Below are 72,089 nucleotides of genomic sequence, written 5' to 3'. Positions count from 1 at the left end.
ATGTGACGTCGGGAAACGGTTAAAATTACCGCGTCAACTATTTATATTTGAATATCTACCTGAATCCGCAGTAATGCAATCCCCTGCATGGGGTTTGTAGTTGCGTAAGAGTCTGGATTCTGCACATGGAGTAGCACTTATGCGGGTTTTTCCTTTAACCTGATGGCAACAGTCTCTATTAAAACATGATTTTTAAGAAATCCCTCCACTTTTCTGTGTTTTAAAATTTGTTCTGCCTCTGTCTAAAATTATATGATATGGCAAATTCTGTTTTAAAGTATTTTTGTTTACCTTTCTGGCTTTTTTTCTTTCCAGGGCTGCTAATTTGTATGCGAATAACTTTCCGCCATTTTGTTCACTTTACTATCATAATACTGCAGTACAATTAATTATGATTTACGGCACTTCACTCGATGCAGGTTCAAATTAAGGGTCTTAATTTTGAGTGGAATTACACACTTCAAATTCAAGCCAGGGACAGTTGATGGAAAAATGAGTCAACTATAGGTCCTCCGATAGGAATCGAACCTACGCTTATACAATTAGAGAACTCAATTGGAGTCAATAAGTCTTCTCCTCACAACCAATCAACGTGTAGTAATTTTATCATGCTAATGATAAGCTTATTATATTATATCGAAATAGCAAAATAGGTATATCGGATTAAGCGTTAAAAGTCACGGAAACAAAACCGGCGATGCATTTACTAGTATCTTCGTCCCGTCTTCCGCACTTACTCGCATTCACAAATTCTTAACATTTATCTCAGGAATTAAAACGTATTTTCTTTCCTAATTCAGATTGAAGATGTTGCTAAGATGTGTTCACTTTGGTATGTTGCTTGCTACTTTTCTTTCTCTGCGAGGTAAGTTGCCTAACTTACAACTTGTTGGCCACAAATGCAGGCTGGCAAGCGGTGAGGTGTGTGGGTTCATGCGGTTCAGTTTTCAGTTCATTACTTAGATCAGTGTCGCTCAATTCCAGAAAGACAATATATCATATGGCGATTGTTTTTATTTTGTCAACCAGCTACACCATTTAATTCAGATACAACCCGATTGTAAACAAACACAATATAATAATTTTTCTTCTTTATCTTCAGTCACAGAAGGTTCGACGTTAGTCACTCTAATAGGTTTACTCATACGTTTGTCGTAAAAATTTAAGTATCGACTGTAGGGACTGGTCGTACAATTTCGCCCTCTCATTAACGGGTATGTCTTGGCGTTGAAGTAGCTCTTGCATCTCGGAGTCAATTTCACCTACTTGTGCAGTCAAAGGTGGTGCGAAAGGTTTCTTTCGTTGTTCAGCCATATGTTCGGGTAAAAGGACCAACCTTTTGACGTGTTCCATTTATAGAAAGTTAGCCAATTGTCCCAAAACTGAAGTGAGTAGAAGCGGTAGGAAGCCTTCCCCTCTCTGGACAAGACGTGTTCTTCTTTTTGCAATAGGATTTCGTTTGTCAGCCGCAAACTTTATATGTTTGGAGTGTGGTGCAATCTTTTTCGCTGTTTTTGGTTTCAGTTTAATTGTATCAAACCAGACGTTCAAAAGACACTGTCTTATAGCTTCCAGTAGATCGTCTTCGGTTGCTTTTAAAATAGCTTTTCTCAGTTCGGGTTTACACTTAGCTAATACTTTCAGAAGTTCGGAGTTCCTTTTCATGCAAGCAGACATGGTCAAATGATTGTTTTGGAGAAGTCATGAGTTACTTATACTCTTGGTTGGTAAACGTGTAATGTTTATCTGTTGGAAAGATACCGGATCTAACTCGAATTTCATCGGGACACGCTGGCGTAAGGTCCACAAAAAAATAGGAATAAGGCTGTTTCGTTGCCAACTGGTAGGCTTGTTGGAAAAATTTCGTGTGACTAGGATATAACTGTTTAGCTAGATGAATAATTTGACTTGCGTCGCGAACGTTTTTCGTTAGACACAAATAACTTGCATTTAAGGATATAGTACGGTGATCTTTGCTGTGATGAAATAGGTTTTGTATAATGTATATGACACTAAGGTTACCATGATGTGATTTTTTTGCAAATAATTTTGAAATAACTCCGTCCTTTTCACCCATCATGTCGTTAATGACATATAAATTACGTGTTTCAGGATTAATACTGTCTAGTATATCATCTGGCAGGCCTTGTATGAATTCTATTCCAGGCATTAAATTTTGTATTTCTCCAAACGTATTTTGGTACTCAGCGTAATAGTACACAATATTTTCTGGAGGTTTATCTATCATGACGTTGACATAGCTCAAAAGTTTTTTCACAAATGTAGTTTTTCCCGACTTGGTATACTTCCAGAAACTAAGAGGCCAAACAGATGTGGTAACTGTATGGAGTACATGTTGACAATGAGGTTTGAAATAATTTGCAAGATGATTTATATCATATTACCAATTAGTTTATACAATTCAGTTAAAATTATTTCCAAGTCCAAAGGTTTACTTTTTGCACGTATAAGATAAGGTTGCCTTTGCGTAGAGGAATGTTTATGCACGCCTGCCAAATGGTTAGATAATTTCAACAAAATTTTTCCTACCGCATATCGGGCAATCTTTACGCGTTCGAGGCATGATGTCAACTGAAAGCCTTTGGAACTACATCGCTTATATAAGTGTCCCATGCAGGGCTTTTTTCTTCCCGGGTGTCCCTGGAGCACTCTAAGTCTCCCTGCGGGACTGGCTGTCCCGTGCGGGACTTTTTTAGTCCCTAAAGCTCTGTATGTGTAAAGGGGTTTTCAAAGAGAAACATAGGTCACTAAGTGTCCCTACGGGACTGATTGTCCCGTGCTGGACTTTTTTAGTCCCTAAAGCTCTGTATGTGTGAAGGGGTTTTCAAAGAGAAACATAGGTCACTAAGTGTCCCTGCGGGACTGATTGTCCCGTGCCGGACTTTTTTAGTCTCTAAAGCTCTGTATGTGTGAAGGAGTTTTCAAAGAGAAACATATGTCACTAAGTCTCCCTGCAGGACTGATTATCCCGTGCGGGGCTTTTTAGTCCCTAAAGCTCTGTATGTGTGAAGGGGTTTTCAAAGAGAAACATACAACATATTATGAAAACATATATTTACAAGAAACGTATAAACATATAATACATAAAGAAAATATAGAGTATATGCATTTAGAATCCGTATGCATGGAAGTGTTTTGTATTCATCAACAATAACACGTTTGTCATAAACAATCCGATAGTCCTTTTTCATAAGTTTGGTTTCTATGTCCTTTGTTTTGGTGTTGCGAGTAATTTTGAATGGGATATCTACGGATACCCGCCCTGCGACATTACATTTTGCATGAAGGTATACCAAAGCACGAATCACCTCAAAGTTAACGTTTTGCCTATAGCGGTGCAATTCAACGTGATACCTCGTATCTTTGTCTAAACATTGTTCGAATTTGTGCGGTAACAGTAATTCTTTGGTCCACCCGAGATAAATGTGGTAATGTAGTCTCCCTCGCCGAGGTACGGACCTGTAGGGGGCTCTGGAATATCACGAGTAATTATTGTCCTTAGCAAACTTCCAAATATCTCGTGCAGTTGATTGTGAAATTGATAAAGTTCCAAATTAGCTAACGTGTCCATAAATTGAAAAGTGTAATTCACACCGGTAGTTTTAAACTTTTTAACTTTAACTTACTTTACATCTCTCATGGTAAAATAATTACTATCTCTAACCTCGTTGGATGTGCTTGCACCCTCGTTCACTTCGTCGACGGATCTTTTCTGTCCATGACCAAGCTGTGACATAAATCCATCATTTTGCCAATCGGTTAAGAAATGTTGCTCAGGCGTCCAAGTATCAGCAAGCCCCGAAGCAAGCTCCCCTTTATCGTTGAATAACTCATCATTTCGCCAGTCCTTCATGAAAATTTGGCGTTGTTCAGGGGTTCAAGAATCTGTCAAGTTCGCAGCAATACCATATCGTTCATTCCCCATTTCCCATCGAAGTAAACGACTCATAATTTCTATCTTCTTCTCAAACAGAAGATCCCTTCCCATATCAGTCAAATTATAGCGACAAGCTCAGCCACAGTTCGGGCTTCCTCAATTTTTTCAATTATATTCATATTAACAAATAACATGTGTCGCAGTAGCAAGAGCGAAACCTTGATCTCTCAGGTAATACCAAAAAATTACTCGTGGCTCTGCCTTATATCGTTACTCTTGCATCATAATACGGTAGCCATATGAAAACAAATACTCTGTGTAATGTGATTATTTCCGTAGCGCACGCATAACTACGCGTGGGTGTAACGCACATTGTATGTACTTTTGAAAGTATTTTTGTTTATCTTTCTGGCTTTTTCCCCCTACAGGGTTGTTAATTTGTATGCGAATAAATTCCCGGCATTTTGTTTACTTTACTATCCTAATACTGCAGTACAATTAATTATGATTTACAGCACTTCATATATTGTGTTTGTTTATAATGGGGTTGTATCTGAATTAAATGGTGTAGCTGGTTGATAAAAGAAAAACAATCGCCATATGGCATATTGTCTCTGGAATTGAGCGACACTGATCTAAATAATCAACTGAAAACTGAGCCGCATGAGCCCACACACCTCACCGCTTACCGGCCTGCATTTGTGGCCATGTATATATTTTCGACCGATCAATAAAGTTTCAAAACATGGAAAAGATGAATTTGGGAACGTGGAAAAGGTGACCGGCTGACCGTGCGACCGCTTATAATAGAGGCGACCGTTCAATAAAGAATAGTCACAGCAGAATAGTATTTACCATTCCGAAAATTTGGGGACTTTGTCACATGACCAACCAAAAAAGGGTGAGTTCTGTATCAACTTTTGCCGCGTGCATGGTAAAGCACAGGTAATATAGTGGAAATCACGGTGCAGCTTTAGCAACTCTATTTTTTCGTTAAGGGTACTTTTAGGGGCACACTGTATTGGGTGTAGTGTGAACGCGATTTTATTTAGGTTTAATCACTTTGAGAAAGCACATTGTAGTTTTGCATCGTTTTCCTCTTTTCGCAGGTGTTGCTTGTTTCTTCGTAAGATTTTGGGATGGTTACAGTGGAGTTCCGAGGTGTATCAATGACACAGGTGTAATACAGTCAAACGGCAGTTGGGGAAACTTATCCTTTCTGGAACTTTCTGACGACAGCTGTCTTCACATGACAGCTCAGTTTCGGTTTCGAGAAAATGGCGCCATGTTGAATTTGAATAGACAAGGTTGTCTTGCCGGTGGTTCTTTGTCTGGTTCTGGTTTTAATGTTGATTTGCTTTATCTTTACGTTGACTCAGTAAGCCTGGACACAGCTGCTTGTGCTCAAAATCCCAACAAGGGAATCTATCGTGCTATAAACCAGACAACATGGGGAGCATTATCTGTTTATTATAAAGGGCATGGGAAGAGTTCCTTTGAAATTTGGTTTGCAACCGATGAATATAACGATCAACTTAGCAAAAAATACGGAATCAGTCAACACATTAGGTTGAGTACAAGATTTGACACCAGGAACCAAAGATTTATTCTTGGTAGGTATCTTGAATTTGCTTGCTTAAAAATGCTTGCTTGATATGAAGAAACTTAAAAGAAACTATCAAAGCACTTCAAAAAAAATCTTCAACCAATGTTAAAGAGTAAGGCGTGGATACATATAAGCATTATTTGAATTTTTGGCGAAATTCTTCATCAGGTGATACCTCAGATGGCACTGCTTCTTAGTATCCCGAGATTTACGCATGTGGATGTGGTATATTTCCGCCCTGCCGTTTTGAGTTCAGAAATCATTGGTTTCAAAAAAGACTTATCGACTTTTACAGAACCTAGTGTAATATTTCCTCAACTGATCAATGTTTTGAAAGGGAAATGTCAGTTTTTCTGTAACATGTATATGATATCTATATAGATAGATAGATAGATAGATGGTTTATTGACTTAAAACTTGCAGCCTCGGCAATAGGCTCCGGCTGAAAAACCTTAAGTGTTACAAAAAGTATGATCTATGTTATTAAAATCCATAAAAGTGGAGGTTCAATTGGTAAAACTATCTATTTACATTATTTAGTGTCTCAGATATATTATACGTATTTACTAGAGTTGAAATTGATAAAATCGTTTTTAAATCTAAATGTTCTACAGTTTGGAACTTCAAATATTCTTCTTTCTCTCAGAGATGCCTCAGATAAATTTAATGCTGGTAATAAATGGTGTAATTTGTCTTGCGGATCATTAACAATTTGCCGAAAAAGTTTATCGGTCAAATTTTGTCTTCGATCGAACAGTGACAAGAGACCTAGTTGATTAAGTGCATCCTCGTACGAATGTTCGGGGAGGATTATTCTGCAAGCTCGGCGTTGTAATCTTTCGAGATCGTCTGACAGGTATTTTGTAAGGGAATCGTGGAATACTTCGCACGCGTATTCAGCAACCGGCCGAATACAAGTAACATAGAACAAGAGAAGATCCTTGGATGGTAACTTTGCCCGTTTCAATTGTCGCAAGAAGTATAGACGAGTTGAAATCTTCTTGCATACAGTCTCAATATGTTTATTCCATTTGAGGTTGTCGGAGATGGTTAAACCGAGTAGTTTTTCACACTGGACTACTTCGATGTTTTTGTCGTTGATAATAATAGGATCAAACTCTCTCTTTACAGTTGAGAAACTTATTCGAAGTTCCTTGCATTTGGACTCATTTAACTGCATACCATCACTTCTGGATTTTGAAGAGAATTCGTTGACATACGCTTGCATTATACTAGGTTGATCTTTATTTATGACTTCAGACATAGTTGAATCGTCTACGTATTTCCAAAGGTTCTTGTTATCAGCAACATCAAGGTCGTCCATCATGATTAAGAAAAGCCAAGGGCCTAATTTTGTCCCCTGGGGGACACCCGCTGGCACAGCCTTCCACTCGGAAAAACAGTCATCGCTAAGTTTAACTCTCTGACTGCGATCAGTGAGGAAGTCTAAGATCCAATGCAATATAGGTTTTGGGATGTTGTATTTTAACAGTTTTCGTGCGAGGATATGATGATCTATCATGTCGAAAGCTTTACGAAAGTCAAAAAGCATAATTCTGATTGTAGAGCCATTTCCGTCAGTGTTTTTATTCCAAAAATGCAACATGCTGATAAGGGCATACGTAGTGCTTGAATTCGGGATGGATCCGAATTGCCTTTTATCAATTGTGGCTAATACCGCAGGTTTTAGGTGTTGTTCAACCACGAATTCTTCGGCCAGTTTTGATAAAATAGGTGTTAATGATATTGGACGTAGGTTGTTATTAATGTCAGTTATGGGTTTCTTTTTAGGGATAGCAATAATGTCGGCCTCTTTCCAAGATTGTGGAATACGGCATTCGCGGTAAGAACTATCTAGGATCTCTTTGACTGGAAGTTCCAATAAATCAGCATTCTCTTTTAACACCCATGTTGGTATTCCATCAGGGCCGTGGGCTTTCCTTGGATTAAGCGTTGACAGTTTTTTAAATACGTCTCCTGCAGCAATTGTGACAGTAGAATCATTAGCTGCGCCAAATAACAGATCTTGGTAATTCTCTGGAGTGAGAGGAGTAAATTCAGCCATTGGGGAAAGAAAAGAATCATTTATCTCGTTTGCAATATCTACTTTATCTGTTTCCGTAAGGTGTTCATCAGGTCTTAAGGCTTTAAGGATTTCTTCGTTATTTCCGCTAGTAGATTTTGCTCCACTGAGCTTCTTAACCTCATTCCACCAAGAGGATGGTTTACATTCTTTAAGATGTTGAATGCTATTTTCATAATGCTTCGCACGACAACTTTTCCTTTTGCGGTTTACTTTATTTCTCAAGTACTTGAATTGGGTAATATTTCCTTGGTTAAGAGCTTTCTGGCGTTTCTTAATTAATAATGATAATTTTGAGTTCATCCAGGGAGGTTCATTACACCGAGATGTAGTTGAGCGCAGTGGGAGAATATAATCCAGACCAGTAGTTACAATGGTTTCCAAGAGGGAGATTTTTTCTGTGCAAGAAGGGGCTTTGTCAAACATGCTGGGAATGTCCAACAGTTCCAAATATTTACGGAATGCAAGACGGGAGCTCGGACGTAGATCTCTTTTCTTCACCACTCTTTTCTGCGCTCTTTGGGGTTGACATCGTTCTTTTGGTTTAAATTCTACAGACATATGATCAGAGAGACCGAATGGTGCATACTTTACCGGTTGATCGTAGTATTCGTAAAGATTTGTCAAGACGAGATCAAGAGTATTTCTGCCACGTGTTGGAAAGTTAACAAGTTGACGTAGGTTATAGCTTAGTTTTAATCGGTTGATATTTAACTGATTAAAGTCGCCCAGAATAATAAAACCACAATTAGGATAGCATGATTCCAATGTAGAGAGACAGTTGGATAAATAATCCAGCATTGCTGAGTCGTCAGCACTTGGGGGTGGTATAAGGTCCCGACGACCAAGCTATTAAATCTTCTCGGCAGTCTGGGCATCAGCATTTTGATCCATAACACCTCAAACAAGTCATTAGTCAAGTTTTCTATTAACTCAAAACCGATCGTATTTTCAATATAAGTACAAACGTCTCCGTGTTGGCCGTTAATTCTGTCTCTGCGGATGAGGTTATATCCTTCGATATTGACTACATTGTCGTGTATATGACTCTGTAGCCAAGTCTCCACTATGCTAATGAATTGGTAGTTTCCGCGTCGGACAACATCTTGTACTTCGTCAATTTTTGGGGCTAATGACATTACATTAGATAAGAGAAAAGCAGGAACATAGTGGGTGTTGTTTTGGTTTGTCGAATCGATGGAATTACCGACTTGTCTGGGAGTGGGATTCATTGGTAGGCAAGGAATTCTGATCAAGTTGGTTTTTTTGGGACGTTTAGTGGCTTCCATATGTTTAGGGGTGGATTTTGTGCGTTGGGTAACCCAAACGGGTATATTTTGGCTTGGTAGGGTGGATAGGTTCGTCGATAGAAAAAAGGATCATCCAATGTAGTGAGGGACTTGTTGTTAGGGACAGGGTGGAAAAAATCACATCTGACATCCTTCAGACAATAACCTTTCCTCTGCAAAAAGGGGCAAAATACTCGGGATTTGTCACAGTACTGCGAATTGGAATGGTAGAAGTCGCATCGATTTCCTTTAGCACACCGACCACGCCGGGCCAAAAAAGGGCAGGGGGTGGATTTCTTGCGATCTTTATTTCTAATAGTATGGTGATTTTTCTGAGTATTACTATTAATCTGTTGTATGCCTGAATCTTTATTTCTAGGAGTATGGTGATTTTTCTGAGTATCACTATTAACCTGCTGTGTGACTGCAGAATTCTTAACAAGGGAAACACTTTGGTTTCTATCATGGGATACTGGCTTTACTATGGGTGCTTTTTGCTGTGAATGCATTTTTCTTAGCTTTTTGGGATCCACTTGGCCATCATATCGAGTAGCTGATAACTCGGATGAAAAATGACCGCCAAGACTTCTTTTATGTTTTTGTTTTCGTCTATATTCCTCTATTTGGTCTTTAAAGCCAGTTGGTTGGTTTTGTTTGGTGGTTGTAGTAGGTTCCATCATTGGCGACGGCGTGATGCTGTCCTCTTGAGGATCCGCATAGACTGCTGCAACTTCGACCACACTTGCATCTGAGCTGCGTTGACTCAGCTCATCATCTTTTTGATATGATTTCATTGTATTAAGCTCATCTTGGAGTCTTTGAACTTGTGTTTCAAGGACAGACCGTTTAAACTTTTCTTCTTCCAGGTCGATCTGAAGCCGAGTAATTTCACTTGTTAAATTTGCCACTATTGGCGTATGCTGGTCCTCACTAGTAATTGTCGATTGCACTGAATCCATCCTAGTTTTCAATATTTCTATCTCGAACAACAAATTTTCAATAGATTCTTCCAAAACAGATTGACTGGGATTTTCTTTCAAGGTATTCTGACAGGGGTTTCCAGGGGGGGGTGTAAACAGGGTGATCAGGCATTCTTTAGCTTCCTTTCCAATCATACCAAACATCGACAAACATCGTTAAGTGAAAGGGGGGCCAACACAACGGCCGTATATTTTTAAAGAATCAAAGTTTACCTTCATATTTTTGTGAAAAAAATGGCAAAAATACTTACCTTTTCTAGAAGTTTAGGTACTCATTAATAGTCAGTGTTATGGTGCATTATTTTAATTATTAAATACCATGAAATATAACATCAGACGTCTCGTACAACTCCCGAAGTTTTATGTTACGCCTCGACTGGTTTTTGCACGCGAATATTTTGATTTTCTTTTCTTTTTGTCATTATGAAAACAGAGTTTATAAATGAAATTATAATGTCGTATATCATACAACACATTCAGATTTATAAGGAAATATATTTTAGGATATTAAAGTTGTGTTTACCACAAATTAATTTATAACTTTTCAAAGCTGTGCCGGATGAAATATTATCAAGTGTATAAATATCTTCCGACTTCATTATACAAGGTGAATTACGTCGAAAATTTGATCTTGTCATTTGCTAAATCGTGAAAAGTCCTAACAACATTCAAGTTTCCCTCTAATTTAGTAAAAATACATATATTCCATATTAATGAAAATATGAATTTATAAATTTCATCAAAATTTTGCGAAATGACAGTTATTCATTGACGTTTGGAAATACAATTTTTTTTTGTCTCGACCACTCAAGATCTTAGTAAGTTCACACTGGCGCATGCGCATAATGTAGAAGACCGTCCATTGCGTGAGGTCCATTGCATAATAGCGGACGACTATGATTTCACATTTCCACATCGCGGGTGTAAGTATCCGAGTAGAATTAGTACCCTCGCACGGTGCTCCGCACCGGCTCGGGGATAAAACCTGCGTAGTATCGCTTTTTTCAGTTTATTGAGCATTTAAAGGATTTGTGAAAACAAGTAGTTCCTTTGCACATATTGTTTTTTAATAAAGATAAATTTTCCGGCCGAATTTTAAGAAAAAACAATCAGAACCGCAGCTAGAAGATTAATTGGGGGGGGGGCGGTAGCGACTGCATATTCATATATCGGTCTTATGCCGGGTGAAGCGGTTTATCTACAGCCCTTGAGACAATTCTATACCTTAATGAAGGTTCCGTGACGTGTTATGGTGATGTGGTGAAGAATGCAAACTGTCCTAGGAATCAGTACATGGTGGTCAAGATTGCCTCTTTTCGTGGATTACTCGCAACAAAGACTTGTGGTTTGAGTTTAACTGATTACAGTTGTGAACTAGATGTGACATGTCTTGTAAAGAAACAATGTGATGGTCTACATGAGTGCAGTATACGTGTGGATGAAACTTTGTTCTCGAGTAGCGGATGTCCTGGTTTGAAAACGTATCTTTATTTTGAATATCATTGTATAGATACTGTGAAAACCTTCAAAAGGCCTTGTAGTAAGTTTTTCCTTTGTCAATGACACGCTTTTAGCAAATTATGTAAAAATTCTTCAGTTCCTCTCCTCGTTCTCCCAAAAAATGGCGGAACCAAAAATGAAAGGCTATAATATATATGTGTCATAAAACATCTTATTTTTATATAATTAACAATTACTGGATGAAGTTGAGTGTGATATCGAGAATTATCAAGCGGAAGTTTGCGATAACGTAAACTGAGGTTTGATGACTTACACAGGTGCGGATCTAGGATTTTTCAAACCTTAGTCAAATTGTATGACGTCATTTATGACGTCACGTATTGCATCACGCATGACTCATTTACAGGCATATTAAAGGATGTTCGATTTTTTGTGAGTAGCCGCGCATGCGCGGCTAACCACTATGTAGCTGAAAAGTGTCCGCGTCCCTCTAAATGTCCAAATCTTCGGAAATCGTCGGATAAGTGAACAGATCACGAGTGATCACGATCCACTGTCACAATTATGAACTATTAGTGTTTGTTGACATCTTCGGTGATTGTCGGATGACCGAAACGAACTAACATGGATGCACACCACTAACAGTTGCAATTGCACGATTTCTGGAATTGGGGAACATATTTATTGATTTCGAAGTACTTTTGGCATGGGGGAACATATTTATTGATTCGTAAGTACTTTTGGCATGCTATTTATTATCCATATATAATTGTATATGATTTCCAAAGGTAACACAGCATAAGTATTAAAACTTGCTTATATCGCCCATTTCATTTGTTGATTAATTTCAAATAGTTAAATTTAAAAACGTTTGGGCTATAAAACCATAATAGATTTTAGGCCTGTGGAAATTTAAAATGGCTTTTGTATTGTAAAACAGAGTGGATATTGGTACACCCTGCATAATTAATACTTTGTATATATTTAATGACTTTAATTGTACATACATGGAAATGTTAATTTGCACACATTTGTATTTTTTGAATATGAAATATTTATAGTCCATTTGCTTCAAAAGGATCAAAATATTAAATGCTAAATTATGCTTACTGTAAACACTAAAATTGAGCAAAGGAATTATGCTTAAATTCACAAACAGCGCTAGCAGTGGAGGGATACAAACAGAACATATTGATTTATAACAAGATCTCAAGGTTTAGTTTCTTTATACTATTTGGATGAAACTGGCAAAGGTTATGCTTCAGTTTTTAATGAAACTGGCAAAAGTTATGCTTCAGTTTCACCGTGGTTTCACGAAAAATGTAACACATGCAGCGAAAATGTGTCAGCACCCCTTAAGTAACTACTGGTGAAAGATGGAAGGGAATGGCTGAGATATCTAAAATGCAGGGGACTTGATAGATCAGGTTGTATAGAAAAATAGCAATCAAAGACCAATATAGTCATTGCAACAAGTCCCATTCCCAAAATTCCATGTTTAGACATAAAATTAATAAAAAAAATTTTACTCAATTTAGTTTAAACTCACAGACAATGTGTATATCGTAGAAACATATGTGTATGTAAACTACTGATAATATATTCAAATCAAGACCTAACATATATATATATATATATATAAGTTCAAAGTCATATAAGATTTTTTAATTAAATGATATGAAATATATACATTTTGTCAAATAACAAGCGTCAATTGTCACTAGGAAGCTTTAACATAATTTAACAGAACTTTATACTTTTTTTTGTTTCAGTTTATTTTATGTAACTGTGCAGTTCCTATAAACATAACTTTTAGGATAGTTAAATGATTTTCTTCTGGATAGTGTCATAAACAATGTCCAGTTCATCAATGTCTGCTATCAATTGATTGATAAGATTTTCTGGTGTCATTTGATCTAGCGAGTCATCTGTGGAACATCTAGCTATGAGCTGATGCACAATGATGTTGAAGGCTGTCAAATTGAATTCGTACAGGAACAATAACATCCGATATGCTAGCTAATAAATAATTAAGGGGCATAAAAAAGAAGTACTTTGAAAATGTTAAAAAAATCTTTCTGTCCTTCCAAACTAAGCTTTATGTTATCAGACGATTTGTACCACCACTCTGAAACCTTACTCTCTTTTTTGTTCTGTCCACCTATTCTGTTTTTTAAAAATCATTCATTTCCTATCTTTTGTAAATATGTTTTTATATATGTTATTATTCTGTCGTTAAAAATGTATTTAAATTAATACAATAAAAAAAATTAAATATATTGTGCAAAAAAATCGATTTCGTGAATTTGACTGGCTAACATATGGCATTAGAAAGTAAAATTATAAGCATTAGTTTATATTGACTCGCCACTATAGCAGCCTGTAGTTTGACATTGAATCAGACTTGAATTTTTTTGCCAAACCATAGCTTCATCGCAGCCAATGATTTGCAAATGTTTTAGAGGCTACCCACATGTACGCATTGCGTACCTATTTTTAAATGATAGTCTTGAGACTACCAGCTGAACTGCTTCGCCCCATATTAGGGCTCTCAGCATGCCTAGGATACACTTTTAAAAATATACGCTAATAATTGTTTTTGAGATGACATTGAGGGGAGAATCTACTTATTCCCAAAGTGTTCCTTAGTCCCTACTTTGAGTAGCCCCAACTTTGAGTATTATTGTTACCTACTAGTACTAGGGCCGAAGCTGAAGCATCAGAACTTAGGAGAAGTAGGAAAACAATCAAAACAGAAAATTAAAATCACGCTAGATCAAGTATCTCACAATTATACGCGGACTGACGGCAGAGTAACAATGTCAACATCATGATGTATATTCACTGATAAGTTTCATATTATGAACGTATCTATACATGTGATATACATCAGGAATACGAATAATAATAAGTAACTAAAAGTGAACATGCTAAGTTTGTGTCTTTCATATCATATTTAAGTTATGTATTCATATATAGCAACCTTTGACCCGGCCAGCGCAGACATATGTAAATTTATATTTGAATACATAAAGAACTAGCCATGCTTGTTGTTTTTCGACAATCATTTTGCCGATTTGAGATCTAAAAACACAGTTATATAGAAGCGTAGCATAGAATAAACAAAATATAGTTAGATTATTGCAGTACAAGCCTTTTTCTTGCCATTACGAGCGTGATTCGGCACATATAACTCCACACAAAAATTTGAGGTTAGCCTTGAGCGTGTCGCCTTCATAAATACAAAGATCGAAACGTCGCATAAATATCGCGTCATTTAGACACTCTAAATCGTTCGAATGGCTCGTACAAATCACTACAAGACGATGAAGACATTGTAAAATAACGCAATAACAAAGCGAACGCGAAAAAGCAGAAGATAACTTCGAAATTTAATCCTTCCATGCTCAGAGCGATTGAAAAGGCATGCTTCCACTCTTTGCCTAGTCTTTGCCTAACATGACTAACACAGGCATGCTTACGAAGCACAGTGATTGGTTTAACTCGCCAAAGATAGGCAAAATCTGCAAGCCAATGAAAGAAAAGAATTTAAAAAAATTACCCAATCATAAGGCTTCCTGATTACGTCAAGTTAGGCAAATTCATCTTGGTTAGGCAAAAAAGCTTTTAGCCAATCAAAAGGCTGTATCGGCCGCCAGGCATAGGCAAAATAGCTGCCTCTCATTGGCTTGCTTCATGGCTTGCCTAAATACCAATGAGCTGTATATCAATAAATAACTGGGCTGTGATATGAAAATATGAATAATTATGTAATGAACTGCATGTTTCCACTTATGAATGAATACTTTGGGAATTGGGAACTGGGAATTTTGTAATTATTATCTGGATAATTTACCATAGTCACTTGACTATGTTGCCTACCCCTAGATCCGCGCCTGGATTCTTGATATCATGCGAAAACTGAATTCAATGATTTTTTTATGATGTATCTCCTTTTTAGAGAAGAATTCTTCGCCATTATTGACAAAAAACTATAGCGGCAAAAAAATAAGTCAGCTGTGGATAATTTTCAATATCGTGTAGGTGGCAAGACATTGAGAATTATCTGTAGGTTTTCAAACACAATCAAGATTGCATTTGTAATGCATAATAATGTATAATTATTGTGTCAGACCAGTATTTTCCTTCATATTTTAAAAAGAACAAGACAAAAAAGAGTAAAAATCCTTTTCTTTGAATCTACAAGATCTGGGTACTCAATTTTCCAACTGTTGTATCTCTCAATTCGATCACGCCTTTTAAACTTTAATCTGTTTCGGCTTTGGAGTCTATGTGAGCCTATATTTTTGTTCGTTGCTGCTTTGGCAGTGCTTGAGCGCTGCATGTTAGTCCTTTATTTCGTAACCGGTTTTTCTTGCATCGGAGTATTTTTAAAGATTTATTTCTCTTCGGTTTGCTTACAGATCGTTTAAAACTTTTGTATTTTATGTTTCCCAACATTAGCTGTTCTGTGCTTTCAAAGTAAATATCTTTATTTTTTTTGGTGTGATTGTCCGTATAATACTCACCAATTTTCTATTTTGTTTTTCCTTATAGTTCATGATGTGACCTTATCACATTCATCTCTACCTTTCAAAGGTGTTGTCCAAATTAGCACTGACAGTGGAACAATGGATGTTTGCTGGAAGAGTTTAAAGAAGTACCCAGATGCGCGTATCCTATGTCGTAGTCTTGGTTACGACGAGCTAAATTCATTTGTTAATTTGTCTGTCCCAGCAGATTCCAAAGATGCTGTTTTTTCAGGAACATTTACCTGTAGTGATCAAGAAAAATCTTTATCCCAGTGTTTGATTGTTGCTTCCAACCAGACCTGTTCCGAACTAACATACATCGAATGTAGTTTTCATGATTGTAAGAGGAATGCTTTTGAATTAACACAGAGTTAGAAAAAGAATAAAAAAATATGTACAGACATTGACAGATGCATGTCACGAACATTTAATTACACAAAGTTCTGTTTCAGACGTCGAAGTTTTCATGTGCCGAACCTAATGTTAATTAAAAACCTGAAGTCTTTTTTTAAATTCATTTGCACCAGTTTTTCGGCACATGTTCGGCGTCTGAAACGGGCGAAAGGCTCAAAAAAGTGCCTTAACTGATACAATTGTTAATTAAGATATGCAACACTAAGATTCTATGTTCCCATTTCAGATCATATCTTCTGGGAGAACTTCAGTCCATTGTTAGCTACAGATAAAAAAAGATTTCCTGATTCATCATTTTCTGCCACTGCTTCGGTAAAAGGTCACAATCCTTTCGATGCAAGGATATCTAGCGGAAGTTCCTGGTGTGCTCCTGTTTCGGATGCAAAGCATTATCTTCAGGTGGACCTGGGAACGGTGTATTGGTTATTTCATGTGATAACGTATGGTGATAGCACTAGTCCAAAATGGGTCGCCACATGCAACTTAAATTATAGCTCTGATTTGGTCAGCTGGAAAGCGTATAGGTCCAGGGTAAGTAGTAATACTGTTATTATTATTATTATTATTATTATTATTATTATTATTATTATTATTATTATTAACTAGAATACATGAAGAAGACAGAAATAGCTGTCTTAATTGCCATGCATTTACCTAAATTATATTATATAAATAGAAAATTTAGAAAGGTTAATAATATAAAAGTTACAATGATTCACTATTACAATTTATAAGTATTAAAAAGGCATGCAAGTTAAGTTAAAATTTTTGAAAACAGTTAAGATCTTGTTAAACTATGATTATAAGAATTTATGGCATACACTAAGGGACTATTCTTAAATCTATCAGTCTTAAATTTAACATTGTAATACGTTTCAGCATTAGATCTGGTTACCCTTTGTCTTTTGTCTGTGACACGATCTGGAAGCAGGTCATGTAGACGGTGCCCAGTGGCAAATATATTTGTAATCAAGTCCACGCAGTGGATTTCACGTCTTTCGCTCAGCATTTGCATCTTGAGATAATTTAAAGCTGTGGAGTAATCAACACCTGGTAGTAATATTCTGAAGGCTCTTTTCTGGATTCTTTCAATATTAATTCTTTGAGAATTGGTCATTCCTCCATGCCACAGCACATCTCCGTATTCAAGAGTTGATCTAATTACGCTACAATAAAATTGCAAGAGATCTTGCATTGGCGCTCCATACCTTTTAAGGACCTTAAGGAAGTACAACCTCTTTCTTGTTTTCTTCACGATGTAATCAGTATTACTATTCCATTTTAAATTGTCGTCGAGCCATATTCCTAACAGTTTAAAGGACGAGACCCTTTCAACTTCTAGGTCATATAAATCGATGCTCCTAATTGTAGTTTTCTTAACACGAAAGTCAAAGATCATTTCTTTTGTTTTCTTAACATTCAACACCATTCTTTGCTCGCGACAGAACGTTGAAATCCTTTGGATATTAAATTTCATATTTCCAATTGGTTGATTCGATTTATGGTCGGTTACATTCAGTATTTCGGATAGAGTAGTGTCATCTATAAACATTGAAAATTGTTCCGTATTAGTTGAGTTATCCGTCACTGCAACATCCGGTAAACAATTGTTTTTATTATTATTATTTTAAAAGATAAGTATTCCCCGTAGGGTTTTTCAATACCTATTTACAATAAAATGACTATTTTAATACCATTTACAAGATACGAAAGCTAAAATATATAATAAGTTTATAAAATGAGGTCTTAAGATTTTGTTCACCTTTCAAAGTAATCATTTGACATGTTAAGGCCGATCTACACGATGTGATTAGTCGTATATGATTCTTATCCTGACGTATGAAAAAGATTGGTAACGTCACTCTGTGTGTTCATCAGTTTATAACGAAATTTAAAATGGGAAACCTTTACACGCATTTATTCGAATACATACGCCAGCATACGAATCGTATGCGACTAATCGCATTGTGTAGATCGGCCTTTACCCTTTAATTTTCTTTTAAATGCTGTTAGCGGGAGGTTTTTAATTCTATATCTAAATTATTCCATAACTTTACAGCTCTATATCTAAAACTTCTCTGTCCTGTTGTGGTTGAATATAGAGGGATATGTAGAGAATTATTGTTTCGTGTAACACGATCGTTTAGTTCCCTGCGTTTACGAAGTCGGTCAGCCAGATATGGAGGAGCTAAGCCGTTTATGCATTTATACATCATTACCATATCTCTGCATGTACAGTAGGTGCTCTTTGACAGGAAGCCAACCAATATCCCGTAGAATTTGTGTGATATGATCAAATTTATTTTCGTTAGTTGATTCTACACGCAAAATTCAAGGTTTGCATTGATTCAAGGTTTGCATTGATTCCACTCTGCTTTGCAGTACTTCGATATCAATACTAATATTTTCTATGCACAGGCGAAGTTCAGCTTGGTGAAGAATATTTTCCCTAGATTCGGTTGATATAGATGTACACAGGTTTACTAGGGAATCTCTAACATGTTCACGAATATTCCCGTTAATTAGCTTACCACGATACCATGTTACGGTAAATTCAGTGTCACTACAATCAAATCTTCTTGCGCTGCCACCAGGGAACCATTATTTGCCACATTGTGCTAAGGCCGATTCGACAAATTTCTTCAACGAATCATGATCATTCCACCAGGATAATCTTTTCTTGTCGTAGACTATGTTACCACAAGTAATATGGTTACATATTACATCTTTATTATATGGATGGGGGTATTTTACTGAGAACTAAAACACTCGTAGAACTCATACGTCACCACATCCGGGACCAGGTGTGCGTATTTTCCGTATGTCACGTTTAGGGGTGACATAACGAGTTTCGAAAATTTTCCCGCCATTTTCTTTGTTGTTGTGAAAATACAAATGGCCTTTGGTCCGTATATAAAACGAAATTAACGTTAGAAATACAAACAAAAACACATAAGACATCCTTAGATAAGGAAAAATTAGTCTCCTTTAATGTTTAGGTTATAATTTAAAAAATATTTGCTTTATAATGGTCTTCCGCGGCTAATTTTCTTGTCGCCTTTATCTTGTCGCCATAATTTAGTCCATATAATAAACAGAACATTACACGGTTTGCTCGAAGATATGGATTTTATGTTCAAGTGGCAAGAACAATATCTCACTCGTTCTTGCCACTCGAACATAAAATCCATATCTTCGAGCAACCGTGTAATATCCTCTATATATCGCAATCGATCATACAATCTTTACCAAATTCAACAGAGCTATTTTGCACACAACTATCTGCCGCCATGTTAACTAGTATAATCAAATCTTTTGTTAGGTCAACAAAATACTTATTAATTATTTCAGCCGCATCTTCTGATGTTAAAGGTTGTCCATTTTCTTGATTAGAGAGAGAAATATTTTTGTTGTTTTTCGAATAACAAACCTTTTTAATCGCTTTCCATCACAATTTAGAATCACTGCTTCTTAGTGGTTTTATTTTCTTATTATAGAGCATTCTTTTCTGCTTCTTAATTTCATTAGTGACCTTGTTGCGTAGTACCCTATATTGTTCTTTATCAATGTTGCGGAATGCTCTATTTCGCTGTATAATTAAGTTTTTAATTTTCCCAGTGATAAATGGCTTGTCGTCTACATGAAACTTTACAGTACGCTTCGGAAAATAGTGTTCAATTTCATCTTGAATAATGTGAGTAAAATGTTGCAATTTCTCATTCGATGAATAGCTGTACGTAATAGACTCCCATTGGTATGTTTTTAACCAGTCACCAAAACTTTCAAGACTGGATTTTTTAATTGGGCGGACTTCAACTTTTTTAGTGACATTCCTTGACTTTTCAATACCCTTCGATTTCCAAAGTACCAGCAAGTGATATGAGTTATCTAAAGGCGCATGTGTGGTTGGTGGGTAATAGTACTTTTAAATCCCAGGAAGACCGAATCAATGCTATTTGGCACCGCAAAGAACCTCGCCAAAATATCGAAAACTTTGAATATTACTTATGGAAATAAGCCCATCAGTTCCACTACAAGTTACCAGTATCTAGGCGTTCATATTGATTACTCGCTAAATTTAAGATATATTGGTGAATATTAGATCCAAGACGTGTTCTTTCCTCGTTGGTACCTGCACGACTTGTTTAAGACCGCATTGTAATTCCACATGTGTAGGTCGAAAGTTATTACTGTTAGGGTTAAAATCTCCAGTGATTATAAAAGCAGTTTCAGTGCTCTCCAAAATAAGCGTATCAATGCAGCAACATAAATAATCATAAAATTCTTCGATCTCATAATTTGTAACTGACGGGGGTAAATAAATTATTAACAATAAGGTAATGTTATATAGCCTGTCGAGGAAATCCTGTTTCCTTTTTCTTTCCAGCAGATATTTCAAGGAAATAAAAATGCTTAGCATCATGCAGCTATTGCTGTGAGAGATTTTTTCCACTTTGGACCTTTACTTGGTACAAGAGGTTTACGATTTATTCCCTTAGCATATGTTGGTAAGCCATGCATGAGAGTTGAGACTACTGGATACGGTAAGTTATTAAACAGGGGTGCACATTGATCGTGTCATATGTTTTGTTTGTAAATCATTCCTAATGCACTTTATGAATTCCTACTGTCAGAAAATTGCCCATAGACAGAAATGGACTATTTAAGTTTTTGCATGGCACATTTAAAAGTTTATCTCGTACTTTTTTTTCCAAGCTTTACTGCCACACAAACCAGAAAATTTAACAGCCAATAACATCACGTCCCGAAGTGTTGATGTATCTTGGCTAGATCCTGAAAATCCTAATGATAGAGGTTCATGGAGGCGACGTGTTTCTCGATTTTTCATTGTTCTCACGAAAGATAACTCGCCTATTCTAAACATCACCACGAATAAATCTGTTCATAAATATGAAATAGACAATCTTATTCCGTTCACTACGTATGAAATATCTGTTTCTGCGGGTAATTACAATGGTTACGGTAGAAAGGCAATCATTCTGTTTTCAACATCCGGAGAAGGTATGTATTGGATGATAGATAACCTATGTACTGCATGGATGTTAAATAGACTACTGACTTTAGATATAAATAAAATCAACGATTATGTGAACGTTTCATAATGTTTTGCAAAATGACAAGTTACGTTACTTGTCATGTTACGCGCACAAAATATTTTCTCTTTTGAACCCATTCCGTAATCGCCACCCTTTCACTTCAGACTAGTCCCTAGTCCTCCTTACCGCGCCTTGCATTCTTGTGACGTCACCGATTTGAAAGCGCTGGAGAGGACTAGCACATGGTGCTTTTTTAATGCTATATCAAAATGACGGCAAGAAAATTTTTCTCAAGCATTACTGATCTCAAAATATTTGCATCAGGGGCAAAATCAGGGACGGTATTTGAAATCTCAAAATTTGTCCTAGCCCGTTAGGCGTGTGCTTCCCCTGCATGATTAACAATGCGCGCTTACAAGGCGTGGGACTAGGCTGCTTCAACTTACAAAATAAATCCCTCGGGCAGAACTGAGTATACTAGAAATACATGCATGCATGCAGCAACCCCTCGCTATTTTAAACCAAGTACACAATTTCCTGAGTTAACATGACCTAAACTTATATTATGAAGTGACACAAAACTCAAATCAGTCTTATTATATTTATCGAGCAAATTATAGCTAATGTTTCCATCATTCAATACATAAATAATCATAAAGCTGGTGTAAACATTGCCCGTTCAATTTTGCTGCATTATACCATGCCAGCAAATAAGTAACGGTTTAAAATCGAAGTTTCAAACGATTAAAACGGTACAAAATCTTCACAGACAAAGAAAAAATCTCAAATGTTATTTTATTCTGTAATTGCAGTCGACGCCGGCGGCTAAAAATTTTATACTTTATAAATATAGGGTGTATCTTTGATGCCAAAATTCAAATTACACTTTCAAAAACACTTTTTGAAGTTAAAGCAAAGGTGTAATAGCCTTTCACAGGTTTATGCGTTTCCAGCTGATCTGAGATCATGACGTCATAAGACGTCACGACAAAACTGAGTTATCATACGCCTGGTTTTATTTGTCCTTATTTTTCTAACTAATAGTATAAAGTATAAAGGACGAAAAATTTAAATTCTAATTTACAGTTGGGAAAAAATAAGCATGTTTTCGCCTAAATATAATAAAATTACTTGATATTTTCGAGAGTCGAAGTCATATGCAATGAAGGAAATGATAATTCAGTTTTGTCGAAGATCTGGCTTCTGCTTGGTTGATCTTCATACCCAGATCAGCTGATTGTATAAAAAGCTGAAAATTATACAAAGCTGAAAATTTAACAAATAAACGGCATACAAAGCTGAAAAATATACAAATACAGCTCGTCCTTTAATACCCCGAAAGAAATACGAAATAAACAAAGTAAACACGTACCCTTTGAAAACATTTATAAGCTTGCAGATTATGAATTATCCTCTTACACGGCTTTTTCTTGATTGTATCTATGTTCATCTTTGCTATATCATGCTTCATATATCTTTTTTCTTCCCGTTTTACTTTCTTTGCACAAAGTTTATGAAACGCTATTACAAAAATGTTTCGAAATGACAATTAAATTGCTGACGTTCTCATTTTTTCGTGCATTATTTTACTTGGAAGAAAGACTAACAATTAGCAAAATATAAAAAAAACTCTATAATAAAAAAAAAAATTATCGAAAAAATGTCATTTTTACATTTTTCAAAAATGTGGCAATATAGAATTTTTTTATATTTTTTTTCTAATTGTTAGTTTTTCTTTCAAGTAAAGTAATGACGAAAAAAAAATGGGGGTCACCGTGCTTCTTTTCCAACTATCCGAAGCATTTGGTCATTTTGGATTGATATTTGTACACGTATGTCGTCATAGCAACGGACAATTTGTTACTAAAACTAATACGACTCAAAAGTAGAAAAATCAAAATATATAAAACCCCCAATATCTCTCGAATAAATCATAAAAATGCGTTGTTTGAACGTGTCAAAGTGATAATTAGTGGAATTTTTGAAAACAGTATCGAGCCACCTTAATGTTCGGAGTACTCGGGATTTTGGGAGTGATAAAGGAGTGGAACAAGACACGATCACGTGACTGTTTGGAAGTTTTTAGGCTGCCCCAACTTTAAAGTAGGGGCAGCCAGAAAAGAACATGTTTACCACGTGGTTTTGACGTAAAAATGGCGGCTCTAACTTACTTTCAGTGTTCGCTGTGCAAAATTGTATTTAAAGATTTTGCCGCAGTGTCAACTAATTCCTGCTCGAAAATACCAAATCAAAAAGTAACTGAAGCCCACAGCCAATCCAGTCCGGAGGCTTTTTGCCGAACAGCACCGCAACAGGTAAAATTAAGTTTTAAAAAGGTGACATTCGGAGATAGAACAATCCGGAAATCAGGTTCAGACAACAACTAAAAATAATCATGAATTTGACAGACCAAAGTCTAATGCAAAGGCAAAATAGTGGAGAGAATTCACGTGAAGAGCAAACCATACAACCCTTTAAGTACCATATTTGTATATATTTTAATGTATTTCTCAGTATAAAACCTTGGGTACTTCTACACAAACAGAAATTAATTTCTGAATTGAATTCAATCTAGCTGATCAGTGCGGCAATACTCTTTTGGACGCCCAGAGACATTATTACTCATTGATCTTTTCAAGACCTGGCAAAAAAAAATTAAAAAGAAAAAGGACGTGTGGTACAAGATAGCAGAGCTTATGAGATTGCACAAATATACCTTTTCAAGTGAGCAATGTGAGGGTCGTTGATTGTTAAGAAGTTTAAAGAAGGTTACAGATAACAATGCCAAATCTGGCATGACACCACGTACACGGCAACATAGCTGACGTGTAATTTGTGCTCCGTAATTTTCAAATTTTTGTCACCTATTTGAGCTCTCAAAATGTGGGAATTCGAAGATATTTCGTCAAGTGATTACACTTCGTACTTAAATTATGATGGCAAGCGAATTAAATGGTCACATAACTTTGAGGAGCTAGTGAAATTCGTTGAATACATTCTCAAAATATCTGGCAAATGGTCCTCACCTGATGGCACCGCACGAAACTCTGACTTGGTATCGCGGAAAACAAAACACGTTATCACTGCAAGGGAAAGCTGGCACCATGTTAAGAGACGATTTAATCAAAGTTTGCAAAGAAAGGTACAATGCTAACGGTATAAACTTCTCTGTTGACCCAAATATAATATTATCTGCTTATCCCTCTCACGTTAGTGCATTCAAAAATCCAGCAGATTATGACAAAAAATTACTATAGATCGGGAGAGTCAAACTGATCAATGCATTGCGGAAAGGCGTCCGTGTGATTCGGCGGACTTGCTAGAAAACATTAAATTCGATATCGAAGTTTTACAGTCAAGGGTCGACTCATTGCAGAGTTTTGGAATGTATTACTCAATTATGTTCAATTAATGACTTTGTATCCGATATAAGTCGCCTTAGGGTTGAGTTCGGCGACGAAAAGGAGAAAGGTCGGAAATTGGAATCCGATATCCTGTTTCTTAAACAAGAAATTTCATATCTAAAATCGAAGGAACAAATGTATGAAACCCTCAATAACAAAATTAGCAATGCAAGAAATATTTGTGCGGAAACAAAGCCCGTACCGCTTAACGAGCCTTTACATCCTAACTGCTCAGTCGAAATCCCAAATCAATCACCCGCATCAATTGTTTTTGATAGAGAGACAGAGCCTTTACATCTTAACTGCTCAGTCAAAATCCTAAATCAATCACCCGCATCAATTGTCTTTGATAGAGAGACAGAGCCTTTACATCCTAACTGCTCAGTCGAAATCCCAAATCAAGCGGACCCCTCCCAGCTACGGATGAACGTAGACATGACAACTGCAAAGAAAGCCATCAAACGCACAAGACATGTCATACCAACCTTAGAGGAACTAAGATACAAGTTAAACGGGGCCAAGCACTTCACCAAACTGGATATGAAACAAGGATACATGCAACTAGAGTTGAATCCAAATTCACGATATATAACAACATTTTACACCCATCGTGGACTCCGACGTTTCACACGATTAAACTTTGGGACAAACTCGGCAGCAGAAATCTTCCATGAAGAAATATCACAACTGATGGTCGACATTCCCAATGTTGACAACCTGTATGACGACATCATCGTATACGGTGAGACACAGCAGCAGCACGACACAGCGCTCGAACAAGTTCTTCAAAGATTTGAAGATTGTGAACTAACGCTAGGATTGCCGAAATGCAAGTTTGATCAACCGGAAATCGAATTCTTCGCCATGAAATTCTCAGCAAAGGGCATGTCACCAACAGTTGAGAAAGTCAAGGCCCTCATTGAGGCACCGCTGCCAACTACAGTGGGAGAAGTGAGATCTTTCCTCGGGATGGCAAATTACAGTGCAAGCTTCATACAGCATTATTCAGAAACTACAGCACCATTGCGAGAGATGACGAAGAAAAACGCCCGGTTCGAATGGACAGATAAGTGCCAGGAAGCTTTCGATACACTAAAGAAAGCAATGCTCAGCCCCCAAGTCATGGCCTACTATGATCCGACCCGATCAACGCAACTTATCGCAGACGCATCCAAATACGGCCTAGCGAGCATGCTAACCCAATTCGACACGGAGACGGGCAGACACAAAGTGGTGCGATACGACAGTCATTCTACCACAAAGCCAGCATCGTGCTATGCACAAATCGAGCTAGAAAGTGCAGCCGTCGAATTTGCAATCAAAAGAAACCACATAATTATACAGTACTGTGCAAAAGTTTTAGGCCCCCAGTCAAATTGTCACTTGTTAGTAAAATTCATGGTATTGCAAGACATGCTAGCTAGAAAGACTTGTAGTGGTCTTACACTTGGTACAGCCACCACGAGTGACCATTATTGAGGCACAATGCCCAGTCATTGACCTAACAAGCTTGTTTGTTACATCTGGATCAACAGCCTCACGTGATGCGAAAATGATCTCTTTCACTCTTCCAGATGTCGAGATGGTCTTCTATCTGACCTCTTCTTCACTTATTCCCAGAGATATTCGAACAGGTTTAGGTCAGAATTCTTTCGTTGCCTTGAACTGATTGATATTTCTTTCGGTGGGGCTTTTTTCTCTGTCACATGGTGCTCTATCTTGTTCAAAGATAAAGTCTCAACGGCAAAGCTCTCTCCACCTTTTAGAAAGTCCCAAGATCGTAAATTTTCGACTAGATACGGAAAATGGTATGTTTGGCTTGTATCTAGAACTTTCCTAATAGATGAGATGGCTTTGTGGTGGAGATTATATCTTCCAGTAAGATGGAGTCACCATGTCATTCAGAAAAGAGCCTGAAAGAAAGTGATATTGACCAGCCCAGGGCTATAAGAGATTGCTGACGTAGACCTCATTGAACATTTTTGGGAATAAGTGAGGAAGAGGTCAGATAGAAGCCCATCTCGACATCTGGAAGAATGAAAGAGATCATTTTCGCATCACGTGAGGCTGTTGATCCAGATGTAACAAACAAACTTGCTGGGTCAATGAGTGGGCATTGTGCCGCGATAATGGTCTCTCATGGTGGCTGTACCAAGTGCAAGACCACTACAAGTCTTTCTACCAAGCATGTCTTGCAATACCATGAATTTTACGAACAAGAGACAATTTGGCTGGGGGCCTAAAACTTTTGCACAGTACTGCACCTCTACGGACTTCCCCACTTCATAGTCATAACTGACCACAAACCACTGCTGCCACTCTACAACAGCTACCGCGCTGAGATGCCTCCAAGAATACACCGACACAAGCTTAACCTAAAAGGCTACAACTTCAAACTAAGGCATGAACCAGGAAAGGATAACGTCAATGTTTTGACCAGGATTGCAGCTCCGCAATGGATATGCACCATCCTCTAACAGATGACTATTAGGACCACACCACGCAGGACAAATATTCCATACATCAGAATTGCGCAGTATCCTTGCATCGTGGACACTTCCTGGCCAACCTGCAACCACATGCAAGAATTGAAGATTTGAGGGGATATACCTTGAAGAACTATCGAGTGGAACTTCTTCCTGTTTACGTAGGCTTGCGAGTGTGCGTGTGGGGCTACAATACGAATTTGTGTTCCATCGATAACTCCAAGAACATTTGGAAACTGAGAAGTTGTGTAGAAATCATCAGTAATAGTATTCTTTACATTTCATCATTTAGTAAGAAAATAAACTTCTTTTTTAAGAAGCATAACACAACGCTAAAAATTTGGTCCCTGCATCGAAGAATGGGAGAATCAGTAACGTTAAAACGATCATTCATCCTGTGGATAGTGTCTTGATGAGAAATAAACCAAAGCGTTATGAGTTACTTCTTCTCAGCCGTGATACTAGGTCTTCCTCGTTGAATAGCGGGAGTTACAGCCTCCGCAATTTCTCGTAAAATAATTTCGAATGTCCCTCGCGAAGTTCTGAAAAATCTTTGGAAGTCATCTAGAATATAATTTGGTATAGTTTCCTCTGCATAGCCATGCACTTTTCTTCTATCCTCCCGAACTACTCAACAGTAAACAGTTATGCGGTAACGCTCCAATATGATATTAAAAAAGTATACGTATCTTATTAATCCTAATAATACATACTTTAATACAAAATACTTACAAGGCAGTTGTGACTGTAATAAAATTTTGAAAGATATCACTTTCAGTACTCGTTTCATCTTCTTCTTGTAAAGAGTCTTGTAGCAAAATTGGTATTAAATTTTCCGCTATATTGAATTAACCTGCGAACAGGCGTAACAGATGTTCTAGAACATACAGCGCACTCCATTGCTGTATCACTCCAGAATACTGTTCTAATAATTCAGAACAATAAATGCAGCAGCCCCCATGACATAGAATTTGGACAACTTTGGATTTGCCTATGTTCTCCCGGGTTCCTGGTGTAATTCCTAATCTCCGAGGGGAATTAGTACCCTCGCAGGCGCTCCGCGCCCGCTCGGGGATAAATAAACACACCCTTCCCAATTATCGTTCTAATTACACCACTGATTGAAAAGTGCCACTTGCTAGGATTCAGTCCAGTTGCATAAAATCAAACTAGAAATCGCTGTTTTGACATATAGCACCGAGTGGTCCTCCATTGAACATAAAAGCAACATCAAGAAGTGCATCATCGTTGCTTCTTGCCTGGGATCCTCCGGAGAAAAATAAACAAAATGGCGTCATTACCAGTTATACTGCGTGCCTTTCACATTCAGAAAATGGATCTTGCTTTCATACATTCATCACAAGTGAAAGAGAGCGGCTTATAGGGAATCTGAATCCAGCAACAAAATATTATTTTGGTGTTCTGGCCAGTAATAAAGCTGGAAGCAGTAACTACAGCAATAGGAAAGGAATTTTAACGAATGGACGTAAGTAGAACAAATAATTTTGATTCAATCATGAATCATTAGTGTATGATTTTTCACAGAACAACCATTATGTAGTAAAACTTTCATCCTCTCTCGGTGCGTAAATCCCGGATGCACCTTCCTACAATTATATTTATTATTTTATTATAGTCTCTATTCGTCGGGCATTGTTCTATCCCCCAAAATTTTTCGATCATACGTGAATGTCACAAAAAGAAATGTTGAAATCTTAATGCCAAGTCTAAATATACATCACAATGTGAACTGAACATTAAACGCACGAAGAATCCCAGTCAGTGAAAAATCCGTTGTTACAATATTTGTACATCCCGAGGTTTGAAACCCAGAATCGTGGTTGGAGAGGATGAATAGCTTTATTTCACAATTTCGGTTTAAGAAGTTATATTGAAGATATTTAGGAAAGTTATTTCTCATGTTGTCTTAATTCATATATCAGGGATACGGCCCAGTCTGCCGTTCCCTCTTTGCACGAAGAGTCCTTCATAAAGATCAGGGGAAACAGGGCGCGAAAACTTTAACTTGAGTGTTCAAACTATCGACGCATCGTTGCTATCTAGACTAGATATCTTGTTATCATAGGAGCAGTGAAGAAGGCGATTGGAGCAACACCAAATACACTTAGCTTTTCATTGGAAATTCCTACAATAACGTTCGAGTAAGTATTCGATCAATTGAGCATGACCGGCGAAAGAAGGGGGAGGTAGCGGAAACACCTGGGTACAGATAGCTACTCCACGTAAAAGGTTCCTGTCGTGTTTCGATCGCCTTGCATTCACATAGTTTAACAAAGGAAGTGCAAAATATTGAGAATAGGAGTCAAAATAAGAGTTAACAATGTTACTGCATGGCAAGAGAGTTCCAAGTGATTGAACCACTTAGAGGTCGCTGTCTCCCTGACGTAAACCAGCTCACATCAATGCATGCCGTAAATAAACACAAAGTATGAATTAATATTAGGCGTTTCTATGTGGTGGCTTGGAAAGTGAAGGACGACGAAAAGCCTTTATCATCCGACCGCTACGAGAACGATGAATTGGTGTTGTTTGCCGAAGCTGAAAATTCAACCATTCCACAACCGTATATCGCCGCAGTATTCTCGTCCAGCAATATTCAGGAAAACATGTTTGTACTTGGTGATGGCAGAAGTACAAGCGATTCAACAAGTTATACTTCGGGTTTTAAAGAAAATTTTAATGCTCCGCTTGATCCTGGCACTCGTTACATTATTTTTCAAAGGATTATAATCAATGACAAGGTACTTACGTATTGTTTAACGCGCGCGAGCCTGTCTTGCTGAGACATATTTTTAAGAAAGGAGTTAGCAATTCTATTTCTGATACTGGAATTCTGGGCCGGTGTATAGTTCCACAGGAAGAACTGAAATGTACATTGCTTTAGGGAGTTTTTTGGATTGTTGCTCAATTGGGAGGCGGATTATATATATATTCATAAATTATATTTGTCTTCTTCCGGCTTCTTCTGTACGCTGTTGTTCCTACGGTTTATAAACATCTCCCAAATTGAGAGGTCTAGCTGCGGCTCTGACGGTACCCAGGGTCGTAGCTAGAAGCTTAATTGGAGGGTGATGTATTTGACAAACAAATATCATCGAACCGTTGTGTGTTCAGTTATAGATGCACGGTATGACGTGATTTGGTATAAGAACAAAAAAGTGGCCACGACCCACCGGGGTGAGTGTGCGTCACTTTATGTTCTCATCACAAATGACGTCATTCCGTGTATCTATAACTGAACAGACAACAGTTCAATGTTATCTATTTGTTTTATATAATAACATTTAAAAAATCCTAAATTTAAAAGGCAAATAGTTTGCTTTTGTTTTACAACATTTTGAAAATTGTCAAAGTAAAAATTTGCAAATATTACGCGTACATGATCTATAAGATTAAAGAAATGCTCTTGGCTAGTTAAAGACAGCTAAAATGTGACTGGCTGACAAAATTAACAAGCGATGACTCATTAAGTTTGTTGCAATTCTGTTACAATTCTCTCAGGCTGTTTAAAAACCTCGTCTCTTCATTCCTTTAGGGTGATTATTACTCGACTGACTGGAGTCCTGTTTCACAAACGACAAATCACCCAGGTATATACCACTACATTGATTATACTACACCAAAAAGTCATTCTCTCATGGAGAAAATGTCTCTAATCTTAAGAACTTTTTTTATATGCTAAGGAAAATGCTCTTATACACAGAAGTTTTTTCAAACTCTAGGACATAAAATCTCGTTTAGAAAGTCATTTCTTAAAATAAGAAACTATTCAGCCAACAGATTTACAGATATTAACACAAGAAATTTTTTTCTTATAATTGGAAATATTTTTCTTAAACTGAGTAAATTATTTCTGGATATAAGAAAGATTATCTTAATTTCAGATTTTCTCAATATGAAAAAATTAATCTTCAAAATCCCGAATTTTTAAAATGGAAAAACTCATCTTACTTATACTTGTTTTAAGAAAATAATTTCTTGGAATAAGGAGATATAAGAAAAAAAGAGATAAATTGGGTATAGTAAAGAATCACTATACAACAGAATTTTTAATATTTACTATGATCAAATGACCGCCCCTTTTTAGCAAATTACATGGGCTAAGTTCTATGTACAAACCATTTCTAAAATATAGAAACTCTTTGGATACGGATTTCATCACAAGAAAAACGTATCGCTTTTTGCCTTTCAATATAGGTTGTCCTGGTAATTGCACTAAAAACACCACCTTCACTATCCATGTATAATTTGATATAATGAAAGTAAGACTTACAATGAAAAAGCCAGAGATTGATATTTTGAACCTGCCATCTTGTGCCATTTATTTGTAATGTCCCGTATATATAAGGAGAGAAATTTATATTTACCCTTAAAGTTCGCGTTGTGAAGCATAAATAATCAAATATAGACAAACACATTGCAAATATTGACCTCTACAGACAAATGAATCTCAAATATGCTTGTTTCCAAATACTTACATTGCCATTTTATGTTTTAATTAGTGAGTATAGTGTAATATACATTGTTTGTCTGTAAAAACAACACTATAACTGACATACATATATGTATATTGTTCGTTTTACATACATACATGCATACACACATTATTCGTTTTGACAAGTTTGGTAAGAAAATTATTCGTGTCTCACTTGACAGAAATGTAGCAATGAGACATTTGTGAAATAAAAATCAACAGCACATGAAACCACCTTGCCAAAGACTTCCTGTTCTTTTCCAAAAGCTGGAGACAAGTAGCGAGTTCTTGGGATGAGGTTTTATCCTGACCTGTTCATGATCACTTGGACGAAGATAATGCGAATTTCAAACTTCATAATGCTGCTTTTAACATGCTTGTAAAACGAACGACACATTCTAAGCGTCGCGAGGCAATCGACAATTCCACAGCGGACAAAAAGCTAACATCGCTGCCATGTAGTAATGATTCATAAGAACACGAAGAGTTAGTGTTATGAAAACCGTGCACAAGGAACATTTCAAAACAGTATTTATGGCTCCTTGACTATTTAAGGCTCCATTTTTAATTTAGTACAAAAACAGGATGATTTGTGTGTTTTTATATTACCAAGAAAGAGGCATTAGAACATAGAGTAAGTAACATATCCATTATTTATCTCTCTATTAGTATTATTGACAAACGACAAATCTTTCAGGTATATCCTCTACATTGGCTACAAAGCTAAAAGTAACTTTTTATGGAGAAGATTATTTTATAGTATAAGAATTTTTTTCTTATGCATGCACACAGGTTTTTTGTAACTATCAAGTATACAATCTCGTATACAAATTAATTTCTTGAAATAAGAAAGAATTCATGCAGCCTACAGATTTTGAAACAAGAACTTTTACCCTAAATTAATGACAAATCATCCAGATATCTACCTGTACACATACGATATTGGCAAAAATCTTTTACGAAAAGGTTTTGAAACAGCTGCATGTTCTGTCGATAAAAAGTCGCCAACTAGTGCTTGTCTTCACGGGCTTGCAGTATAAAAGGATTAGGTAAGAAATGCAAACAATCGAATTCAAATAAATTTTGAGAGTTTAATTTTCTTCCTCTTCTGCTTCAAAACTGAAAGTCTTGAATCTCGCGCAATCTTTGTGAATAATTATTTTCATGTTGAATATAGCAATATTGATTTATATTGACCCAGAAACAACATATTACGCTGGAAGCAGTAACTACAGCAAAAGTCAAGGGATTTTAACGAATGGACGTAAGTATAACAAATAGCTTATTTGATTCAATCTTTAGTGTATGTTTGTTCACATAATAATAATTTGATTTTGTACTGAAACTTTTATCCTCTCTCTGTGCGTATAAAATCCCGGACGCAATTATATTTATTAGTTTATTATAGTCTGGATTCGCCGGGCGTTGCTTGTTCGCTCCCCGGTCTTCAAATCAGTCTTAAAATCTTAAGCCAACTTCTGAAATAAACATACATCACAAAGTGAGCAGTGAACATTAAACGCACGAAGAATCCCAGCTAATAAGGAATCCGAGTCAGTCCTGTGCTTGGAGAAGCTCAATAGCTCAATCCGGGTCCAGATACTTCACGTAAATAGTCTCCGTCGCCGTTCGATTGCCTTGCATTCACAGAATAACAAAGGAAATACGAAAAACCGCCAAAGAAAGTGCAAAATATTATGGTTTCATTGGTTTGTCCCGGAGATACGCAAGAATCGATAATGTTACTGGCTCTCACCGGCAAAGAAGCTTTGAATCCTACAAGTGCATGTAAACAAAATTATGCGCGCGAATGTGGTAGAATCTCTCAGTCTCTTAACTTCTTCTGAAAACTAGAGGCCAATGACGACAAACCAGCATACATGCATCAATGCATGCAGTAAATAAATACACAAATTATAAATTAATATTAGGCGTTTTTACGTGGTTGCTTGGAAAGTGAAAGACGACGAGAAGCTTTTATCATCTGACCGCTACGAGAACGATGAATTGGTGATGTTTGCCGAAGCTATAAATTCAACCAATCCACAACCGTACATCGCCGCAGTATTCTCGTCCAGCGAGAACATGTTTGTACTTGGTGATGGCAGAAATGCAAGTGATTCAAAAGAATATTTTAATGGTCCGCTGGGGTCAGGCACTCGTTACAGTATTTTTGAAAGGATTATCATCAATGATAAGGTATCTGTGTATTTTTTAATGCATTTGGGGTTCAAGGGGTGCGGTACTGTCTCGCCGAGACATATTTTAAGAAGGTAGTTAACATTTCTATTTTTGACACTGAAATTGATGGGCCGAAAGATAAGAACAGAAAGGTACATTGCTCTAGGGAGTTTGCCGAAAAGATAAATTAAATATCTCTAGTTCGTTATCATTATAGGTTGAACTATATAAAATATTCAAGACACTATTCCCAATTTAATTTCGGCTAAAATTCTTACTGCAAGTTTCAACGAGAATTTTCATGCAGGATAAATTTTATAATTATACAGAAATAAGTTGAGGAACGAGTTTGGATAGGTTGGCCTACTGGTAGCCATCTAAAATCTGTACTCTCGGGGTCTTCAAAAAATCAATAAAATAAGCTGTTCTCTTCCTCTAGGGTGATTATTACTCTAATGACTGGAGTCCTGATTCACAAACGACAAATCCTCCAGGTATCAATCACATCTACATTGTCTATGTTCATTTGCAATATCCCAAGTAACCTTAAATGAGAAAGCATGTAACCTTAAACGAAAGCCTCAAAATCAAGTTTTCCTCAAATGTGGTATAACAACTGCCTAAAATAGACAAAACACATCTCGACGTTTCGACCTGAGGGCCTTCGTCAGGAGATTTAGTATGATAATAAATAGGGGAGGATACATATTTTGTATGGGAACAAAAGACGTGATAAAAATGGGCCAATAGAAAACAAAAAATCAAAACAAATTGGAATACATTACGTTGCCAAAGAGACGCCTGATTGTGGGTTAAGAATAGCCCGCAATGAGGGAAGCCTGATCATATATACGAAAATATATGAGCATAAATGGCATAAATGAAAGACTTTCTTTCATTTAAGCTGATTCACCCAAAGTAATATGACTTCCAATTCTTTGTTTACATCAAAACTGTTTGTAACGTATTGTCGTTGCTGTTTTTTTGTTTTCTATTGGCCTATTTTTATTACGTGTTTTGCCACCGTACAAAACATATATTTTCCCCTATTGATTTTCATACTAACTCTCCTGGCCAAAGCCCTCAGGTCGAAACGTCGAGAAGTTTTTTGTCTATTTTAGGAAGTTGTTATACCACATTTGATGCTGAGTTGTTTGAAGACGCTGCCACGCTGCTCTCTGGAACGTATCAAGTTTTCCATCCAACATTTAAAAATAAAATTTAAACAATCAAATTTTGTGCGGGATTTATGAATTTTTTTATTCGTCTTTATGACCAGTCATTTCCACCGCCGATAAAAGCTTAAAATATGAACCCATGCAGTTATTTTCAAAAGTAAATTAGTGGTATTTTACTGCATCACACTGTAAAAACAGATGGGTTAAAATGACCCAAAAAAGTTAGTCGTTTAGATGCGTCTGAGACAACCAGTTTAAATTGGTTGTTGTAACCAAAAAAATATTGGGTCAAAATGACCCATTAAAATTTAGTCGTTTTACCAATTACTTTTTGGGTTAAAATAATGAATTTCAGTTTTTGAATTTCAGTTCATGCATGAATTTCAGTTCCTATGTCTAGAAATTGGTTAACATTCGTCCAAGAAAAGTTCGCGAGTTGAGCATGGCCAGAATTTTGATCATGTAAAACATGGCGCTAGGAACAAGAGGCTGCGCATATTTAATTAGACTTATTCACACAGTTAAAACGCGGAAAATATATAAGAAAAACCCGACTTAGCTGTCCATCCGTCCTCGATATTCTCTCATCAAATTTGTATAATGTTTCCACAAGTCTCGGTTTATAGAGCTGTGTTCAAACAATCACAAGAGGGCAAAAAAGATGTGGTATATTGAATGGGCCAACTGGTTCCAAATGGTATTGAAATCGTATGAGAGCAAACAGTGATATCTGTCATATTTAGTGACATTTTGAAGCTCCGTGAGAAGTTAGAGATAATATCGTCATATATTACGATCGTTCTCTTGCCCACAAGTCTTATTCGTCAGAACACATGATCAAACCGATTTGTATCCAGAAATACTCCAAAACTTCTGTTCTGTAATTTGAAATACAGTACTGTCCAGAAATAACCTAACACCGCGGTTTCGGTTCGGTCGCGGTTCTTGTTGCGGCGGTTAGGTTGCGGTACGGTTGCGGTCGATAGAAACCACGGACGACCCGCAAGGGAAAAAATACGATCGCGGTTGCCGTTTGCTTCCGAACAAAATGTTATTAACTGTTGAGAACGAAAACACATGCAATAATCAAATCGAAAACATCTTAAGAAATGTTTGTCAGAGTCAGTCAAAAACAATCCATTTCTAAAGAAATGAATAATATAATTAAAATTTGCATAAATTGTCGAAATTAAATAGTCCTGCTAGCTAACTCCGCTTGGTTAACACAGTTCTTGTTATGTAATGTGACTTGATATGAATGATATCTAATTGTCAAAATACTTTTTCTAAATTTGATAGCCAAATTTAATAGTCATCTTGAAATCGCATAGCTACGTCATTTTCATGTGCGCTCGCATACTAATGCACAACAGCTGACTGTATTAAATTCCTGGCCATGAACAACATGGTTGGTGACTAGATCTCTCCAGGAATCTCCAGATCTTTTGCCCCCGGTCGTCATGCACCTGCAAGTTTCTTTTAAATAGTAAATAGCGTTGTTTTTTTGGCTCAAAAATCGAACACGACGTCAAAGGGAAACGATTCTGGTTCTAAAGTTAATCTTGTCGGAATGATTGTGTTCATCATTCTCCTGATTGCTTCGTTCCTATAATCATTGCCTATTTGGTTTGTGAAAATCGTAGATTCAGATTACAAAACGCTTCCGGCAAAAGTACAAACGAGGGTAGAAATAACTCGGCATATATTTATGATGTTCCAGAAACCAATAATGCAAATAATTTTGACCGTGTGGACGATGATCTGGCGACGTATACAAGAAACGTCAGTACAATGAAAGAATTGTTGAAGTTGAGCATGGGCTCCTTCACCCCAGTCGTTTTTAGTGCATATGGCGGATGTGGAAGGGAGACTTATCACTTCCTTTCGTTCCTAGCAGGCAAACTGGCTGAGAAAAAGAACTTTAGTACTTACATCGTTCTCAACTGGTAACGCAAGAAGATAGCTTTTGTTCTTCTTCGATCAAGTGTGTCCGTGTGTCGTTCTTGGAGAACTGTAAACATTCCTTCAACTACAGATATCCCGTTGTCGGAATGGATTATTTGTTTAAAGTAGTTGACTGTAGTTTATATTTAAGTTTATGTTAACATATGTGAATTTCTCTTATATCGTTCATGCATTATAATACATGTATATGATTTGACTTTATAATATTTGATTAATATTTATGCATCTACTAACAATTGCGAGGAGCTAGCAACAATATAAACTGTGATCTATATAAATAATTGCCAGATAAGTAATAAAATTAAATGGAAAGGTTAATAAACAAAGACTCAGAATGTATTTTAAAGATATGTCATTGAAAAAAGAAACCTATAGAGCACAGAATAGAATATAGCATCAATATAATATATAAAAAACAAATATTTGTTAATGCGAATATTGACGGGAATATCGCGTCATATCGGCGCCTCATACGTTAAAGCCACGGCCTAGAAATGTGTTATCGCAAAACGGTTAAAATTACCGCGACAACTATTCAAATTTAACGGTCTACCTGAATCCGCAGTAATGCAATCTCCTGGGGTTAGTAGTTGCGCAAGAGTCTGGATTCTGCACATGGAGTAGCACTTAAGCGGGTTTTCCCTTTAACCTGATGGCAACAGTCTGTGTTTAAAACTTGATTTTTAAGAAATCGCTCCACTTTTCAGCGTTTTAAAATTTGTTCTGTATCTGTCCAAAATCACATGATATGGCAAATTCTGTTTGTCCCGGAAAATTTTTTTAACAGCATGTTTGGACCTCCATATCCACATGTATACACAATTAGTATTCAAGCAATTCAATTACATTAATTGTGAGTGGTTGTCTAATATACACTGGCGCTCAAATGTTATTATTGTCGTATGTAACAGGAATCGTGACAATCAATCTTTTATTGTACACTATAGCGGTCAAAAAGAACTGTTTAGATACAAATTACTAAAGAAGAAGCGAATATAGGAGAGAGCTTCATAGGCATTTTGGATAATTCTCTTATTCCAAGCAATATTTCAGTAATGTAATGCAACCTGCCACACTTCCAAGATAGTCAAACAATGGTTTCATGGAAAGAAGAAGTGACAGAAATGGATTGGCCTGCACAGTCAAAATACCTTAACCCTATTGAAAATCTGTTGGACAATGTCAATGGGATAGTGAAAGAAAGGAAGTAATTCATAGAGCGTCCATGATCATGGATTGCTGCAAAGACTGTCCATAGGATGAATTTCTTTTGACCGCTCAAGATTACCACCTTAACAAAAACTATTTCACGCCGGTGTAAGGCCGTCATCAATTATAAGGCCAAAGGAGTGTCAGCAAAATATTAATATTTAATATAGCTTAGCATGTAATCTAGTCTATATTTACTCGTATATATTGTTAGAGGGACAGTTACGTTCGTTGAGAGCATTTTAACTTGTTTTGAGCAGTTCTTTTTGACCGCCAGTGTATTTTAAACCCAATCTAGGTATGCATGTTTAAGGTAGATACTTTCAAAATGGGTAATTTTTGAAAAGCTTTTGCCTTTGTATATTGTTTTTGGAAATAATTTGAAAATAATAATTTTAGGAGATAATTTAAATGCAAGCATAGCACGACAGTGTAAAAAAGTCCCGTCTCCATTATTCGTATTTTTGAAAGTATTTTTGTTTACCTTTCCGGCTTTTTTTTCTCCTCAAGGGCTGTTAATTTGTATGCGAATAACTTCCTGCCATTTTGTTTACTTTACTATAATAATACTGCAGTGCAATTAATTATGATTTACGGCACTTCACTCGATGCAGGTAAATTCTAGAGGTTCAAAGGGTCTTAATTTCAAGTAGAATTATACACACTTCAAATTCAAACCAGGAACAGTTAATGGAAAATGAGTCAAATATTGGTCTAACTTACTTCAGGAATCGAACCTACGCTTATATACAATTGGCCGGAGAGAACGCAATTGAAGACAATAACTCTGCTCCTCACAACCAATCAGCGTGTAGTAATTTTATCATGATAATGACGAGCTTATTTTATTATATATCGAAATAACAATATAAGTATATCGCATTAAGGGGTAAAAAGTCACGGATATAAAGCGATGCATTTCCCACTATCCTCGTCTTGCCTTCCGCATTCACGCGCATTCACTCGCATTTACGAATTCCTAAAATTTACCTCTGGAATTAAAAAGGTATTTTCTTTCGAAATTCTGATTGAAGATGTTGCCAAGATGTCTTCACTTTGGTGCCTTGCTTGCTTTTATTCTTTCTCTGCGAGGTAAGTTGCCTAACTTTGTTTGAAATGAATTGAAGTTGACACGTTCAGGACAACCAGAAAGACAATCCATTGCATTAATCGCTACTCTGGTTTTAAAATATGAAAGTTGTCAAAGGTTATATTTGCATTCTTTGGTTGCATGTTGAATGTAGTCTTGGAATGTAGTTCTTGTAACGGACTGGTTCAAAATGTTTTAAAACAGATGCGAATTAGTCCGGAACGATAGTTCGCATTGTGTAATAACTCATATGATACCAATTGAGCGCAAGTGAATTGCTCGCCCTTATCATGTCGTTTAGACTGTAAGTTATGTTGTTGCGTTCGACGAAGGAGAGCGCATCCTAGCCGTGTCATATCGAGATTTGCGATGTCAGATTTGCTTCGTTCTGATGTGTCGTCATAGTTACTGGAGACCATGTGTTCACTCTATTTTGCTATTTTGTTGTTCATTAAAAAATATAAGCCATCACTGTTGTTAAATTGCTCATTTTGCGGCTAATCTTTTAATCACATACATTGTGACGTTATAATGTTAACATTTTTGTTCGGTAACCAAAATCAATATATTCCAAATTAACGCACAACACTAATCTGTGATTGCTACTAGTTCGTGGTGTAAATACGTAAATGTGTAAATATTGCATGTATACAACCTATCTTTACCGATGTTAAATAGCCCAATTGGAAATTTCTCTTTATTCTTTGTATGTTAATTGTCATTGATGTCTGCAAACACATTGCAATATTCTAATATATCAACCTCCGTGACTTAGCGATCACGAACAATTCTAGCATGAAAGAAGTACAATATCATCTTTATTTTTCATTGTCATCAAAATATATAGCAGCTTGTTTTATCGAAGTAAAACGCGCGAGGCGACATTTTACTTTCGTTTCAGAGCTCTCTCAAATACGATGGAATAAATCGCTTCGGAAGATCGTTGATGCCCGCGTTTGCACTTGCAATTTCAGTTGCGATTTTCTGCGCAATTTTCTTCTTTTGGTCATGGCCAGAAACGCAGGCCAATTTGCATGACAAGCATGGGTGACTTCGCGCCAATTTGAAAAAGAAATATGCCGTCGCGAATAATAAGTTAGTGGGGAATCATTAAAATTTGCTTTCTGTTTAACCACAATGGATCTTTTGCATAATAGACCAACTTTTGATTTAGGCGACAAGAAGGAAATTTCGGGAAGTGCATACTAAATTTAGTAAAATTACCAAGTTTGGCTAGAAATATTGTAAAGTGCGGTCTCTACGGAAAATATAGCGATGCGAATTTTTCAATTTAGTATACTTTTGTGCTACGGCCGGAAATATATATGCAAGTTACTTTGGCTACTTTGCATGGCTATATTTTCCGTAATACTTGACATTTGGCGGCCAAACTTGGGGGTTATACTAATTTCGGTATGCTCTTTTTAGCTGTGGTTATTAATTTTCTTCTTGTTGCGTTAATCGTAAGTTAATTGGTCTATTATGCAAAAGGTCCATTGCTGGAGAAGGCACGTTCATCCAAACAACTGAATATTTGTCATTCGAGCAAAAGTCGGGCATCGGCAAATGTGAAATGACCACGTCCAGCTGGTTTGCAAAGACTCTAGCTTTATTTACATCGCATTTTAAAAGCTTAAAAAGACGCGTAACTGTGTTCCGCGTCTAAAAAGTCATCAATTTCGTAGAGTGATTTTTGATCGCCATTATTTTCTTTTAGCTGTTGCTATGATACAATGCAAAAATAAATATATTAAATATTCAACAATATTTCAATATTAAGTATTCGAACGAAGTGGCGTGGCCAGCAGCGATAAGTAGGTCGTTTTTTATGTCACTATCCACTATATTGATTTTTTATATTGTGTTTTGGTGTAGCTAGTTGATGAAATAAAAACAATCGCCATATGGCATATTGTCTTTGTGGATTTGAGCGACACTGATCTTAATAATGAACTGAAAACTGAGCCGCATCAGCCGACACACCTCAACGCTTACCGGCGCGCATTTGTAGCCATGTATATATTTTCGACATGTCAAAAAAGTTTCAAAACAATGAAAAGATGAATTTGGGACCCTGGAAAAGGTTACTTGCTGACCGCGTCCGCTTATATTAAAGGCGACCTTTCAATAAAGTCACCGTAGAATAATATTTACAATTCTGAAAATTTTGACACTTTGTCACATGACCACCCAAAAAAGGGTGAGTTCTCTATTAACTTTTGCCGCGTGCATGGTAAAGCGCCGATAATATAATGGAAATCACGGTGCCGTTTAGCAACGTTTTCTTTGTTAAGGGTACATTTCTGGGGCACACTGTATTGGGTGTGGTGTGAACGTGATTTTTTTCTCTTTCGTAGGCGTGACTTGTTTCTTCCTAAGATTTTGGAATGGTTACAGTGGAGCTCCGAGGTGTATTAATGACACAAGCATAATACAGTCAAACGGCAGTTTGGGAAACTTATCCTTTCTGGAAATTTCTGAAGACAGCTGTCTTCAACTAACAGCTCAGTTTCGGTTTCGAGAAAATGGCGCCATGTTGAATTTGAATAGACAAGGCTGTCTTGCCGGTGGTTCTTTTTCTGGTTCTGGTTTTAATCTTGATTTATTTTATCTTTACGTCGACTCAGTAAGCCTGGACACAGCTGCTTGTACTCAAAATCCCAACAAGGGAATCTATCGTGCTATAAACCAGACCACACAGGGAGCATTATCTGTTTATTATAAAGGGCATGGGATGAATTCCTTTGAAATTTGGTGTGTAACCTATGAATATAACTATCAACTTAGCAGAAAATACGGAAAAAATCTACACATTGGGTTGAGTAGAAGATGTGACACCTTGAACGAAAGATTTATTCTTGGTAGGTATCTTGCTTGAAATTTGCTTGCTTAAAAATGCTTGCTTAAAATGAAGAAACTTAAATGAAACTTTCAAAGCAGTTAAAAAAAAGTCTTCAACCTATGCTGAAGATTTAGGCGTAGATGCATATGACCATTATTTGCATTTCTGGCGAAATTCCTCATCAGGTGATACCTCAGATAGCACTGTAGGCTTCTTAGTGTCCTGAGATTTAGCCATGTGGATGTGGTAAATTTTCCGTCCTGCCGTTTTGAGTTCACAAATCATTGGTTTCAAGAAGACTTCTTGACTTTTACAAAAACCTAGTGTAATATTTCCTCAACTGATCAATGTGTTGAAAGGGAAATGTCAGTTTTTCTGTAACATGTATATGATATCTATATATACGGACAAATATCGTTAAGCGAAAGAGGGGGGGGGGGAATTAAAAAATTAACGTTCAGCATTATTAGTTAGTTTTGAAATTTATTCAATTCAATTTCATTTAAATTTTACCAAATGTGATTCATGCTTCGGTATTAGTGGCAAACGAGCTTGATATAAGAAACCTGCGTATAGTATCGCTTTTTTTTCAGTTTATTGAACACAAAGATGATTTGTGAAAACAAGTAGTTACTTTGCATATATTGTTTTAATAAAGATCAATTTCCGGCAAAATTTTAAGAAACTGAAAACAATCAATCAGACCCATAGCTATAGAAGATTAATTGGGGGGGGGGGTAGTGACTGCATATTCAAATATCGGTGTTATGCCGGGTGAAGCGGTCTTTCTACGGCCTTTGAAACAATTCTATACCTTAATGAAGGTTCCGTGACGTGTTATGGTGATATGGTGAAGAATGCAAACTGTCCTAGGAATCAGTACATGGTGGTCAAGATTGCCTCTTTTCGTGGATTACTTGCAACAAAGACTTGTGGTTTGAGTTTAACTGATTACAGTTGTGAACTAGATGTCTTGTAAAGAAACAATGTGATGGTCTACATGAGTACAGTATACGTGTGGATGAAACTTTGTTCTCGAGTAGCGGATGTCCTGGTTTGAAAACGTATCTTTATTTTGAATATCACTGTGTAGATACTGTAAAAACCTTCAAACGGCCTTGTGGTAAGTTTTCCTTTGTCAATGATACGCTTTTAGCAAATTATGAAGAAATTCCTCTCCTCGTCGTCCCAAAAAATGGCGGAACCAAAAATGAAAGGCTATAACATATATGTGTCATAAAACATCTTACTTTTATACAATTAACAATTACTGGATGAAGTTGAGTGTGATATCGAGAATTATCAAGCGGAAGTTTGGGATAACGTAAACTGAGGTTTGATAATTCTTGATATCATGCGAAAACTGAATTTTATAATTGTTTTATTATGTATTTCTTTTTTAGAGAGGAAGCCTTCGCCATTATTGACAAAAAACTATAGCGGCAAAAATTACGTCACCTAGGGATAATTTTCAATGTCGTGTAGGTGGCAAGACATTAAGAATTATCTGTAGGTTTTTAGCCAATCACAATCGAGATTGCATTAGTAATGCATAATAATATATAGTTATTGTGTAAGACCAGTATTTTCCTTCAAATTTTAAAAAGAACAAGACAAAAAATCCTTTTCTTTGAATCTACTAGATCTATAGGTACTCAATTTTCCAACTGTTGTATCTGTTAATTCAACAACGCCTTTTAAACTTTAATCTGTTTCGGCTTTGGAGTCTATGTGAGCCTATAATTTTTCCGTTGCTGCTTTGGCAGTGCTTGAGCACTGCATTAGTCCTTTATTTCGTGGCCAGTTTTTCGTGGCCACTTAGTCCTTTATTTCGTGGCCAGTTTTTCTTGCATCGGAGTATTTTTAAAGACTTATTTCTCTTCGGTTTGCTTACATGTCGTTTAATACTTTTGTATTTTATGTTTCCCAACATTAGCTGTTCTGTATATACTTTTGAAGTAAAGATCTGAATTTTTTGGTGTGATTGTCCATATAAAGCCCCTTACACGGGCACGTTTTTCTTAATTGACAAGTTTTCTTGACCAGTTCACTTGCGGTATGACTAGCTTTTGAACAAGGCTCCTTGGCAAATAAAACTTGGCAAGAAAAACTTGTATAAAAGAAAACTTGCCCGTCTGTACGGGGTTTAATACTCACCAATTTTCTATTTTGTTTTTCCTTGTAGCTCATGATGTGACCTTATCACATTCATCTCTACCTTTCAAAGGTGTTGTTCAAATTAGCACTGACAGTGGAACAGTGGATGTTTGCTGGAAGAGTTTAAAGAAGTACCCAGATTCTCGTATCCTATGTCGTAGTCTTGGTTACGACGAGCTAAATTCATTTGTTAATGTGCCTGTCCCAGCGGATTTCAAAGATGCTGTTTTTTCAGGAACATTTACCTGTAGTGATCGAGAAAAATCTTTATCCCAGTGTTTGATTGTTGCTTCCAACCAGACCTGTTCCGAGCTAACATACATCGAATGTGGTTTTCGTGATTGTAAGAGGAATGCTTTTTAATTAACACACAGTTAGAAAAAAAATAAAAAAGAATGTACAAATTTTTTTTTAGTAGGGTATAACACCGAGTGGCGGCCTGCCATGGCAAGCAGAATATTCTACTTGACCACGGCAGGATTCGAACCCGCGGTCTTGGGTATACTAGTCCGATGCTCTGCCAACTGAGCTACATGGCCAACAAGGATTTACGCGATATTTCGAAACAATACTAGTTTCTTCGATATGAAGAGAAACTAGTATCGAAGAAACTAGTATTGTTTCGAAATATCACAAACCCGTGCTGGCCATGTAGCTCAGTTGGCATAGCATCGGACTAGTATACCGAAGGCCGCAGGTTTGAATCCTGCCGTGGTCAAGTAGAATTTTCTGCTTGCCATGGCAGGCTGTCACTCGGTGTCATATACCCTATTAAAAATCATTCCCTTTCCCGAGTACAATCTTCAAATAATGTACAAATATTGACAGATGCATGTCAGGAACATTCAATTACACAAAGTTCTGTTTCAGACGACGAAGTTTTCATGTGCCTAACCTAAAAATAATTATTAAGCTGAAGTCTTTGTTTAAGTTCATTTGCACCAGTTTTTCGGCACGTGAAATGTATGTTCGGCTCCACAAAGTAACCTAACCAGTGAACTCTAATAAGACTGGAACGATAACTCAACAATAAAGACTGGTCATTGGATGAAGCCGATTTGAATATAATTTGCTGATTAAGGCGGGAGCCGCGCGAGCAAATCAAGCCTTCAAAGGAACTGGGAAGAACTGGGAAGAGTGAGAATTCCGTAAAAATCGTATTTTTTGGAAAAAAATTGCCGGAAAAGTGCAATTTTTATTTGACCACTTCAACTTTAAACAACGAATTTACCCTTTTCGGATACACTTAAGTAATCCGTATCATCTTACTGTAAAAACCGGCGAGGTACCAGCTTTGTACTTGAAATATTTAAAGAATTTAAACGGACCGAAAAAAACTTCGCCTTCAACTCGCAAAAAAATAGGTTTACACCTTCTCACCTTCATAAAACTTGTTTTTTAGTAAAATTTAAGTGTCAATGCTTGTTTTAAGCTTTTATTCATGATCAGATGAGATGGATTTGTGTACAAAAACCGGCGTTGTTTTGGTGGTGTAATTTCAACTCTTGGCCTTGATGGCGGCCATCAGTGCTGGCTTCAAAAATGGCGGCCAAGTTATCGTTTCAATCTTTTTAAAGTTCACTGGACCCAACTGATACCATTGTTAATTAAAATATGGAATACTAAGATTATTTTTTTTCCATTTCAGATTTTATCTTTCGGGACAACTTCAGTCCATTGTTAGCTACAGATAAAAAAGGATTTCCTGATTCATCATTTTCTGCCTCTGCTTCTGTGAAAGGTCACAATCCTTTCGATGCAAGGATATCTAGCGGAAGCTCCTGGTGTGCTCCTGTTTCGGATGCAAAGCATTATCTTCAAGTGGACCTGGGAACGCTGTATTGGTTATTTCATATGATAACGTATGGTGATAGCACTAGTCCAAAATGGGTCGCCACGTATAACTTAAATCATAGTTCTGATTTGGTCAGCTGGAAAGCGTATAGGTCCAGGGTGAGAAATAATACTGTAACTAACAATAACGTAATCTTATATATATATATATAAGCCTGTCGAGGAAATCCTGTTTCCTTTTTCTTTCCAGCAGATATTTCAAGGAAATAAAAATGCATACCATCATGCAGCTATTGCTGTGAGAGATTTTTTCCACTTTGGACTTTCGCTTGGTATAAGAGGTTTACGGTTTATTCCCTTAGCATATGTTGGTCAGCCATGCATGAGAGTCGAGACTAGTGGATTCGGTAAGTTATTACACAGGGTGGACATTGATCGTGTCACATGATTTGTTTGTAAATCATTCCTAATGCACTTTATGAATTCCTACTGCCAGAAGATTGCTCAATGGACAGAAATGGACAATTTAAATTTTTTGTATTGCACATTTTAAAATTAATTTATCTCGTTCTTTTATCCCAAGCTGTGCTGCCATACAAACCTCGAAATTTAACAGCCAATAACATCACGTCTCGAAGTGTTGATGTATCTTGGCTAGATCCTGAAAATCCTAATGATAAAGGTTCATGGGTGCGACGTGTTTCTCGATTTTTCATTATTCTCACGAAAGATAACTCGCCTATTCTAAACATCACCACGGATAAATCTGTTCATAAATATGAAATAGACAGTCTTATTCCGTTAACTACGTATGAAATATCGGTCTCTGCTGGTAATCACTATGGTTACGGTAAAAAGGCGATAATTCTGTTCTCAACATCCGAAGAAGGTATGTATATATTGGATGATAAATAACCTTTATGTACTGCATTGATGTTAAATAGAGTATATAACTTTAGATTAAAAATAAGTCGACGATTATGTGAACGTTTCACAATGTTTTGCAAAATGGCAATTAAATTGTTCTCATTAGATAGAGTAAATAGAACAGAGACCCTTGTCATGTTACCCGCACGAAATATTTTCCCTAACCGCCACCCTCGAACTTCAGGCTAGTCTCTAGTCCTCCTTAGCGCGCCTTACATTCTTGTGACGTCACCGGTTTGAACACGTGGGAGAGGACTGGCACAAAATGTTTTTTAATTCTTAATTCAAAATGGCAGCAAGAAAATTTTTCTCAAGCGATACTGATCTCAAAATATTTGCATCGGGGACAAAATCAGGGACACTTTTTGAAATCTCAACATTCTGTCCTAGGCCTCTCGGCGTGGGCTGCCCCAGCATAATTAACAACGCGTGCTTACAAGGGCTGGGACTAGGCTGCTTTAACTTACAAAAGAAATCCCTCGAGGCTCGAGCAAAACTGAATATATGAATAAACACACCCTCCTCCCCAATTATCGTTCTAATTACACAACTGATTGAAGAGTATCACTTGCTAGAATCAGGGCGCCTATAAGATAGGGCGGCGAAACGCACGGATGGCGTGTTGAAACATGTGTGATGTGCGGACCCCCCATGAAGATTCGAAAAATTGTTTGCAAAATGGCGGCGGGTTACTTAGATGACGAAGAACTTGAGATGTTTATAAGTTTGGATGACACTGATCTGGCAACAGATGACACAAATTCGTCATTTCCAGTTGGAAATACTGTAAATTTCAACGTAAAGGAGTTAATTGCTGTTCTTGAAAGGGTTTTTTCGTGTTTTTTATACTCGTCCCAGTCCGCTGGTTACCAAGACAAGTGTGTAAACATGGTTCCGTTTTGTGGTTGTCGTTTTCCAGAGAAAATTGTGAAAAAGGTTCAAAACATTATGCAACCATTTGTACGTGGAATCGATGTTAATTAACAAGGGAGTTATTTTCTAAATTTTCCAGCTTTGGAGCTATGGCAAGGTTTTCAATTTTTTAATGGAAATTTTGTATATTGAAAATTCGAAAACGTTGTTGCGACGCGGTCTAATGCTCTTGCAAGTAAGTTAGCATTTTCTTGTTTTGTTTTTAGCTTGGCCAGGTCGACATTGCCATGACGAAAGAAAAACATATCATATTTTCAATTCGGAACATTATCTAAGTATATAATATAATTTAACGGGATTTTGTGTTGATAATTTCCGACCTCGCAGCCGTGAAAACAATTTTGTTGTAGAAAGTTTGAGTACGTTCACTTCTACAAATGATTGCAAAAAAGGTTCAAAACGTTGTGTAGTAAAATTTGCTACAAATGTTTGTCAATAGTCTGTACACCAAATCTTGAAGTATAATGCTTTTGGGGATTTTCCTCACTGAGAAAAATCAAAATATGTATGATACATCTAGAAACAGACCAAGTAGCCGTGCGTATCCGTAGTTTTAATTTGACAAATTCGGTAAGTTAACTTTTGAAGAAACAATTTTAAGACACAATATTAATAGAAAGAGTTATAAATTACACAGGAGAAATCTTATTTTAGATATCGCGTTAATAGTTTCAGAGATTGAGTGGTTTTAATCGTGCTTGTTAAAAACCAAGTAAATATTGTTTCGTTCGAGAATTTTTCGCCGACCGCCCCGCCCCAGTCCTAAAATCGCATCACACATGTTTCAACACGCCATCCGTGCGTTTCGCCGCCTTATCTTATAGACGCCCTGCTAGAATTCAGTCCAGTTGTATAAAATCTAACTAGAAATCGCTGTTTTGAACATTTAGCACCAATGGGTCCTCCGATGAACATCAAAGCAACATCAAGAAGTGCATCATCGTTGCTTCTTGTCTGGGCTCCTCCAGAGAAAAATAAACAAAATGGCGTCATTACCAATTATACTGCGTGCCTTTCACAGTCAGAAAATGGATCTTGCTTTCAAACATTCATCACAAGTGAAAGAGAGTGGCTTGTAGGGAATCTGAATCCAGCAACAAAATATTATTTTGGTGTTCTGGCCAGTAACAAAGCTGGAAGCAGTAACTACACCAATACGAAAGGAATTATAACGAATGGACGTAAGTAGATCAAATAACTTATTTGATTCAATTATGAATCATTATTGTATTATTGTACACAGAACAACCATTATATACCAAAACTTTCATCCTCTCGGTGCGTATATTCCGGAAGCACCTTCCTGCAATTATATTTATTACTTTATTATAGCGTCTATTTGTCGGGCATCGTCTGTTCTATCCCCCAAAGATTTTTCGATCATACGTGGATGTTACAAAAAGAAATGTTGAAATCTTAATGCCACGTCTAAATATAAATCACAATGTGAACTGAACATTAAACGCACGAAGAATCCCAGTCAGTAAGAAAGTTGTTAAAATATTTGTATATCCCGAGGTGTAAAATCCAGAATCGTGGTTGGAGAGGATGAATAGCTTTATTTCTCATTTTCGGTTTAAAAAGTTATATTGAAGATATTTAGGAAAGTTATTTCTCATGTTGTCTTAATTCTAAACCTGGAAGCTTAACAGGGGGTTATTTATATTCATATATCAGGGAAGACAGGGCGCAAAAACTTAAATATGAGTGTTCATGCGAACTATCGACGCGTCGTTGCTATCTTGACTATATATCTTTTTATCATAGGAGCAGTGAAGAAGGCAATTGGAGCAACACCAAATACACTTAACTTTTCATTGGAAATTCCTACAATAACGTTCGAGTAAGTGTTTATTCAATAGTGCACGAGCGGCGAGAAAGGGGGGGGGGGGGTAGGGGAAAACAACTAGGTACAGATACTCCACGTAAAAAGGTTACCGGCGTGGTTCGATGGTCTTGCATTCACAAGGTTTAACAAAAGAAGTGCAAAATATTGAGAATAAGGGTTAAAATAAGAGTCAACAATGTTACTGGCAACTGAGTCTTAAATCCTACTGGTGTGAACAAAAGCATGTGGTTGAACCTCTTAGAGGTCGGTGTCTCCCTGACGTAAACCAGGATACATCAATGCATGCGTAAATAAACACAAAGTATGATTTAATATTAGGCGTTTCTATGTGGTGGCTTGGAAAGTGAAAGACAACGAAAAGCCTTTATCATCCGACCGCTACGAGGACGATGAATTGGTGATGTTTGCCGAAGCTGAAAATTCAACCAATCCACAACCGTATATCGCCGCAGTATTCTCGTCCAGCAATATTCTGGAAAACATGTTTGTACTTGGTGATGGCAGAAGTACAAGCGATTCAACAAGTGATACTTCGGGCTTCAAAGAATATTTTAATGCTCCGCTGGAGCCTGGCACTCGTTACATTATTTTTCAAAGGATTATAATCAATGACAAGGTACTTACGTATTGTTTAACGCGCGCGAGCCTGTCTTGCTGAGACATATTTTTAAGAAAGGAGTTAGCAATTATATTTCTGATATTGAAATTTTGGGCTGGTGTTTAGTTCCACAGGAAGAACTGAAATGTACGTTGGCCTAGGGAGTTTTTCGGATTGTTGCTGAGTGGGGGGGCGGAGTATATATTCATTAATTATATTTGTCTTATGCCCGGCTTCTTCTGTACGCTGTTGTTCCTACGGTTTATAAACATGAATATATCAATATACACAAAATTAAGAGGTCTAGCTGCGGTTCTGACGGTACGCAGGGTCGTAGCTAGAAGTTTAATTGGAGGGTGATGTATTTGACAAACAGATATCATCGAACCGTTGTGTGTTCAGTTATGGATGCACGGTATGACGTCATTAAGGTAAGAACAAAAAAGTGGCCACGACCCACCGGGGTGAGTGTGTGTCACTTTATGTTCTCATCACAAATGACGTCATTCCGTGTATCTATAACTGAACAGACAACAGCTCTATATTGTCTATTTGTTTTATATAATAAAGTTAAAAAAATCCTAAATTTAACAGGCAAACAGTTCGTTTTTGTTTTACAACACTTGAAAAATTGTCAAAGTAAGAATTTGCAAATATTACACGTACATGATCTACAGGATGAAAGAAATGCTCTTGGCTTGTTAAATACAGGTGCTAAAATGTGATTGGCTGACAAAATAAACAAACGATGACTCGTTAAGTTTGTTACAATTCTGAAATCTGTTCTCTCATGCTGTTTATAATTAAACCTCTTCTCTTCATTTGTTCAGGGAGATTATTACTCGACTGACTGGAGTCCTGTTTCACAAACGACAAATCATCCAGGTATATATCTCTACATTGGCTCTACCACAGCAAAAAGTCATTCTCTCTTGGAGAAAATGTATCTTATTTTAAGAACTTTTTTCTTATGTCAAGAAAAATTTTCTTATACACATAAGTTTTTTCAAACTCTAGGATATATTATTTAAAATCTCGTTTATAAAGTCATTTCTTAAAATAAGAAATTATTCAGTCCACAGATTTACAGATTATGACACAAGAAATTTTTTTCTTATAATTGGAATTTTTTTCTTAAACTGAGTAAATTATTCCTTTATATAAGAAAAATTATCTTAATTTCTCATTTTCTCAATATGAGAACATTAATCTTTAAAATCCCAAATATTTTAAGTCCTATGTACAAACCATTTCTACAATATAGAAGCTCCTTGGAAACGGATTTCAATATAGGTTGGCCAGGTAATTACATTAAGACACTACCTTCACTCTCCATGTATAATACTATTTGATATTCTAAAAGTAAGACTTAGAATGCAAAAGCCAGAGATTGATATTTTGATCCGTCTATTTTGTGCCTTGTATGTAATGTCCTGTACATGCAGGGGAGAAAATTTGTATTTATCCTTCAAGTCTGCGTTGCTAAGGGATGAATAATCAAATATAGGGTAACACATTGTAAATATCGACCTTTATAGACAAATGAATCTCATATATGCTTGTTTCGAAATACTTACATTGTCATCTTATATTATAGGTAGTGAGTATAGTGTCTGTAGGGTACATGCATACATTGCTCGTCTATAAAAACGATACACATATATGTGTTGTTCGTTTAACATACATACATGTATTCATACATTAATTCGTACATATGTTCGTTTTGACAAGTTTGGTAAGAAAATCATTCGAGTCATACTTGACAGAAATGTGTCGACATTTGTGAAATAAAAATCCAACAGCACATGAAACAACCTGCTAAAGACTTCCTTTTCTTTTCCACAATCTGGAAACAAGTTCTTGGGATCAGGTTTTATCCTGACCTGTTCACTTAGAACCAATTACTTTAGGTAATCTTGAAATCGCAGGGTTACGTAATTTTCGCGTGCGCTCGCATACTAATGCAAAAACCGCTGACTAACTGTATCAAATTTCTGGCCATGAGCACAATGGTTGGTGCCTAGATCTCTCCAGAAATCTCCAGATCTTTCACCCCCGGTCGTCATGCACCTGCAAGTTTCTTTTTAATAGTAAATTGCGTTGTTTTTTGTTAGTTCAAGTTTCAAGCACGACGTCAGAGGGAAATGATGCTGGTTCTAAAGTTTATTTTGTCGGGATGATTGTATTGATAATTCTCCTGATTGCTTCGTTTGTAATCATTGCCTATTTGGTTTATCAAAATCGTAGACTCAGATCACGAAACACTTCGGGCAGAAGTACAAACGAGGGTGGAAATAATTCGAACGATATTTATGATGCTCCAGAAACCAGTAATGCAAATATTCACGACCGCGTGGACGATGATCAGGCGACGTATACTGAACTTCAAAAGAGGGAAAGTGATGATCACTTATACTGTCACCTAAATAAAGTACAAAAAAACAACGTGGAAAAAGAGAAACGAGGTAGAAACTCACAAGGTGTTTCCAGTTGTTGAAAGGGGGTTTAGACATTGTTATTAACATGGTTTGCAACGATGCTGTTAAATATCAAGCCAAGTAGGCTAAGAAATCAGCTTACCCTGCATGGTGGTAACATCATCACAAATTAATTCCACCGAGTCGTATCACTATCATCAGTCATCAGAAGCTGTTATAATTTGTTGACTACCATGTTTGTAGTGCTCATATTAACTTTTATTATACATGTACATGTTCTCTATATTTTATCATTGTAATCCTGCTTAGTTTGTAAGGTATTAAAGTTTTCTCGTCGTCAATCACGCAATATCACGAAATATCACGCAATAAACATTTAATAGAAGCCCAGCAAGATAGATCAATTTTACCACTGAGATAGCATCTGTCCATTTTTCATCTATGTTAACTCAGTTTATGAGTTTTAGGCTCAGGAAAACCTTGATGTCAGGTTGATTTTTGGAAAATGTGTAAACTAGTGCCCGGTCAAAAACCGATTTTGACTGAGCTAGGTGGAAATTGAGCTGTCACTTGACCATGCATAAGTAGATATCTCCTCAATTTTTGAGGCCAGCGAACGCAAAAAATCATCTAAATCCGCACATATCAACGTACGTACGTTATATTGTAGCTCTATTTTTAACCCTAATTATGCATGCATAAACTATTCCTATATACCTGTGCATCGTTTCCATTATGGGATCCACTGTATTTTTATTTGCAAGATTTTATAATGTGCCGAATGTGGAAATGTCTTTGAAATTTCAAAAATTTGTTTTGAATTTCACTCGTATATCTCAACGTCATTTTGAAAAAAATGTAAACAAATCGCTGCAAAAATCCCAAGCCGTGTGAAAAAATCGTACTTCCAATCAAGTTAATTTACCCAGTGAAGAACGATTTTTGTTTCATCATTCTATTGTGCATAAATCTTTCTGCTAATGCATGTAATAATAAATCACAACTGAATTATATTATTTACCGAGAAACCGCTGATTAAAATTGCCGTCGCACAATTTCCTATGATTTTGGCGATGCGTCTCGTTCTAAATACAGTATAACCAAGAAGCAGCGTGGCAGCGTCTTTTAACAACTCCCCATAAAAAGTAGACAACAATCGCCTAAAATCGGCAAGGAAAAAACACTTCCTTACGTTTAGGCCTAAGGGCCTTCTTATTCGTCAGAACGGTTGGTTTTTTTCTGTGGCGCTTGGTTATAGGACGAAATGTCAAGACTGAAGAGGCTTTGTATATCTTAGGCATTTTAATTTTTATAACACTTGTGATGGAAAGTTGATATAAGCAAGGGATGAGAACAATTGAATGTCAATAAACATTGAGAATTTATTCTTCTTCTTTCGTTTCATGATCAAAACTGAAATTCTTATACCTCGTGCAATCTGTATGAATATTCAATATCAAATTTGATTTGATTGGCCTTCTTCCGGTTTACGAGTTATAAATTTATCGCTGGAATTACTTCCTTGTTAAATAAAGAAGATGTTTTCAAGGTGTTTTCAGTTTGTTACATTATTTGTTGTTTGCCTGTATCTGCAAGGTAAATACATAATATAAATAGTAGTATTAACAATGGCCGCATGCAGGATAGGACTACAATTGTATTTATAACCACACGTTGATATAATTTGTAAATGTTTCGTTTTTTGTTTACCCCGCGTATTAATTACCAAAAGAACGACTTTTCTACCCATTGCTTTAGTTTGGTGGACATAGTTTTTACTATATTCTGTGTCAGACGCGCTTTAATAGCCCCGATTTGTATAACTGACATGTCATCTTTCTATATCAACTTTAACATGAATTATCTGCGAAGCTCTCTAATGTACTTGACAAATAACCGGTTAGATTTTTAATATTGCATGAACTATATCCCGGGCTAAGAATAAAACGAGCGCTCTGTTCGTCTGTAGGGTTAACTGAGATCTTTTAGAAAGAGTTTACAGTTCCCTCTGTACATTCTATCTGCTGATAAAAATAGAGAGCTTCAGCTTCACGTTGTACGTCAAACGGAAGATTGCATGCTAAGAAACATATTTAATATACAGTCACAATTCAATCAACTATTCTTTTTCCAGTTAGTCTTTTCATTCATCTTCGCGGTTTTCCTAGAAAGCCGAATCTTTAAGTTAAATAGTCGAAATATAAGGGCTGCTTGCCACTTACGCGTTTTTCATACGCAAGTGAATGTCTAACGCCTGTATTCAAAAAGCTCACTCACACTCATACTCATCGAGTGTGACATATAAATTTCGTTAATGCTGATCAATGAGAAAGTTTTTCGAAAAATAATGATTTATTATGATTATTATGGTAATTATGATCAAGATCATCACAATGATCATCTTAATTGCCATGGCAACCATCATTTATTATGAATAATATGCTAATTATGATCAATATCATCATAATGATCATCATAGTTGCCATAGCAACCATCATTTATCATGAATTATATGATAATTATGATTAAAATCATCATAATGAGCATCATGGTTGCCATGGCAACTATAATTTATTATGATTAATATGGTAATTATGATCAAGATCATCATAATGATCATCTTAGTTGCCATGGCAACCATCATTTATTTTGATTAATATGCTAATTATGATCAAAATCATCATAATGATCATCATGGTTGCCATAGCAACCATAATTTATTATGAGTAATATGTTAATTATGAGCAAAATCATCATAATGAGCATCATTGTTGCCATAGCAACCATCATTTATGATGAGTAATATGCTAATTATGATCAAGATCATCATAATGATCATCATGGTTGCCATGGCAACCATCATAAATCGAAAGAACTTAGTTTTCCGCATACTTTTGTATGCATTTGTTGACACATGTATTAAATAATAAAAATTTGAAGCATATGAAATTTTTCGCGGGTCAAAACACGTAGGTGGAGAGCTGCCATAATAACCCATCATTTCTCGCACACTCAGGTTTAGGGATTTCATTTTAGAAGAACAGCTTTTATTGATAAATTAGCCGCACTGATGAATTATATCTTGTAGCTCTAGCTTGAACGACATAGGGTTGTCATTGGCGTCAATCGAACGTTAATTGTGGAAGACGGGCGGAATGATATTCATATATTCTGTTATGCCCGGCTGATTTCTCTTGAAAGCGAAGTTTCTTCAAAATAAATTAGCCAGGCATAGCAGAATATATTAATATGGACCTCCACGATTAACTTTCGATTGACGCCAATAACGGTTGTTATTTGTTGAGGAGGGAGTTTATTTTAATTTCTCAACCAATAAACTCGTAACCAATAAACTCGATTGTATATTCTCATAGATTGTGCAGTTGGTTGATAAAATAAAAACAATCACCATATTGTCTTTCGCGAATTGAGCGACACTGATCTAAATACCGGCCTGCATTTCTGGCCACGTTTGGCCGTGTTTTACCATGCATATCTCTTTGACCGAGTAATAAATTTTCAAAACAAGGAAAAGATGAATTTGGGACACTGGAAAAGGTGATCGGTTGACCAAGTCCGCTTATAATAGAGGCGACCGCGTTCAATAAAGGTCACTAGAATAGTATTTACTAAATATAAGAGAAAACACACTCCAAAATAAATATCTTGTAAACTCAAGATATGAGCTGTTAAAAAACAAGACACAATATTCAAGGTGATATTTTGACTCTATTTCAAAGTCATTGTCAAACCTAATTATTTACAAGCATGCTACAATCTTTTATACAAATTTGTCAGGAAGTAACGATGACCTAAATCATGGAGTCAACAAGAAATACGAGAACATGGCATCATGAGATATTTGCATTCATATAGTGATACAGTCTAAAGAAAAACTATAAGTTCCTTTTTTTATAGTATTTCCTACTCTTAAAATTTTGGGACTTTGTCACATGACCACTCAACAAGGGATGAGTTCTGTATTAACAGTGGAAGACTATCACATAGTGGAAATCACCGTGCAGCTTTAGCAACCACGACAATTTACAACGCTTAAATATTTTAATTTACTTTTTCTCTTGCCTTTCAGAATCAATTCCTTTGTTAATGAATACGTTGCGGTAGCCGTTGCCGTTGTATTTCCCATACTATACTATAAATTACACCGTGTGTCCCCAAAATAGTCCCCTGTATTGAAATCACTCTTTGTTGTTAAGAGTACTTTTTTGGGACACACTGTATTGGGTATGGTGTGAACGTGATTTTATATATATAGCTAGGTTTAATTGCTTCATGGAAGAACATTGTAGTATTGCGTTGTTTTTCTCTTTCGTAGGCGTGACTTGTTTCTTCGTAAGATTTTGGGATGGTTACAGTGGAATTCCGAGGTGTATTAATGACACAGGTATAATACAGTCAAACGGCAGTTGGGGAAATTTATCCTTTCTGGAACTTTCTGACGACAGCTGTCTTCACCTGACAGCTCAGTTTCGTTTTCGAGAAAATGGCGCCATATTGAATTTGAACAGACAAGGCTGTCTTGCGGGTGGGTCTTTGTCTGGTTCTGGTTTACATCTTGATTTGCTTTATCTTTACGTCGACTCAGTAAGCCTGGACACAGCTGCTTGTGCTCAAAATCCCAACAAGGGAATATATCGTGCTATAAACCAGAAAACAAAGGGATCATTATCTGTTTATTATAAAGGGCATGGTAAGAGCTCCTTTGAAACCTGGTGTGCAATCAATGCCTTTAATAATGAATTTAGCAGAAAATACAGAATCAATCCACACATTGGGCTGAGTACAAGATGTGACACCTGGAACCAAAGATTTATTCTTGGTAGGTATCTTGCTTGAAGAAGTTTGCTTTGTTAAAAATGCTTGCTTGAAATGAAGAAACTTCAAAGAAACTTTTAAACAAGCTCAAAAAAAGAATCATCAACAAATGTTGAAGAGTTAGGCGTGAATACATATGACCATTATTTGAATTCCTCATCACGTGATACCTCAGATGGTACTTCAGCCATCTTAGTGTCCCGAGATGTAGCCATGTGGATGTGACAAATTTTCGGTCTGGGCGTTTTGGGTTTAAAAATCACTAGTTTCAAGAAGAAGACTTTTCGACTTTTGCAAACCTAGTGCAATATTACCTCAACTGATCAATGTTTTGATAGGAAAATCTTTGTTTTCCTGTAAAATGTATAGGGTATCTATACAGACGGAGGAGCATCGTTAAGTGAAAGGGGGGGGGGGGTATTAGTTAATTTTGAAATATATTGTTTTTATGGTCTGGTAACATGAATATAAATTTATGAATATTTGCCTTCCATACTTAACGATCTTCCGCCGTCTATGATATCCTGATTTTAATGTTATCTGACGACGTTTTCAATATAAAACACCATTTAATATTCATATACTCGTCGTTTGCCAAAATGAAGCGGTCTATCTACAGCCCTTGAAACAATTCTATATCTTAATGAAGGTTCCGTGACATGTTATGGTGGTATGGTGAATAATGCAAACTGTCCTAGGAATCAGTACATGGTGGTCAAGATTGCCTCTTTTCGTGGATTACTTGCAACAAAGACTTGTGGTTTGAGTTTAATTGATTACAGTTGTGAACTGGATGTGACATGTCTCGTTAAGAAGCAATGTGATGGTCTTCATGAGTGCAGTATACGTGTGGATAAAGCATTTTTCTCCAGTAGCGGATGTCCTGGTTTGAAAACGTATCTTTATTTTGAATATCATTGTATAGATACTGTGAAAACCTTCAAAGGACCTTGTAGTAAGTTTTTCCTTTGTCGATGACCCGCGGAACCAAAAATGAAAGGCTGTAATATATGTGTCTTAAATTCTTATTTTTACATAATTATTATAAAAGACAAGTAGTTTTCCACATATTAAAAGAACAAGACAATTAAAGAGACTAAGAATATGTTTCTTTGAATCTACTAAATCTGGGTACTCTATTTTCTAACTGTCGTATCTGTTAATTCAACTACATCTTTCAAACTTTAATCTGTTTCGGCTTTGATTGGAGTTTAAGTGAGCCTATTTTTTTCCCTTGCTGCTTTGGCTTTGCTGGAGCACTGCATGCTAGTCCTATAATTCGTGTTAAGTTTTTCTAGCATCGGATTATTTTTAAGGATTTATTTCTCTTCGGTTTGCATATATGTCGTTTAATATATACTTTTGTATTTTACGTTTCCTAACATTAGCTGTTCTGTGTTTTAAAGTAAAGATCTGTATTTTTAGGTGCGATTGTCCATATAAATCCCCGTACAGACGGGCATGTTTTCCTTTGACAAGTTTTCTTGACCAGTTCACTTGCAGGCATGACTAGCTTTTGAACAAGGCTCCTTGTCAAGGAAAAGTTGCCCGTCCGTACGTGGCTTAATACTCACCAATTTTCTATTTTGTTTTTCCTTGTAGTTCATGATGTGTCCTTATCACATTCATATCTACCTTTCAAAGGTGTTGTCCAAATTAACACTGACAGTGGAACAATGGATGTTTGCTGGAAGAGTTTAAAGAAGTACCCAGATGCGCGTATCCTATGCCGTAGTCTTGGTTACGATGATCTAAATTCCTTTTTTAATGTATCTGTCCCAGCGGATTCCAAAAATGCTATTTTTTCTGGAACATTTACCTGTAGTGATCGTGAAAAATTTATCCCAGTGTTTGATTGTTGCTTCCAATCAGCCGAGCTGTTCCGAGCTATCATACATCGAATGTGGTTTTTATGCGCGTGAGAGGAATACTTTAAATTTACACAGAGTTAGAAAAAAAATAAAAAAATATGTATGGACAATAACAGATGCATGTCATGAATAATATAAAATTACACAGAGGTCTGTTTCAGACGTCGAAGTTTTCATGTGCCAAACCTAATGTTAATTAATAAGCTGAAGTCTTTGTTTAAGTTCATTTTCATCAGTTTTTTCGGCCCACGAAATATATGTTCAGCGTCTGAAACGGGCCAAAGGCTCTACAAAATGCTCCAACTGATACAATTGTTAATTAAAATATGGAATACTAAGATTATTTTCCCGTTTCAGATTATGTCTCCCAGGACAACTTCACTCCATTGTTAGCTACAGATAAAAAAAGATTTCCTGATTCATCATTTTCTGCCTCTGCTTCTGTGAAAGGTCACAATCCTTTCGATGCAAGGATATCTAGCGGAAGCTCCTGGTGTGCTCCTGTTTCAGATGCAAAGCATTATCTTCAGGTGGACCTGGATACGCTAGATAGGTTATATCATGTGATAACTTATGGTGACAGCACTTGTCCAAAATGGGTCGCCACGTATAACTTAAATCATACTTCGGATTTGGTCAGCTGGAAAGCGTATTGGTCCAGGGTAAGTAATAATACTGTAACTAACAATAAGTTAATGTTATATAGTCTGTCGAGGCAATCCTGTTTCCTTTTTCTTCCCTTTTCTTTCCTTTTTCTTTTTCTGTAGATATTTCAAGGAAATAAAAATGCTTACCATCATGCAGTTAAGGCTGCAAGGCATTTTATCCACCTTGGACCTTCTTTTGGTACAAGAGCTTTACGATTTATTCCCCTAGCATATGTTGGTCAGCCATGCATGAGAGTCGAGACTAGTGGATACGGTGAGTTATTCCTAATCATTCCTAATGCACTTTATGAATTCCTACTGCCAGAAAATTGCCCATGGACAGAAATGGACTACTTAAATTTTTTGTTTTTCACTTATTTGAATGTTTATCTCGTACTTTTCTTTGAAGCTGTGCTGCCATACAAACCTGGAAGTTTAACAGCCAGTAACATCACGTCCCGAAGTGTCGAAGTATCTTGGCTAGATCCTGAAAATCCTAAAGATAGAGGTTCATGGAGGCGACGTGTTTCTCGATTTTTCATTATTCTCACGAGAGATAACTTGCCTATTCTAAACATCACCAGAAATAAATCTGTACATATATATGAAATACACAATCTTATTCCGTTCACTACTTATGAAATATCGGTTGCTGCTGGTAATCACTATGGCTACGGTAGAAAGGCAATAATTCTGTTCTCAACATCGGAAGAAGGTATTTGTATTAGATTATATATAACCTTTATGTACTTCATGGATGTTAAATAGAGTATATGACATTAGATTAAAATTAAGTCAACGATTATGTGAACGTTTTATAATGTTTTGCAAAATTGTTTTCGTTAAAGTAATTAGGGTACAAATCCTTGTCATGTTACGCGCACGAAATATTTTCTCTTTGAACCCATTCCCAAACCGCCAGCCTTGCATTTACAAAAGAAATCAGTCGGGCAGAAATGAATATACGAATAAACAAGCTCTCCCCCATTCTTGAAGAATGCCAATTACTAGGATTTAGTGCAGTTGCATAAAATCAAACTGCAAATAGGCTGTTTTGAACATTTAGCCCCAAGTGGTCCTCCAATGAACATGAAAGCAATATCAAGAAGTGCATCTTCGTTGCTCCTTGTCTGGGATCCTCCGGAGAAAAGTAAACAAAATGGCGTCATTACCAGTTATACTGCGTGCGTTTCACATTCAAAGAATGGATGTTGCTTTCAGACATTCATCACAGGTGAAAAAGAGTGGCTTGTACGGAATCTGAATCCAGTAACAAATAATTATTTTGCCATTCTGGCCAGTAATAAAGCTGGAAGGAGTAACTACAGCAATAGGAAGGAATTTTAACGAATGGACGTAAGTAGAACAAATAGCTTATTTGATTCCATTGGGGAGTTGTATGTTCATATGAGCCCTGTCTGTCGTTTTCTGTTTCCACGAAGAGTTTCCATAAAGATCAGAGAAAACAGGCATTGGCGTCGCCAGCTTGATAAGTGGGGGGGACTTATTCATATATTCGTGTTTTACATTATTCATTTCTTTTCAAATTGATTGTTTTAACGGTCTGTGAACATGAATATATGAATATGTCCACCCCACTTATCGATGCTGGCGATGCTGAAAAGAGGGCGCGAAAACTTAAATATTCGTGTTCAAACTATCGACGCATCGTTGCTATCTAGGCTATCTTGTTCTAAAAACATAAGGCAACTTCGGCAGTTTTTAATTAACAAACATGTCAATGTGTTATCATAGGAGCAGTGAAAAAAGCAATTGGAGGAACACCAAGTACACTTAACTTTTCTTTGGAAATTCCTACAATAACGTTCGAGTAAGTATTCGATCAATTAAGCGTGGTCGGCGAGAGAGGGAAGTGGGAGGAGAAAAACACCCGGGGTCAAATACTGTACGTAAAAGGTTCATATCGCGGATCGATCACCTTGCATTCACAAGGTTTAGCAAAGTTGTATAAAATGATGTTTGCCGAAGCTGAAAATTCAACCAATCCACAACCGTATATCGCCGCAGTATTCTCATCCAACAATATTAAGGAAAACATGTTTGTACTTGGTGATGGCAGAATTACAAGTGATTCAATAAGTGATACTTCGCATTTCAAAGAATATCTTAATGGTCCGCTGGAGCCTGGCACTGGTTACAGTATTTTTCAAAGGATTATCATCAATGACAAGGTATTTGTGTGTTGTTCAAAGCGTGTGAGACTGTCCCGCTGAGACATATTTTTAAGAAGGTAGTTAACATTTCTATTTCTGACACTGAAATTCGTGGGCCGGTGTAGAATTACACAGGACGTGTGAAATGTACATTGCTCTAAGGACTCTATCGGAAAGAAATTAAGTGTCCCTAGTTCATTATAATTAGGTTAAACATTAAAATATTCAACATACTTTTCTCAATGAAATTTCGGCAAAACTTCCTACTGCAAGTTTTGATGAGAATTTTCAGGATAAACAGTATAATTATATAGAGAAATAAATTATTTTCGAATGAATTTGCATCGTTAGTCTACGGCATCCTGGACCTTAGGCAAAAGCTAAATGGGGGAAGGGGTAAATTTCCATTTTTGTAGTCACGGTATGCGAGCTATTAGCTTAGTCGAGATACTCCTATTAGCTTAGTGAGAAAGAGGAAATTAGAACGCTTTTTGAAAGTTCATTTCCCAGTGACTGAAAACGAAAAAACAAAGCATGAGATAAAAAGTTTAATTGGGGGCGGGTGTATTTAAAAAGTAGATAACATTTAACCGTCGTCTATTCAGTTATAGATACATGATATGACGTCATTTGTGATAAGAACCAAAAAGTAGCCACGACTCACTGGGGCGAGTGAGTGTGTGTCACTTCATGTTTTTATCACAAATGATGTCATATCGTGTATCTATAACTGAATAGACAACGGTTCAAAGTCATCTATTTGTTTTATATAATAAAGTCAAAAGGTTTCAAATTAACACTGGGAAAATTGTCAAATTCAAAATTTGCAAACATTGCGCGTACATGATCTATAGGATTAAAGAAATGCCCTTGGCTAGTTAAAGATACGTGCTAAAATGTAATTGCCTGACAAAATAAACATGCTTGACTCGTTGTTACAATTCTGAAATTTGTACTCTCAGGCTGTTTACAAACCTCTTCTCCTCATTCCTGCAGGGAGATTATTACTCGACTGACTGGAGTCCTGTTTCACAAACGACAAGTCATCCAGGTATATACCTCCACATTGGCTATGTTCATATGCAATCCCAAGTAACCTTTAACGAAACCATATAATTTGTTTCTGTTCATTTTCAAGTTTCATTATATAGATTTTAAGTAACGGTAGCCTACATTCAAACATAGCCTATAAAGTTTTCCATCCAACTACTAAAGATGAATTTGGGCAATCAAATTTGGTGTGAGACTGATTGGTTATTTCAATTTCATTTTCGTAAGCTAATGTTATATTGTTGTTATCACGATAAAAAATTACAATAATCGATTTACTACATCGTGAATTTTCTTATGTAAATTTTTGTTGGTGTTGAAAATTGGTTAACATTCGAAGAGAGAAAGTTCGCGAGGTGACGCCTCCATGGCTGGTGCCTAGAAAAGGAAAAAGCTCACAGATCTTTGAACCCCGGTCGCCATGTATCTGCGAGTTCTTTTTAATGATAAATTACTTCGTTTTTTAGTCCAAGCTTCATGCACGAAGTCAGAGGGAAACGACGCTGGTTCTAATTCTTATCTTGTCGGAATGATTGTATTAATCATTCTCCTGATTGCTTCGTTCGTAATCATTGCTTGTTTGGCTTATCAAAAACGTAGATCCAGATTACAAAACACTTCGGGCAATAGTACAAAGGAGGATAAAAAAATCCGGCATATATTTCTAATGTACCAGAAACTAGTAATGCAAATATTTACGACCCCGTGGACGATGATCAGGCGACGTATACCGAACTTCAGAAGAGAGAAAGTGATGATCACTTATACTGTCACTTAATTAAAGTACAAAATAACTAGAGATATATAACAAGAGAGATAAAGGGGTAGAAACTAATAGGGTGTTTTCAGTTGATAAAAGTGGGTTTGAACAGTGGCATAAACTTGGTTGGAAACGATGGTGTAATTGGTGTTAGACCTCGCGAAGATGCCATGCACTTGGAGTTCCGGCTGAGCTGGGCAAACTATAAGATGAGCTGACCCTGTTGGTAACTCAGATTAACACCATCACAATTAAATCCACTTGAGATAGCATATATACTTAACTAGCTTTTATAATTTGTTGACTACATCTACATTTACATCTACACTTATTAGGTCGGTAAAATCCTATTGGATATCACACCAACCATGTTTTTAGTGCTCCTACTGATTTTGTTTCGTCTTTTTTTATACATGGACATTGTTTCTATATTTCTTCATTGTAATACTGCTTATTATTGGTATTAAAGTTTACTCGTTGTTAGCAAGAGTTGCGCTTGCGCAGTTTGCTGAGAGAATACAAGCACGCCAAAATCTTGTGACCAGTTTTTTAGATGTGGTGGACCTGTAGAAAAACCTAATGCAAAAATATTTTACCAAAAAGTTTTGAAACAGATGTTCTGTGGAAAGAACCCAGCAATTACAGTGCTTGATCAAGGTCAAGGGTGACGGAGATTATGGGTTCTAGGCGGGAGAGAAACGTGATTTCGTTATGTTGATTTTTGAAATTTTGTGAATTACAGACCGTTCAAAAATTTTGATCGAGCTAAGATGAAGTTGCGCGGTTACTTTGCCCATATTGAGGTATAGTACTGCGCAGAAAACCGCGGTTAACCTAGGTCAAACCTCGGTCTGACAGACATTTCTTAAGATGTTTTCGATTTGGTTATTGTGTTGTGGTTCGCAGCTGTCCATAACATTTCGTTCGGGAGCGAACTGCCACTGCGAAGGTATTTTTCCCCTTGCGGTCGACTGCGGTTCCTATCGGTCGACCGCAACCGAACCGCGACCGAACCGCAACCTAACCGCAACCGAACCGCAGTGTTAGATTATTTCTGGACAGTACTGTATCTGAACAGTTATTTTGAGCGCAGCGAACGCGAAATATCAATTAAATCAGCACATATCAACGTTAAAATGAATATAGCTATAGCAGCCATCCGAGACGTTTCTTTAGAGGCCTTAATCGATTCAAGTTTAGCAGTCTGGTCTTTAAACGGAAGAGGTATCTCGTATTTTCAATCTTGAGACATATTCCATTTTTTACAATCTCTAGAAACCTTCTATCTTCCCTTGATAGCGCTGGTTCTTCCCTTTCTCTTTCCGAGAAGTCGAGCTAAACATTCTATAAATGTCATTTGGATTAATAACTTCTTTGGGTCGAGTGTCCAGAACAAATTTATCCGCCGGCCTTGCGCTTTCGACTTCACGGGTTGCGATCATGTGGCATTTAGAATACTCATCGCTGGCCGACCATTTCGTGTTTGTTGAACCGATTATACCCCATCCAAGACGTGTTTTCACTGCGTACGGATCGGCTTCACCACCGGGAATAACCTTTTGCGGTTTCAAAGCCTTTGGGCAATTACAGCCAATAAGCAGACCAATCTCCATACTTGCTTGCAGAGGCGGTATCTCGTCCTTTATAACTTCAAAACGGAACCGTCTGTTTGCTACTGCATGCGAGCGTTGATACCTGTTCTTTTCTCGATGGAATAGCTTCCCTTGAATAAACCTTTGGAAGAGGTATTGGTTGCTCAGTTCTGTCCAGCTTTTGTACCACCAGTCCATCGATTCTCTGCACCGCAACAGTCAACACTGGTTTCGCCATGCATGGTGTTGAGCTTTAACGATACTTCAGTTCCATTCACGCCAAGCTCTCTCAGCACCGGGTTCTTTAAAAAGGTAGAATCACTTCCGTCGTCGAGTAAGGCGTAGACGTTAACTTCGACGTCCAGACGATCTTTGTGGCTGACTGCCACAGGAACAAACATGGCCGTAACAATATCCTTGTCTTCGACAACGTTCGACGAACCACAGATACTGGCTGAATTTGCAGACTCGTTTGATAGCGATGCATCGTCGTCGTTATTTGTCTTGTCTTGGACGGGAGGTTCCTTTCCTTTGCTAGTGGAACGTTTCTTCGGTTTGATACCATGCAACGATGTGGGATGCAGTTTACCACATTCTTCGCACTTCATTCTCGATCGACAAACGGATGACAACTGTCCCTTTTTGAAACATCCAAAACATCAAAGCACGCAGTCTCGTCTCTCGTCGAGGGTTTTACTTTTAAATTCGGGGCATTTCTCCAGACTGTGGCCTTTAGAGCATAAAGGACATTTCGAAAACGTTTGTCGTCTTTGCGATCCGAAATTTGAGGAAATCTGCTCGTTTCGCTGGCCTTTTGTCGCACACGCAAAGCTACCGGCTTTGGTTTGTATGCCATATCGTCCCTTAGGCTTGCTGTCTAATTCCTCGTTCGACTTTCTCTTCTTTTTAAGGCGTCCGGTGAAAAACTGGATCGTTATCGCGATATCGGATTCTTCTTTAAAAAACTTAATCATTAAAGGTCACCGACTTTTTTCATATGGATTCTGAAACTGGCTTATTTTCATCTGTGGACATCTTAGGTTTTGTTTTATCATGAATTAACGAAACACGACTCGTCAATCAGTGTTATTTTACTTTTACGGCCGCAGCGCAAGCTCTATGTAAAACGATGACGATTTTGCTTACGTCACGACGCATTGTAAAGTTTGAAGAAACAAAATGCAGGATATACTTTACAGGCAATAATTTAATAGTCTTGAACAAGTAACTTACTTTGTTTTGTACTTTACGACACGAATTTTAAGTGCGACTGTGTGACGAATGCACAAAACCAACTGAGTGAAAAAGGTGATTTACGCAAAGTGCATGCTTCAAATCGGAACTTGTTACCGCGTCATATTAACCGCTTTTTGCTAAAGGTTTCTATTATTGTTCTTGCTTAATCAAGCTGAAAGCTGCTACACTGCCTCTTTCCAAAATCATATGATATGGCAAATCCTGTTCGTCCTGCAAATAATTTTTAACAGCATGTTTGGACCTCCATATCCCCATGTATACCCAATTAGTATTCAAGCCATTCAATTACATTAATTGTGAGTGGTTGTCTAATATAATTATTTTAAATCCAATCTAGGTATGCTTGGTTAAGGTAGAGAAAAATATAATCAATTTTATGGATCTTTTAACAACCGAAAAATTGAGGGAAAATCAGGCATTGGCAAATGCGAAATGACCATGTCCGGCTGGTTCTCAAAGACCACACAATTCACCGCTTACCGGCCTGCATTTTTGGCCATGTATATATTTTCGACCGATCAATAAAGTTTCAAAGCAATGAAATATGAATTTGGGACCGTGGAAAAGGTGACCGGCTGACCGCATCCGCTGATAATAGAGGTGACCGTTCAATAAAGGTCACTAGAGTAGTATTTACTATTCTTAAAATTTGGGGACTGTTTCACATGACAATTTAACAAAGGGCAAGTTGTGTATTAACTTTTGCCGCGTGCATGGTGAAGCAAAGGTAATATAGTGGAAATCACCGTGCAGCTTTAGCAACTCTTTTTTTGTTAAGGGCACTTTTGGGGGCACACTATATTGGGTGTGATGTTAACGGGATTTTATTTACATTGTAGTTTTGCATCGTTTCCCTTTTTCGCATCTGTTGCTTGTTTTTTTTGGAATGCTTACAGTTACAGTGTAGTCCCGAAGTGTATTTATGTCACAGGTAATACTGTGAACGGCAGTTGGGGAAACTTATCCTTTCAGGAAGTTTCTGAAGACAGCTGTCTTCACCTGAAAGCTCAGTTTCGGTCTCGAGAAAATGGCGCCATGTTGAATTTGAATAGACAAGGTTGTCTCGGTGGTTCTTTGTCTGGTTCTGGTTTTAATCCTGATTTATTTTATCTTTACGTCGACTCAGTGAGTCTGGACAGAGCTGCTTGTGCTCAAAGTCCAACAAGGGAATCTATCGTGCTATAAACCATACTACAAAGGGAGCATTATCGGTTTGTTATAAAGGGTAAGGCAAGAGTTTCTTTGAAACTTGGTGTGCAACCGATGCCTTTAACAATGAACTTAGCAGAAAATACGGAATCAATCGACACATTAGGCTGAGTACAAGATGTGACACCTGGAACCAAAGATTCATGTTATTCTTGGTAGGTGTCTTGCTTGAAATTTGCTTGCTTAAAAATGCTTGCTTGAAATGAAGACACTCCAAAGAGACTTTCAAAGAAGCTCAAAAAAAATTTTTGAATTTTTGGCAAAATTCCTTATCAGGTGACACCTCAGCCGGTCGTGGGCCGTCGTGCCGTTTTGAGTAATATTTAAAATATACAAATAATTCGGAATAATTATATTATCAGTGTCAGAAAGTACATTAAAGTAGCAAAAATTCAAAGCCTATGCCTTGAAATTGAGTACAGACGAGATTTCTCACATGCCAACGATGCAGTAATTAAGATAAGTGAATACTTTTTATCAAGTGTTAAAGATGAAACAGATAAACAGCGCGTGTTTAGTAGGTAAAAAGGGTGCATAAGAGTCGTCTTATGATTAATTTTTCGTTATCACCCCACCCCGTATTTATACTAACCGACGAATGATGTGTCAAGACGAACTACCATTGATATTCGTCTAAATAGACGAATTATGCCGATAATTCGTGATGACAGAATGATGATTCGTCTGTTTGCCTGCGTTTACACTCAGACGAGCTAGAAGAATAACTATCTTTTGCTTGCCTAAGTTCGTCCAGACAAAAGATTCGTTTTTAGTATAAATCGGGCCACTGCTTGCGATTACACCAGACAATCTATTTATCACACATATTAGATATTCATCAGATATCCCCATAGCATTTCGGCTAATGACAAATCTACTTTACGTCATATATATATCTATTCGATATATGTAGCTTTCACTACGCAAGCCGGGATAGCTCGCCCCATATAAACAGGCCCAAAGCATCAAGGGGAAATTCGTTTTAGACCAATCAGATAGTTTCTTCACATTTTCAGTAACCCTATCAAAATGCGTAGATTTTGACTACTTCCAGTAAAAAGGTACGTTATGTACCATTTTACATGAAGTAGTAAAAATTTAGACATTCTGATTGGCTTTGACTTATAATTGACTCAATTTGTAATTGTTTGAATACCCTGTGAAAAACTTAAACGATGAACCGCCCAATGCTAAAGACTGGAATAAATATTTGCAAAAATTACGACATTCATAATATTTTTTAATACCGGCTACAGTTGAACAGCTAACACAGTAAAAGGCTTCATAAAGTATCATGAAAAATCTCTGAACAATGATAATTAAAATAAGACACACTGTGCAAAACTAGACATTAAAAAAAACTCATCAGCATCCCTTCGTTCTTTATACCTTCATAGCCCTATATGTAATAGTGAATAAGATAAAGGTGATCAATATTTTATTGTACCGAAACTGAAAGCGAAAGTACATGGCTGCATAAGTGGTATTGGCATATATTGACTGGGTTACAATGCCAAGTTACATTGTATTTGAAATTTGTTGGGCGATAACAATAAGCCTAAGTTACACTGATGTTTGCTGAAATAGACTGAACAAATTTCTCGACAATTTACCATGATTTGAACAACACACTATTTTATGCGAAATAAAAATGGCCACCCGTTGTAAAGCTTTTTTACCACAGATAATTTCAAGCCTTTTTTTGTTCATTTCGTTGTTTTAGATACAGCAATCTCTTTTTTTCTAAATCACCGATTTCTTCATCTGTTTCTCACTAACAAAAAAACAACAACTCAGCTCGCTCCAATTTTGAAAATTCCACTTATACGTGATTAGCGCGATATGTCAAAGGTTGCTCGACTAATCACAGACCGATAGTTTAGATTGATATCTAAATTATGGGAGTGACTTACACTTTGCATTCCCCATGATGCGCCAATCGAATCCTCCCGTCACTTTCACATTCAGCTTGTTTAAAGGTACACGGGTTTGAGTATGTCTTGCCATCTGTACCACATTGAGAATTGTATTCCTTGGTGCAACCCGATGAACACTTTGGTTCTACAATGTTGAATTAAACATTCATCAATGACGATGACCACATAATGACGCAACAAATATTTGCATGGAGAAAGTTATTACGGGAGACGGGGCCGATATCTAACGGCAAAAGAGGTGGATTAGAAGATACGACTGGCTCAATTGCATTATTTGAATGCACTCCTAAATGGGCTACCATGTTTCACAAATTTTTGATAATAATTAAATAACTACGCCTATTTTTCATTTTATGGGAATAGGAAAGGCTGAAACTACATAGGATCATCATGATCAGTCAAAGAAACTTCTTCATTGTTAGGAAGTACACTTACTACAGTTAAGATATACCAATACTTTTACTCAAATTCAATGCAGCGTAAAAATTAATTAACAAAAAACTTTAGTTATTTTGAATTTGACTTACTGCAAGGTCCTTTGCCTGCAACCGTGTAAGTCTGTTTGAATTGACAAGCAGTCTTTTCCAATATGCAGTAATTGGGATATGTATTGCCATCTAATCCACATACTGAAGGAAGCAGAATTTTGGGACAAGCAACGGCACATGTCTTTGGCTTAGTTTCTAAGGAGGGAGATTAAGCGATCAAACGAATCCTTTGATATCATATTACGTGATATCATACAGTCCAGAGGATTGTTTGGAATACCCCTTGGATAACTGAATATATAGGAGAAATTAGAATTTGAGGGGTAATATACATACCACACTTTCCATGATGATCCAGTCTCACTTCTCCATCACTCTCACACAAGGCGGCTCTCAGTTTACACGGGTTACCATATGTTTTACCATCTGTACCACAATGAGGTTTGTTTTCTTTGTGCATGCAGTTTGGCACTTTGGTTCTAGAGTAAATACATTTACAATTCAGCAAACTTTGCGGTGGGAAGTTCTGCAAGGATTTTTTTTTCAACCAATGTACGACCCGTAGGTAGTAGATATGAAGAAAGCAATGTTGATGCAAATGATCTTAATTCCTATTTCTTTGGTATACTTGACACTTAGGTGTTAATTACATACTGAAAAAAGTTAATTAAATTTACCAAATCCTTTGTAACCGTAAAAACTATAGTAAAAGCTTTATTGGTGATACATTTCACTTTCTGCAAGGTGCTTTGCCTGCAACCGCGACAGTCTCTTTGAATTGACAAGCAGTCTCTTCCAATATGCAGTAATTGGGATATGTATTGCCATCTAATCCACATACTGAAGGAAGCAGTATTTTGGGACAAGCAACGGCACACGTCTTTGGCTTAGTTTCTAAGGAGGGAGATTAAGCGGTCAAACGAATCTTGGGATTTAATATTTTATGACAGTCATGCAGTCAAGAATGGCATGCAACATGTCTAAGTGACATTGAACATTCTGGCAAAATATAATCAATTTAGCTGCTTACTGCAAGGTCCTCTGTGAACGAATGTGATATTTTGTCCAAGTTCACAAGCGGTTTCTTTTAATATGAAATAATTGGGATATGTTTCGCCATCTCATCCACATGCTGGAGGGAGTCGTTTTCTGGAACAACGAATGGCACACTTCTTTGACTTGAAATCTAAGATGGGAGATTAAGCGGTTAAACGAATCTTTGGACATCATATATTTGTATGACAGTCATGCAGTCAAGAATGGCTTGCAACATATCTAAGTGACATTGAACTTCTGTCAAAATATAATTAATTTAGCTCCACACTGCAAGGTGCTTTGTGAACAAACGTGATATTTTGTCCAAGTTTACAAGCGGTTTCTTTCAATATGCAGTAACTGGAAT

At 36.8% G+C, this 72,089-nt stretch overlaps 4 protein-coding genes across 4 annotated transcripts; all 4 read left to right on the top strand.

Annotated features, from left to right (window-relative positions):
- The first annotated feature begins 14,776 nt into the window (after positions 1-14,776).
- Positions 14,777-17,103, top strand: LOC114541148. The gene is made up of 4 exons (XM_028561134.1): positions 14,777-14,834; positions 15,875-16,189; positions 16,490-16,708; positions 17,042-17,103. Exons 1-4 carry the CDS (start codon positions 14,777-14,779, stop codon positions 17,101-17,103), a joined length of 654 nt encoding a protein of 217 aa, XP_028416935.1.
- Positions 17,104-31,826: 14,723 nt separating this feature from the next.
- LOC114541145 lies at positions 31,827-37,353 on the top strand. Its single transcript, XM_028561132.1, has 4 exons — positions 31,827-32,969; positions 33,637-33,904; positions 34,326-34,380; positions 36,785-37,353. Exons 2-4 carry the CDS (start codon positions 33,719-33,721, stop codon positions 37,012-37,014), a joined length of 471 nt encoding a protein of 156 aa, XP_028416933.1. The 5' UTR covers positions 31,827-32,969; positions 33,637-33,718; the 3' UTR covers positions 37,015-37,353.
- Positions 37,354-43,017: 5,664 nt separating this feature from the next.
- LOC114541147 lies at positions 43,018-52,925 on the top strand. Its single transcript, XM_028561133.1, has 11 exons — positions 43,018-43,049; positions 43,139-43,293; positions 44,356-44,670; positions 45,976-46,280; positions 46,375-46,528; positions 46,705-47,010; positions 48,872-49,162; positions 49,749-49,824; positions 50,149-50,446; positions 51,259-51,313; positions 52,543-52,925. The coding sequence occupies exons 1-11, from the start codon at positions 43,018-43,020 to the stop codon at positions 52,923-52,925; spliced, it is 2,370 nt and encodes a 789-aa protein (XP_028416934.1).
- A 9,192-nt stretch (positions 52,926-62,117) lies between these two features.
- Positions 62,118-64,222, top strand: LOC114541144. The gene is made up of 3 exons (XM_028561131.1): positions 62,118-62,412; positions 63,391-63,445; positions 63,912-64,222. Exons 1-3 carry the CDS (start codon positions 62,194-62,196, stop codon positions 64,220-64,222), a joined length of 585 nt encoding a protein of 194 aa, XP_028416932.1. The 5' UTR covers positions 62,118-62,193.
- The last annotated feature ends 7,867 nt before the right edge of the window (positions 64,223-72,089 follow it).

This window comes from Dendronephthya gigantea, unplaced genomic scaffold, assembly GCF_004324835.1.
Source record: "Dendronephthya gigantea isolate DGI-Jeju-01 unplaced genomic scaffold, DenGig_1.0 000270F, whole genome shotgun sequence".
NCBI lineage: Eukaryota > Metazoa > Cnidaria > Anthozoa > Malacalcyonacea > Nephtheidae > Dendronephthya > Dendronephthya gigantea.
The sequence above is the reverse complement of the archived record's forward strand: the minus strand, read 5'-3'. Positions and strand labels throughout refer to the sequence as shown.

Bases quoted from the DNA above. Each gene is read 5' to 3' on its own strand.
- LOC114541145 (XM_028561132.1), top strand. From the start codon at position 33,719: ATGTTTGCCGAAGCTATAAATTCAACCAATCCACAACCGTACATCGCC. The intron at 33,905-34,325 runs GTATCTGTGTAT...CTCTTCCTCTAG, and splicing joins GGATTATCATCAATGATAAG to GGTGATTATTACTCTAATGA. The intron at 34,381-36,784 runs GTATCAATCACA...ATGATGTTCCAG, and splicing joins ACAAACGACAAATCCTCCAG to AAACCAATAATGCAAATAAT.
- LOC114541147 (XM_028561133.1), top strand. From the start codon at position 43,018: ATGGTGAAGAATGCAAACTGTCCTAGGAATCA. The intron at 43,050-43,138 runs GTACATGGTGGT...GTTGTGAACTAG, and splicing joins GCAAACTGTCCTAGGAATCA to ATGTCTTGTAAAGAAACAAT. The intron at 49,163-49,748 runs GTAAGTAGATCA...TTTTTATCATAG, and splicing joins AGGAATTATAACGAATGGAC to GAGCAGTGAAGAAGGCAATT.
- LOC114541148 (XM_028561134.1), top strand. From the start codon at position 14,777: ATGACTAACACAGGCATGCTTACGAAGCACAGTGATTGGTTTAACTCG. The intron at 14,835-15,874 runs GCAAAATCTGCA...TTTTCCTTATAG, and splicing joins GTTTAACTCGCCAAAGATAG to TTCATGATGTGACCTTATCA. The intron at 16,709-17,041 runs GTGATAGCACTA...TTTTGAAAACAG, and splicing joins ATTTCATGTGATAACGTATG to TTAAGATCTTGTTAAACTAT.
- LOC114541144 (XM_028561131.1), top strand. From the start codon at position 62,194: ATGATGTTTGCCGAAGCTGAAAATTCAACCAATCCACAACCGTATATC. The intron at 62,413-63,390 runs GTATTTGTGTGT...TCATTCCTGCAG, and splicing joins GGATTATCATCAATGACAAG to GGAGATTATTACTCGACTGA. The intron at 63,446-63,911 runs GTATATACCTCC...TTCGTTTTTTAG, and splicing joins ACAAACGACAAGTCATCCAG to TCCAAGCTTCATGCACGAAG.